General features: G+C 36.2%; 1 protein-coding gene across 1 annotated transcript; it reads left to right on the forward strand.

Annotated features, from left to right (window-relative positions):
• Positions 1-20,252: 20,252 nt before the first annotated feature.
• LOC148007750 (vomeronasal type-2 receptor 116-like) lies at positions 20,253-55,749 on the forward strand. Its single transcript, XM_087603686.1, has 7 exons — positions 20,253-20,458; positions 30,666-30,945; positions 31,332-32,135; positions 32,830-33,057; positions 33,242-33,365; positions 46,938-47,861; positions 55,280-55,749. The coding sequence occupies exons 1-7, from the start codon at positions 20,253-20,255 to the stop codon at positions 55,747-55,749; spliced, it is 3,036 nt and encodes a 1,011-aa protein (XP_087459812.1).
• Positions 55,750-67,617: the final 11,868 nt, after the last annotated feature.

Here is a 67,617-nt window from a genome sequence, read left to right on the forward strand (position 1 = left end):
TAAATAATATTCTATGTGGACTGGCATTCCAGGAATTGATATGATAAGAATAACAAGATAAGATCAAAGGAGGATGCATAAATTTCATTCAGACTAGGAGAACGTTTAGAGCAATAAACTGCTATTGAGCCTGGATAACAGAATAACCCAGGCAGAAAGAAAACCTTTTCCATAAGCAAATATACATAAATTCACATAAATTCACATATATAGATACACACAGGCATATTTGTACATTGCTATTACCTTCGGTTGGGTCTCTCTTCATACATTGTTACATTTACATACATACACAAACATCCATAACTACATGTGCATTTGGAGCAAATTATTAAGCAAGATGGAAGAAAGAACTCACTCTTTCTGAAGTTTGTGCTCCAAAATTCATTCCATAGAGAAAGAAAAATCTTGTACATACTTAATGCTAAATGAATTAAATACAGGTTTGTAATAAGAAAGCTTTGCTCCTTTTAAAAAAACTAACACTGCGTGGTTATTAAGAATGGATACAGAAAATGTGATATATCTACACAATGGAATATTTATCAGCTATCAAAAACAATGACTTTATGAAATTCGTAGGCAAATGGTTGGAACTGGAAAATATCATCCTGAGTGAGGTAACTCAATCACAGAAAAACACACACGGTATGCACTCATTGATAAGTGGCTATTAGCCCAAATGCTTGAATTACCCTAGATGCCTAGAACACATGAAACTCAAGACAGATGATCAAAATGTGAATACTTCACTCCTTCTTTAAAAGGGGAACAAGAATACCCTTGGCAGGGAATGGAGAGGCAAAGATTAAAACAGAGACTGAAGGAAAACCCATTCAGAGCCTGCCCCACATGTGGCCCATACATATACAGCCACCCAATTAGACAAGATGGATGAAGCAAAGAAGTGCAGGCAGACAGGAGCCGGATGTAGATCGCTCCTGAGAGACACAGCCAGAATACAGCAAACACAGAGGTGAATGCCAGCAGCAAACCACTGAACTGAGAATAGGACCCACGTTGAAGGAATCAGAGAAAGAACTGGAAGAGCTTGAAGGGGCTCGAGACCCCATATGAACAACAATGCCAAGCAACCAGAGCTTCCAGGGACTAAGCCACTACCTAAAGACTATACATGGACTGACCCTGGACTCTGAGTATCCTAGTAAGATCACCAGTGTAAGGGGAAGCCCTGGGTCCTGCTAAGACTGAACCCCCAGTGAACGTGATTGTTGGGGGAGGGCGGTAATGGGGGGAGGATGGGGAGGGGAACACCCATAAATAAGGGGAGAGGGAGGGGTTAGGGGGATGTTTGCCCAGAAACCGGGAAAGGGAATAACACTCGAAATGTAAATAAGAAATACTCAAGTTAATAAAAAAAAAGCAGAAGAAGAAAGAAAGGAAGAAAAGAAAAGACCTGTTCTATCCCATGGTAAAGGTAAACCTGAATATCAGAAAGGAAACTAATAGCAGTCCTAGTGTAAAAGAGCTTAATAATCAATGGTGTATTTTTAGGAATTATTAAAGAATCACCATAAAGAATTGCCAGTCATCTATTTTTCTATATAGCAGTAATACAAGACAATATATCTTCACAGATCTGTAGAGAGCTGACCTAAAGGGTGGGAAAATACCTAGGGATTGTCATACATGCTTAATAATATCAAGAATAAGGATATTAATGGCAGGAGTATTTCCTCAACTGATTTTCACCTGGGCCTTGACAAAGGGAGCAAGTCTGTATGGCATTATTAAAACCTGAGGCAGATCATCTCAGGAACATCATCTGTTTGTTATTAGCTTGTCCTATAATGGCTCCTGAAAATGGTTTTAACATCTAGTTCAGGCATAAAAGGAAGAGGAGTAATACCTTTTGTAGTTTGTACTGTTTCAGGGTCTCCCCTTGTCAACAGGTTAAAGGAAGGTAAGAAACTCCTAGCACTGAGAGGTATATTCTATAAAGTTATTATGGCTTCACAAATTGTCCTTTTTCACTATGTGGCCTAACTGGTGAATTTATTTTTAGGGGTTGGGGATTTAGCTCAGTGGTAGAGCAGTTGCCTAGCAAGCACAAGGCCCTGGGGTCAGTCCCCAGCTCTGGGAAAAAAAAGAATTTTTTATGTTTGTTTACATTTGCATAAAAAACTTAAGTATCTAAATATAAATTACTTGTGTTCTCCTGTCCTTTAGGTTTAGAATTACTGAAGAAAAACTAAAACATTATTCTAGACCTTTAGTACTTTAGGTTATGTAATTATATAAGTATATATATATAGGAGGGACCAGTAGTTTCAACATTGTCTATTGCAAATATAAAAAGTATAGTGCCCTTATCAAGAGAGTTTTCATAACTGATATAGTCTAGTTCATCAAGTAGTGAGTATTAATTTTCCATAAAAAAACAAAATCAATTATCTTCACCTTAATTTAGAGGTAGAGTAAGATGAACTATTCCATGCAGAGTGACACGGGTTGTTAGAAGACACGGGTTTTTTTTAATTCCAGAATGAATTTGCAAATTGCTCTTTCAAACGATATGAATATAAGAGTTGGAATTTTGATGTGGAATTAATTGAATCTGTGGATTGCTTCTGGCAAGATGACCATTTTTACAATATTAAAGGTGCCAACCCATGAGCATGGGAAATCTTTCCATCTCCTGAGATATTCATTTTCTTTCTTCAGAAACTTGAAGTTCTTGTCATAGAGATCTTTCACTTGCTTGGTTAAATTCACAGCGAGGTATTTTAAATTATTTGTGGCTATTGTGAAGGATGTCATGGATTAATTTCTTTCTGAGCCTGTCTATCCTTGGAGTAGATGAAGGCTCCTGATTTGTTTGAGTTAATTTTATATCCTGACATATTGCTGAAGTGGTTTATCATATTGCTGGTGAAATTTTTGTGTCACTTAAGTATACTCACACATCACCAGCAAATGGTGATATTTTGACTTGTTTGTTTCCAATGTGTATCCCTTTGAAGTCCTTTTGTTGCGTGATTGTTCTGGCTAGGACTTTGAGTAGTATATTCAAAAAGTAGGGAGAAAGTGGACACTCTTGTCTCATTCCTGATTGTAGTGAAATTGCTTCAAGTTTCTCTCAATTTAGTTTGATGTTGGCTACTGGTTTGCCATATATTGCTTTTACTAATGTTTAGATATGGGCCTGATGAATTCCTGTCTTTCCAAGACTTTGAACATAAAGAGGTGTTGAATTTTATGGAATGCTTTCTCAACATCTAATGAGATGATCATGTGTTTTTTACTTTGAGTTTTTAAATAGAGTATTACGTTGATGAATTTCCATACATTGAACAAATTCTACATCCCTACTTGATCATGATGGATTATTTTGATGTGTTCTTGGATTCCATTTGTGAGAATTTTATTAAGTGTTTTTACATGGCTATTCATAAGAGAAATTGGTCTGAACATCTCTTCCTTTATTAGGTCATTTGGTGGTTTAGGTATAAGCATAATTGTTGCTTCATAAAAGGAATTAAGTAGTGTTTCTTCTGTTTCTATTGTGTGGGACAGTTTGGTCAATATTGGAATTAGGTGTACTATGAAGTTCTGATAGAATTTTGTACTAAATTCATTTGAGCCTAGGCTTTTTTGTTTGTTTGTTTGTTTGCTTTGGTTGGGAGACTTTTAAACTGCTTCTATTTCTGTAGGAGTTATGGGATGGTTTAGATGGTTTAATTGATCCTGATTTAACTTTTGTACTTTATATTTGTCTAGAAAATTGTCCATTTCATACAAATTTTTCAGTTTTGTTGAGTATAGGCTTTGGTAGTTGACCCTGATGATTTTTTGAATTTCCTCAGATGCTGTTGTTATGTTTCCCTATTCATTTCTGGTTTTGTTAATTTCGATAACAACTCTGTGACCTCTAGTTACTCTGGCTAAGGGTTTATCTATCTTGTCAATTTTCTAAAAGAACCAGCTCCTGGTTTTTGTTGATTCTTTATATAGTTCTTACTGTTTCTACTTCACTGATTTCAGCCCTTAGTTTGAATATTTCCTGCTGTCTATGCCTCTTGAGTAGTTTTGCTTCCCTATATTCTAGTGCTTTCAGGTGTGCTGTCAAGTGTTTAATGTATGCTCTTTCCTGTTTCTTTTTGGAGGCAATCAGAGCTGTGAGTTTTCCACATGAAACTTTCTGTCTCATAATTTTTATTATCTTGTGCCTTCATTTTCATTAAATTCTAAAACTTCGTTCATTTCTTTATTTATTTCTTCCTTAACCAAGTTATTATTGAGTAGAGCATGTTCAGCTTCCATGTGTATGAGGACTTTCAGTAGTTCTTGTCATTATTGAATACCAATATTAATCCATAGTGATCTGATATGATGCATGGGATTATTTCAATCTTCTATCTTTTAAGGCCTATTTGCAATTGATTATATGGTTAATTTTTGAGAAGGTAGCATGTGGTGCTGATAAGATGGTATACTTTTTTTTGTTTTAGTATGAAATGTTGTACAGACATCTGTTAAATCCATTTGGTTTATAACCTCTGTTAGTTTCTATGTGTCTCTGTTAATTTCTGTTTCCATCATCTGTCCGTTGATGAGAGTTGGGTGGTGAAGTCTCCTACTAATATTGTGTGAGTTGCAGTATGTTCTTTGAACTTTAGTAAGGTTTCTTTTATGAATGTGGGTGACCTTTCATTTAGAGCACATTTACTAAGTATTGAGGTTTCACCTTGGTGTATTTTTCCGACGATGAATATGAAGTGTCCTTCCTTAATGATTTGGATAACTTTTGGTTGAAAGTTGATTTTCTTCGATATTAGAATGGTTGCTCCGGCCTGATTCTTGGGACCATATTTTTGCAAAATTATTTTGCAGGCTTTTATTCTGAATTCTGTCTTTGTGACTGATATGTGTTTTTGGTATGCAGAAAAATCCACGGTCCTCTTACTGTATCCTGTTACTCTATTTCTTTTGTTAGTGATTGAGTCCATTGATGTTGAGAGATATTAGGGACCAATGACTATTGTTTCCTGTTATTTTTGTTGCTAGAGGTGGAATTATGTTTGTGTGGCTATATTCTTTTTGGTCAGTTATAATTAGATGACTTTCTTGCTCTTTCTCGGCTATAGTTTCCCTCCTATTTTTTTTGAAATGGAAACTATTAAGGCCTCATATCATGGTTCAGTCATTGAATGATCAAAGGTCAAATATGAGGACTTCATGTATGGAATGCAGATTCATTAAATATATAGTAAAACATAATTTCAGCAAACCTAACATAAATGACTAATTTCAGCATGCGCATGAAAATGTATGTGAACACACCAAACGGATATAGGTGGGAAATTTTTTGGACAAAATGAAGATGAATCCAGTAACATGGAACCTTATTGAGCATACATATGTGCAAAGAATATCTGATTTTATTTCTTCATTCAGGTAAATTTCAGACAAGTAAGGACCTTGGAAATACAAGAAAACCAAACAGGTATTATGTTACCAAATCAACATACACTTAAAAATACTCAAAATTTCTGAAATAATGTGCATCACCCAAGGAGCTCCAACACATATCTAGCAAGCTTTTATATATTATTGTCTGACTTCTAATATGATTATTAAGAGAGAGAAATGTGTGACCTAAAGGGTAGAGAATAAGAAACTACAGAGTATTTGAGAATGAAGGGATCATATTTAATACATCTTTCTCAGGGCATAAGGATTGATTGCCATAATTTGAACAGAGAGAATAAAAGTGAGAGAAGAGGTAGGTGACTAGAAGGAAACATCAAGTTCTGAAGAGAGCAGAGCAGGTACAGACTTCAAGGGACTGAGGTAGTAAACACACCTTGTAAGCCAAAGAGATATTCCATAAAAATATGCAGATGAGAGATGGACACACAATTTCCCCCCTGGTATTGGTGAATGGAAATTTAGCTTCTACAATAAATAATTTTTTAAAAAATATGTAAGCCCATACCATGAAAAGTTTACCATAATTCTTTAGAAGATCATTCCATAACAATTTAGCAGCAAAAAACTCTTGAAGGGTTTAAAAGACAAAGGGCACACAGTTGGATGGATAGTGAATGTAGGAATAATAGAATTAGAGAATGATGTGATTCTCATCAAAATGACTGTTAAATTGAAGACTATAAAAGAAATAAAAAGTAGAATATGCAAATGGTTTTAGCACATGACATTCTTGCCCATACAGTATAATTCAAAAATTGCAACATAAACTAAATCAACTGAAGGGCAATAAACATATATTTTTGAAAACGTATTCTTACAAATCATATTAATAATAAACATGATAACTGAGCTATATGCTCAGCTACATACAATGAGGTTATTTTCTGTCTTGTATGATAAACTTTGAATATTTTCCTTTACAGAGATAATTTGTGCTATGTAATATCTCTGTATATCCATCAGAAAAAATATCCATAAAAGAAATCACTAGAGAAGTTGACTATCAAAGAATGGAACTGACTTTAAGTTGTAAATCAAATTGAAAATAATCCAAGACACCTGTACATTGTAATGACACATTAGTATGGAAATCACTCTTCTATGTTAATATAATGAATTTTTATTTATTCACAATTCAGATGTTATTCCTTTCCTGATTTCCCATCCATAAACAACCCTATCCCTTTCCCCACCCCCCTTCTTCTATGAGGGTATTTATTCCTCCACCTATTTACTCACCCCTTCCAGCCTCCCAATCCTGACATTCCCCTCCACTGGTGGGTTGAGCCTTAGCAGGACCAAGTGCTTCTCCTCCCTTTGGTTCATTACAAGTCCATCCTCTGATCTTCTGCTACATACGCAGCTAGAGCCAAAGGTCTATTAATGTGTAATTTGTTTTAGCTGTTTCCCAAGTGTTTGCATTGTGGAGGAAAACATAGTAAACTTATAACACTTTTAATTGGAGGGTATTTTTGCTTTGCAATACTCCTGAGAAATGCAAGAATGCATTGGCTTTAGCTCTAAATAAAACACAAATCTTATGGTACAGTTGGAAATTTCTCACATTTAGATACCTTCCTATAAATCAACACAATGTAACAATTTTAAGTGATTAAATCATAAGTTGACATACAAAGACTTGCAAATCATCATAAATGTCAGCATTACAATGATCATCATGTTCCTGTAGGAGAATATTGAATAAATAGTACTGAACTAATATTTACAGAAGAGATATTTTATTGCTAGAAAATGTCTTAAATGCTTTGATGTATGCAAATTTCTTTAATTTGGATGGTGACTTACTCCTTCAGATCTCTGGTTGTCATGTAATGTTCTTATGAGGTTAGAAACCCCTTCAGCTTCTTCAATTATTCCTCTAAATCCCCATTGGAGTTCTCATTTATATGGTTAGCGACAAGCATCAACCTTTATTTTTTTTCATTTCCTGGGAGAGCTTGGAGGCTGAATATCACAACTAAGATTAATACACCTAGGAGTTACTTAAAACCGTTCATATTATACTCTATGCATTCAGCTTGATAGTTAACCTAACTTTTGATGAACAATGTAATAAATAATTTGCTTGCCTTGGACTTCAAAGATAATCAGCTATTGTTAAAACCTTATGAATACAAAGAGCAGAAAGTCAGCTGACAAAGGCAACTACATGGCTCAGAGCAGAGGTAAGGTCAAATTTCCTGCTCAAAGTGGCCAGCCTGGTGGACTCAAGACACACAAAGGCAGAAGTCCCCTGGGACAGGGCACTTCCAGTTTCTGCCTGTGCCTGGAACTTCTCTGATCAATGCCCATAGCTCCATGCTCCCAAAACCCATGGGAGAAAATTCTAAACACTCAGAAGTGCAGGTAATCCTGAGACTGCAGGACAGGACTGACTTCCACTTCGGCCGACCATTGCACACATCCCTGGTCCAAGAGGAAACTGTATAGTGCCTCTGGAAAAAGGAATATAGGAGCAGTCAAGCTGCAGGAGCCCCGTGGTTCAGATAGGCGCCAGATCTGAACTGAACTAGTCAAACAGCTCCTTGCACCCAAATACCATGGGGATTAGGGTGGAGACATAGATGCTCAGAAGTGGAGACACTTCTGAGAAACCAATGGAGAATAATATCTGCCCATATATCCAATTCAAAAGGAAAACACCTTGTGCCTTCTTTGTTCCCTGCACACAGGGACCTAGGAGAAGTAGGGTCAGGACCCTTCAAGTTGGTGCACTCACAGAGAGATGAAAGCCAGCCACAAGGTGCGACTACTCACCTAAGACCAGAATAAACAGGTCCCATAACTGGCTGAAAGAAAACAGGAAAACAGGTCTACAGGAGTGCTAACACACAGGCCCATAAGAGGGTCAAGCCAACATCAGAAACAGCAACACCACAGACAACCTGATGGCGAGAGGCAAGCGCAGGAATGCAAGAAACAGAAACCAAGAATACTTGGCATCAACAGAGTCCAACTCTCCCACCAAAGCAAACACTGAATATCCAAACACACCGGAAAAGCAAGATCTTGATTTTAAATCACATTTGATCATGATGATGGAGGACTTCAAGAAACACATAAAGAATTCCCTTTGAGTAACGCAGGAAATCATAAGTAAACAAGTATAAGTCTATAGAGAGGAATCACAAAAATCCCTGAAAGAATTAAAGGATAACACAATCAAACAGGTGAAGAAATTAAAAATGGAAATAGGAACAATAAAGAAAGGACAAAGGGAGACAACCCTGGATATAGAAAACCAAAGGAAGAGAAAAGGAGCCGTAGAAACAAACATCACCAACAGAATGAAAGAGATAGAAGAGAGAATCTCAGGAGCAGAAGACTTCATAGAAATTATCGACACAACTGTTAAAGATAATGAAAAATGGAAAAAAGCTACTGGTACAAAACATACAGGAAATTAAGGACACAATGAGAAGATCAAACCTAAGGATAATAGGTATAGAAGAGAGTGAAGACTCCCAGCTCAAAGGACCAGTAAATATCTTCAAAAAAAATTCATAGAAGAAAACTTCCTGAATATAAAGAAAGAGATGCCCTTAAACATACAAGAAGCCTATAGAACTCCAAGTAGATTGAACCAGAAAGAAACTCCTTCCATCACGTGATAGTGAAAACACCAAATGCACAAAACAAAGAAAGAATATTGAGAGCAGCAAGGGAAAAAGGTCAAGTAACATATAATGGCAGACCTGGCAGAATTACACCAGATTTCTCACCAGAGACTGAAAGTCAGAAGATCTTGGACAGATGTCGTACATACTGTATGAGAACATAAATCACAGCACAGGTTACTGTACCCAGCAAAAATCTCAATTAACATAGATGGAGAAACCAAGATATTCCATGACAAAACCAAATTTACACAATATTTTTCTACAAATCCAGCCCTACAAAGGATAATAAATGGTAAGGCCCAACATAAGGAAGCAAGCTGTAGCCTAGAAAAAGCAAGAAACTAATCATCTTGGCAACAAAACAAAGAGAAGAAAAGGACACAAACATAATTTCACATCCAAATATGAATATAACAGGAACTAACAATCACTATTATTTAATATCTCTCAACACCAATGGACTCAGTCCCCAATGAAAAGATACAGATTAACAAACTTGATATGCAATGAGGACCCTGCATTCTGGTGGCTAAAGGAAACACACCTCACAGACAAAGACAGACAATAACTCAGGAAAACAACTTTCCAAGCAAATGGTCTGAAGAAGCAAGCTGGAGTAGCCATTCTAATATCGAATAAAAGCAATTTTCAACCAAAAGTCATTAAAAAATATGAGGAAGGACACTTCATATTCATCAAAGGAAAAATCTACCAAGATGAGCTCTCAATCCTAAATATCTATGCTCCAAACACAAGGGCACCTACATACATAAAAGAAACCTTACTAAAGCTCAAAGCACATATTGTACCTCACACAGTAATAGTAGGAGATTTCAACACCCCACTCTCATCAATGGACAGATCATGGAAACAGAAATTAAACAGAGACACAGACAGACTAAGAGAATACATGAACCAAATGGACTTAACAGATATTTATAGAACATTCTATCCTAAAACAAAAGGATATACCTTGTTCTCATCACCTCATGGTACTTTCTCCAAAATTGACCATATAATCAGAAATAAAACAGGCCTCAACAGATACAGAAAGATAGAAATCAGCCCATACATCCTATCAAACCACCACGGGTAAAGCTGGTCTTCAATAACAATAAGGGAAGAATGCCCACATATACATGTACATTGAACAATGCACTACTCAATGATAACCTGGATAAGGAAGAAATAAAGAAATTAAAGACTTCTTAGAATTTAATGAAAATGAAGGTACAACACACCCAAACTTATGGAATACAATGAAAGCTGTGCTAAGAGGAAAACTAATAGCTCTGAGTGCCTACAGAATGAAACAGAAGAGAGCATATATCAGCAGCTTGACAGCACACCTACAAGCTCTAGAACAAAAAGAAGCAAATACACCCAGGAGGAGTAGAAGGCAGGAAATAATCAAACTCAGAGCTGAGGTCAACAAAATAGAAACAAAAAAGACTATAAAAAGAATCAACAGAACCAAAAGCTGGATCTTTGAGAAAATTAACAAGATAGATAAACCCTTAGCAAGACTAAAAGTAGGGCACAGAGACTGACTGTGTCCAAATTAACAAAATCAGAAATGAAAAGGGACACATAACTACAGAATCAGAGGAAATTCAAAAATCATCAGATCCTACTACAAAAGCCTATATTAAACAAAACATGAAAATCTGCAGGAAATGGACAATTTCCTAGACAGATACCGGATACCAAAATTAAATCAGGAACAGATAAAGCATTTAAACAACCCCATAACTCCTAAAGAAATAGAAGCAATCATTAAAAGTCTCCCAACCAAAAAGAACCCAGGTCCAGAGGGTTTCATGCAGAATTCTATCAGATTTTCACAGAAGACCTCATACCAATACTATCCAAACTATTCCACAAAATTGTAACAGATAGAGCGCTACTGAATTCATTCCATGAAGCCACAATTACTCTTATACCTAAACCAAACAAAGACCCAACAAAGAAAGAGAATTTCTGACCAATATCCCTTATGAATATCGACACAAAAATACTCAATAAAATTCTTGCAAACGGAATCCAAGAGTACATCAAAACAATCATCCATCATGATCAAGTAGGCTTCATGCCAGGCATGAAGGAATGGTTTAATATATGGAAAACCATCAACATAATCCACTATATAAACAAACTGAAATATAAAAACCACATGATCATTTCATTAGATGCTGAGGAATCATTTGGCAATAATCAACAACCCTTCATGATAAAAGTCCTGGAAAGAATAGGAATTTAAGGCCCCAACCTAAACATAGTAAAAGCCATATACAGCAAACCAGTAGCTAATATTAATCTAAATGGAGAAAAAATTGAAGCAATCCCATTAAAATCAGGAAATAAGTAAGGTTGCCTACTCTCTCCCTACTTACTCAATATAGTTGTTGATGTTCTAGCCAGAGCAATCAAACAACAAGGTGATCAAAAGGATACAGTTTGGAAAAGAGCAAATCAAAATATCAGTATTTGCAGATGATATGAGAGCATATTTTATTGATCATAAAAGTTCCACCAGAGAAATACTAAGCCTGATAAACACCTTCAGCAATGTGTCTAGGTATATAATTAAATCAAATAAATCAGTAGCTTTCCTCCACACAAAAGAGAAACAAGCCAAGAAAGAAATCAGAGAAATGACAGCCTTCATAATAGTCACAAATAATATAAAATACCTCGGTATAACTCTAACCACTCAAGTGAAAGATCTGTATGATAAGATCTTCAACCTTCTGAAGAAAGAAATTGAAGAACTCAGAAGATGGAAAGATATCCCATGCTCATGGATTGGCAGGATGAATACAGTAAAAATGGCCATTTTGCCAAAAACGATCTACAGATTCAATGCAATCCCCATCAAAATACCAATCCAATTCTTCAGAGAGTTAGATAGAACAATTTGCAAATTTATCTGGAATAACAAAAAACCCAGGATAGCTAAAACTATCCTCAACAAAAAAAGGACTTCCATGGGAATCACTATCCCTGAACTCAAGGAGTATTACAGAGCAGTAGTGATTAAAACTACATGGTATTGGTACAGAGACAGACAAACAGACCAGTGGAATAGAACTGAAGACTCAGTAATCCATTGGAAAAAAGATAGCATTTTCAACAAATGGTGATGGTTTAACTGGAGGTCAGCATGTAGAAGAATGCAAATCGATCCATGCTTATCACCCTGTACAAAGCTTATGTCCAAATGGATCAAGGACCTCCACATCAAACCAGATATACTCAAACTAATAGAAGAAAAATTGGGAAAGATTCTCAAACACCAGTGGAGAAAATTTCCTAAACAAAAGACCAATAGCTTATGCTCTAAGATCAAGAATTAACAAATGGGATCTCATAAAACTGCAAAGCTTCTTACAAGTGTCCTAACACTGTTGTTAGGACAAAACAGCAACCAACAGATTGGGAAAAGATCTTTACCAATCCTACAACTCATAGAGGGCTTATATCCAAAATATACAAAGAACTCAAAAAGACTGCAGGGAGACAAATAACCCTATTAAAAATGGGGTTGAAATCTAAACAAAGAATTCAGAGAGGAGGAATGCTGAATGGCTGAGAAAAACCTAAAGAAATGTTCAACATGTTTAGTCATAAGGGAAATGCAAATCAAAATAACCCTGAGATTCCACCTCTCACCAGTCAGAATGGCTAAGATCAAAAGCTCATATGACAGCAGATGCTGGTGAGGATGTGGAGAAAGAGGAACATGCCTCCATTGCTGGTGGGATTGCAGACTGGCACAGCCATTCTGGAAATCTGTCTGGAGGTTCCTAAGAAAATTGGACATTGAACTACCTGAGGACCCAGCTATACCTCTCTTGGGCATATACCCAAAAGATGCCCCATCATATAACAAAGACACATGCTCCACTATGTTCATAGCAGTTTTATTTATAATAGCCAGAAGCTGGAAAGAACCCAGATGCCCTTCAACAGAGGAATGGATACAGAAAATGTGGTACATATACTCAATGGAATACTAATCAGCTATCAAAGCAATGACTTTATGAAATTCATAGGCAAATGAATGGAATTGGGAAATATAATCCTGTGTGGGGTAACCCATTCACAGAAAATCCCCATGGGTCTGTTAATGTGTATATTTTTTGAGCTGTTTCCCAAGTGTTTGCATTGTGAAGGAAAACATAGCCAATTTATATCATTTTTATTTGGAGGGTAGTTTTGGTTTGCAATGCTCCTGACAAATGCAAGGGTGCATTGGCCTTAGGTCCATATAAAACACAATCAAATCTTATCGTACAGTTGGAAATTTCTCACATTTAGACACCTTCCTAAAAAATCAACACACTGCAACAACTTTAAGTGATTAAATCTTAATAAGTTAAGACATGAAGACTTGCAAATCATCACCAATGTCAACATAACAATGATCATCATTTTCCTATAGGAGTATATAGAATAAATAGTACCGAACTAATATTTACAGAAGAGAAATTTTTGTTGCTAGAAAGTTCTTTAAATGATTTGATATATGAAAATTTCTTTAATTTGGATGGTGGTTTGCTCCTTCAGATCTCTGGTTGGTAGGTAATGTTCTTATGAGGTTGGAAACTCCTTCAACTCCTTCAATCCTTCCTCCAACTCCTCCAATGGGGACCCTGTTCTTATTTATATGGTTGGCTGTGAGCATCCACCTCTACTTTTTTTCTTGTTCTGGAAGAGCCTCTTGGGAGACTGAATATCACAACTAAGATTAATACACCTAGAAGTCACTTAAAACCATGCATATTATACTCTATGCATTCATCTTGATAGTTAACTTATGATAAACAATGTAATAAATAATTTGCTTGCCTTGGACTTCAAAAATAATCAGCTATTGTTAAAACCTTATGAATACAGAGAGCTGAAAGCCAGGCGCCAAGAGCATCTACATGCCTGAAAGCAGAGGTAAGGTCAACTTTCCTCTTCCAAGTGTCCTGCCTGATGTACTCAAAGCACACAAATACAGAATTCCCATGGGACTGGGCACTTCCAGTTTCTGACTGTGACTGGAACTTTTCTGATCCCTGCCCACAGCTCCCTGCTCCCAAATACTGTGCGAGAGACAGAGAGGTGAACACACAGAAGTGCGGGCAATCCCAAGACTGCAGGGCAGGGCAGATTGCCTCTTCTGCCCACCATTGACCACAACCCTGGCCCAAGAGGAAACTGCATAGTGCCTCTGGAAAAAGGAATATAGGAGCAGTCAAGCCGCAGGAGCCAAGTAGTCCGGATCTGCACCCAGATCTTAACTGAACCAGTCAAACAGCTCCTTGTACCCATATACCATAGGAGTTGTGGGGAGACCTAGACCCTCAGAAGTTCAGTACTCCTGATAAACCAAAGGAGAATAATCTCTGCCTACATTCCTAACTCAGAAGGAAAACACTTTGCGCCTTCTTAGCCCTGTGTACACAGGGACCTAGGAGAAGTAGGGGCAGGACCATTCTAACTGCTGCACTCACAGAGAGATGAAAGCCAGCCACAAGGTGTGACTACTCGTCTGAATGCAGAATGCACTTGTCCCATAACTTGCTTAAAGAAAACAGGAAAACAGGTATACAGGCATGCTGACACAAAGGCCCACAGAAGGTTCAAGCAAACATCAGAAACAGCAACACCAGAGAAAACCTGATTTTGAGAGGCAAGCACAGAAACCCAAGCAACTGGAACCATGACTACTTAATATCATCAGACCTTAGTTCTCCCATCAAAGCAAACACTGGATATCCAAACACACTGTGAAAACAAGATCTAGATTTAAAATCACATTTTATGATGATGATGGAGGACTTTAAGAACATCAGAATTAACTCCGTTAAGGAAATACAGGCAACACAAGCAAACAGTTAGAAACCATGAAAGAGGAAACAAAAAAAAATCCCTTAAAGAACTACATGAAAACACAATTAGACAGGAGAAGGAAATAAACAAAACTGTCCAGGAGTTAAAAATGGAAATAGAATCAATAAAGAAAGCACAAAAAGAGACAACCTTGGGGATAGAAAACCTAGGAAAGACATCAGGAGTCATAGATGCGAGCATCACAAACAGTGTACAAGAGATAGAAGAGAGAATCTCAGGAGCAGAAGATACCACAGAAATCATCAAGACAACTGTCAAAGATAATGTAAAACGGAAAAAGTTCCTAGCTTAAAATACAGGAAATCCAGTACACAGTGAGAACTTCAAACCTAACGTAATAGGTATAGAAGAGAGTGAAGTCTCCCAACTTAAAGAGCCAGTAAGTATCTTTTAAAAAGTTATAGAAGAAAACTGTCCTAACCTAAAGAGAGTGATGCCCATAAATATGAAAGAAGCCTACAGAATTCCAAATAGATTGGACAAGAAAAGAAATTCTTCCCATCAGATAATAGTCAAAACACCAAATGCATAAAACAAAGAAAGAATATTAAATGCAGTAAGGGAGAGGGTCAAGTAACATATAAAGGCAGACATGTCAGAATTACACCAGACTTCTACCCAGAGATTATGAAAACCAGAAGATCCTGGAGAGATGTCATATAGACATTAAGACAACACAAATGCCAGCCCAGGCTACTATATCCAGCAAAACTATCAATTAACTTTGAGGGAGAACAAGATATTCCATTACAAAACCAAATTTATACAATATCTTTCTACAAACCCAGCCCCACAAAGAATAATAAACGGAAAAGCCCAATACAAGGAGAGAAACTACACCCTAGAAAAAGGAAGAAAGTAATCTTTTTGCATAAAAACCAAAAGGAGAGTAGCACACAAACATAATGCCACCTCTAAATATGGAAAAAAACAGGAAGCAACATTCACTATAGCTTTATATCTCTCAACATCAATGGACTCAATTCCCCAATAAAAAGACACAGATTAACAGACTGATTACAAAAAGAGGAAACAGCATTTTGCTTCCTACAGGAAACACACCTCAGAGACAAAAACAGATACTACCTCAGAGTAAAAGACTGGAAAACCACTTTCCAATCAAAGGAATCCAAGAAGCAAGCTGGAGTAGCCATTCTAATATCGAATAAAATCGACTTTCAAACAAGAGTCATCAAAAAAGTTAGGGAAGTAACCTTCATATTCATCAAAGGAAAAATCCACCAAGAAGAACTCTCAATCCTAAATATCTATGTTCCAAATACAAGGGCACCTACATTGATAAAAGATACTATATTAAAGATCAAAGCACACACTGCACCTCAGAAAATAATAGTAGGAGATTTTAACACCCCATCTCATCATTGGACAAATCATGGAAATAGAAATTAAACAGAGACATAAAGAGACTAACAGAAGTTATGAACCATATAGACTTAACAGATATTTATAGAACATTTCATACTAAAAACAAACAACAAAAAAAGATATACCTTCTTCTCACCACCTCTTGGTACCAACTCCAAAATTGACCATATAATCAGGCACAAAATAGACCTCAACACATACAGAAAGATAGAAAAAATCCACTGCATTTTACCAGATCACCAAGGACTAAGACTGGTTTTCAATAACAACAATATGGAAAGAACACCCCCACATATATGGAAGTTGAACAATGCACTGTTCATTGATAACTTGGAAAATGAAGAAATAAAAAAATTAATTAAAGACTTCTTACAGTTTAATGAAAATTAAAGTACATCATACCCAAACTTATGGGACACAAAGAAAGTTGTTCTAATAAGACAACTCATAGCTCTGAGTGCCTGCAGAAAGAAACAAGAGAGAGCACGCATGAGTAGCTTGACAGCACACATGAATGCTCTAGAAAAAAGAAGCAAATACACCCAAGAGGAGCAGAAGGCAGGAAATAATCAAATTCAGGGATGAAATCAAACATGTAGGAACAAACATACAAAAAATTATACAGAGAATCAGGAGCTTGTTTTTTGAGAAAATCAACAAGATAGATAAAACCTTAACCAGGCTAACCAGAGAGCAGAGAGAGAGAGAGAGAGAGAGAGAGAGAGAGAGAGAGAGAGAGAGAGAGAGAGAGAGAGAGAGAGAGAGAGAGAATCCAAATTAACAAAATCAGAAATGAAAAGGGAGACATAACAACAGAATCTGAAGAAGTTAAAAATCATCAGATCTGACTTAAAAAGCTTATATTCAAGAAAACACGATTGTCTGGAGGAAATGAACAATTTTCTAGACAATAATCGTAGTTAAATCTGGAACAGAAAAAAAAACATTTTAATAGGTCAGTAAAGCCTAAAGAAATAGAAGCAGTCATTAAAAGTCTCCCAACCAAAAAGAGGTAAGGACCAGATGAGTTTAGTAAAGAATCTATCAGAACTTCATAGAAGACCTCATTCCAATACTGTCCAAACTATTCCACAATATTAAAACAGACAGAGCACTACCAAATTCCTTCTATGAAGCCACAAATACTCTTATACCTAAACCACACAAAGAACCAAAAAATAAAAAAAACTTCAGATCAATTTCCCTTATGAACGTTGATGCAAAAATACTCAATAAAATTCTTGTGAATTGAATCCAAGAGCAAATCAAAATGATCATCCATCATGATCAAGTAGGCTTCATCCCAGGTATGAGAAGAGGGTTCAATATATGGAAAACCATCAACATAATCCACTATATAACCAAACTCAAAGAAAAAAAACACTCGATGATTTTTATTAGATGCAGAAGAAGCACTTGACAAAATTCAATGAACCTTCAGGATAAAAGTCCTGGAATGAACAGGAATTCAAGGCCCACACCTAAACATAGAAAAAGCCATATACATTAAACCAGTAGTTAACATTAAACTAAATGCAGAATAACTCGAAGCAATCCAACCTAAATCAGGGACTAGACATGTCTTCCCACTGTATCCATACTTATATAATATAGTTCTCAAAGTCCTAGCCAGAACAATCAGACAAAAAAGTAGGTCAAAAGGATACAAATTGGAAAGGAAGAGGTCAAAATATCTATTTGCAGATGATATGATAGTATATTTAAGTGACCCAAAAGTTCCAAAACAGACCTACTAAGCCTGATAAACAATGTCAGCAAAGTGGCTGGGTATAAAATTAACTCAAACAAATCACGAGCCTTCCTCTACACAAAAGTTAAACAGACTGAGAAAGAAACTATGGAAACAACACCCTTCATAATAGTCCCAAATAATATAAAATACTTTGGTGTAACTTTAAACAAGCAAGTAAAAGTTCTGTATGATAGAACTTCAAGTCATCAAAAAGAGAAATGGAATAAGATCTTAGAAGATGGAAAGATCTCCAATGCTCATGGATTGGCAGGATTAATATAGTAAAAATGGCCATTATACCAAAAGCTATTTACAGAATCAATGCAATCACCATCAAAATTCCAATACAATTCTTCACAGAGTAAAAACAAAAAATTTGCAAATCATCTGGAATAACAAGAAACCCAGGAGAGCTGAAATAATTCTCAACAATAAAAAAACTTCTGGGGGAAATCACCATTCCTGTCCTCAAGCAGTATTACAGAGCAATAGGGATAAAAACATTTATGGTATTGGTTCAGAGACAGTCGGGTTGTCCAGTGGAAAAGAGTTGAAGACCCAGAAATGAACCCACACACCTATGCTCACTTCATTTTTCACAAAGGAGCCAAAACCATTAAATGGAAAAGAGATAGCATTTTCAACAAATGGTACTGGCTCAACTAGAGTCAGCATGTAGAGGAATGGAAATCAAACCATTCTTATCACCCTGTACAAAGCTTAAGTCCAAGTGGATCAAGGACCTCCACATCAAACCAGATGCATTCAAACTAATAAAAACTGGGGAAGATTCGCGATCACATGGGCACTGGAGAAAATTTCCTGATCAGAACACCAATGGCTTATGCTTTAAAATCAAGAATCGACAAGTGTGATCTTATAAAGCTACAAAACATATATATATATATATATATATATATATATATATATATATATATATATATATATATATATATATATAAACATATATAGTCCTTTCCTAAGAGAACACAGCCAGAACTTTTTAAATACAGAGGGGAATGCCAGCAGCATACCACTGAACTGAGCATGGGAACCCTATTGGAGTACTTAGAGAAAGGACTGAATGAGCTGAAAGTGCCTGCAACCCCATAAGAACAACAATGCCAACAAATTGGAGCTTCCAGGGACTAAACCACTATCCACAGTCTATACATGCATTGACCCTGGACTCCAACTGCATAAGTAGCCGTGAATAGTCTTGTTGGGGCACCAGTGGAATGGCATGCCTTGGTCCTGCCAAGGTTAGACCCCCAGTGTAGGGATATGTTGGGGGGCGGTAATGGAGGTTGGATGGGGAGGGGAACATCCATATAGAAGGGGAGGTGGAGAAGTTAGGAGGCTGATGGTCAGGAAACCAAGAACGGGAATAACATATAAAATGTAAATAAGAATTACCCAACTTAATAAAAATGGAAGTAAAAAAAAGAAAAAAAAATTTGAATAACATTAATTCCAAATTATGCATTTTCCATGACTCTCTTCTAATATAATTCAATTCAAAATAAATGCAAGAAGCAATAATGAGACAGAAAGTAATCGTATGACATTAATTCTACAAGTGTTGAAGATGAATAAAGATATTAAAGATATTGCTTACTTTCCTTAATCTTTTTATTACTGAGGTAAAATGGGTTCAGTTTAATTCATTAAAATAATTCATTGTAAAACTCAGTGAAGTAACCTATGTAATGAAAGTGAATTATTGCAAATGAGTTCAGAAAACTGGTTTGATGAACTAGGCTTGTGTGAAAATATTCCCAAAAGGAATTGTGTCCGGAAACTTTAGGTCTACTTACATGAATATAATCACAATGGATACATAGAATGATAATTATGACCAAAATTATTACCCCTATTTATCACCCGGCCACAGGATCTCAGATGCAGAGCCCCAGGCCAGAGAGTGCTTCAGAGTCCTCCTGGGGCAGACAGTTGACTTCAAAGTAAAATGCTGAGAAAAGTACCTGTGTTCTTTATTAGAAACTACTGTAATAAAAGGTGACACCTTTATGTGTGCCTGACAAATCGAAATGGGAGATTCTGCCCACCTAATGGTTCATGCTGCATTTTGCTCAAGCACATATCTTGATGACATGGCAAAGATATTCTTTTTGATTGTTGTCTTCTTGCTTCTGAAGCTTTCCTTTCTTTTTTGCCATTTGAGTGACCCCGGGTGCTTTTGGAGAATAAAAGATGAAGAAAATTATCAAGGAGATAAAGATATTGATTGTTTCTTTTCCATTTATACTGAGCATGGTTATGTGAAGAATGATTACTTCAGTGGGAATCTAGACAAGCAGTAAGTGCATTTTTCATTTATGCATAAATGCACATAAAGCAATCCAGGAACACTGAGTGATAGATAAGAACCTATATGATAAGATCCTCTGTCTCTCCTCCTCTAGGACAAAACTAAAAATTTTGTCATGTTACATGGTCGGTCATTTTCCTTATTATGGTGGTTTTATGCTGTTGCTTGTTTATTATCATGTGTAAATCACAATACAGTTAGATGATGAATGAATGAATCACATCATCATCCTTGCTCTTAGAGAGATTCTGATTATGACAATTTCCATCTTAAGGTTTCATGTGATGCTATTGTATAGTGCCTTCTTTGTGGCTAAGTGTCTGAGACGTCTAGGGGTTAGGTTAGTTGGGACTGACTGTCTTCTATGGGGTTGTCTTCCTGCTCAGTTTCTTTCAGCCTTTCCATAATTAAACCACTGGGACCCTAGAATTCAGTAAAATGGTTGGATGTAAGTTTCTACATTTGTCTCAATCAGCTCTTTGTTCAGCCTCTCAGAGGACAGGCATACTAGACTCCTGTCTGTAAGTACACCATAGCATTAGTAATAGTGTCAGGCTTTGTAGCCTCCCTTGAGATGGATCCCAATTTGGGAAGGTCACCTCACCTCCTTATCCTCAATCTTTTCTCGATTTTTGTCACTGCAATTCTTTTAATAAAATTTCTGGGTCGGGGTTTTTGACTGTGGCATCGCAACCCCATCTGTCCATCTTATGCCCTGTCTTTATACTGCAGGTAGACTCAACAAATTCTTTCTTCCCACTGTTGGACATTTCTTCTAAGGACCCTGTATATTGCTTTTATTGTGTTTAGGTAAGGGCCTTGGATACATGATCTCTTCAATATTTTTAACATGAGGAGGTATTGTGTTTTGTCAAATGCCTTTTCAGCATCTGAGATGATCTATGAATTTTTGAATTAGTTCTTATGGTGGACTATGCTAATGGATTTTCATATACTGAACATTCCTTACATCCCTGGGATGCTTTTTAAATTAACTTTCCTATAGTTCTAGTAAGTGTTAGATTTGCATCAAATGACAGTTACTTTTTCTTTTCATGAAGAGCTACAGAGTAATTACAATAACTCAGAAAATAATTCAATTGACTGTCTTTGAACAATGCATAAATATTTTCCTATTTTCAACCACAGGTACTCGAACTTGTGTTACCTTTTTTTAAGTGTATTATCTATTTGAAGATAGCATGTATTCACGATCATCTTTCAATCCCTTTGAATAATTCTTTCAGATTTATGCATTCCACCATGCTACTATGTGCAATCCTAAAAAAAATGTCTAGTCTAATTTCCACTGCAGATATACTCTAATATTTATGGCCTCTCGTTACATGACGTTTAACTACCAAGAGAATACAGTTTAAAGTTTACTCATTCTTTCCAAATCACCGTTTTTCTCACTCAGCATCTATTCATTGCCTATATTATTTGATGTATTAATCATATTCTATGAATAATAGAAGTGAAGTGTGTTATTTCTCATATGTGTTTATAATGAATTTATATGGAATAAGATACTAATTTGTAAACAGAGCCTTCAAGTTCGAAAATTTAGAATGTTACTTCACTTTCATACCTAGGAGTAAAAGACAGGAAACACTCATCATTTATATGCTAGACTTCCCACAGATTAAAAAAAGTCCCACAACTAATAAGTAGACAATGAAGTAGCATACTAGAAAATATGACGTTGTTAAAGTGTATGATATGAAAAATTTAAATATACATTGCATTATAGCTAAATTAATTTAGATAGTTATTTATTCAATGTAGGTTTTGCAGATATATAATGTATGATCCATGTATTCAAAATGTTAATGATATATCTATATATATATATGTGTGTGTGTGTGTGCGTGCATGTGTGTGTGTTGTGCATCTGTGTATCTGTGTGTATGTGTGTTTCTAATATCACAGTCAAGCTTAAAATACTGAGAAGATTGTTTTGAGAATCCTGAATGCTGTATCCTCAACTCTTATTTTTTTATCACCTCATACCTACCCTATTCCCCAAATCAATATTCTGTTACATACTTCTAAGTTTAATTTTAATATAATCGAGATTATATGCTTTGTGTCCTATTAATCATTTTTACTAAGCATTTTATTTTCCAAATCCATCTACATTTACAGCATAAGTCAAATTTATGTTACCTTCATTGTTTATATAAAGTATATTTTAGTAAAATATCCTGAAATTGTAAATTACCTACCTCAGCTCCTAAATGATTATTTACTAATTACCTTCCATATGGACCCACATCATTGCCTTTACCCATTAAAAGCTTGTCATATAAACAATAGTAATTAAATAGGATAAAACAAAAATTTCAGATAATGTATTCATTTAAACAGACTGAAAAGGAGCTCCTGCAAAAACAATAAAATATGTATGAGAAACACTTATACAAAAATAGAAATATGCATCTTTACAAACAAGAATCCCATAAAAATAAGAGTGCTGAAGCTGTAACATAAATGTAAAATAGGTACACTTCAAAAGTTAATCTCCTAAAAAGTATAATTAGAAAGAATTTCCAAAATGTCACTCAGTTTACTTGTGTTTTTCTTATACTTGATATTCAGTATTCCCTTGAAACTGTTTCACCAGTGAGTTTTGTATCACCAGTGGGGATACAAATTTTGTGTTGAGATTTCTTCACTATTATAGACATGGATGTATATTTAGCCTTCCCCATGAAGACCTAAGTTGAACCAGTACCATTACTCAAGATGGTTTCCTTATTCTAGTGCAGTTTTCTTGAATTTATTATCAAAAATATTTAAGTGTCCAAAGGGATGTGTTTATCTTTAAGTTTTCAGTTAAATACTACTGATCATCTCCCAACCACATGTGGCTAATTTTATTAATAGAGGTGTGAAGTACGAAGTGAGGTTAGAAACAGTCCTATCAGTTATTTCATTATTTTGGATTATGTTAGCTACTCATTTTTTTAAAAAAATTCTAAACTGTAGCTTGTAAGCAAAAATCAATATTATTTGATTCATTAAACCTCCATACATCAGCAACTGAAATAGATTAACTGGAACACTCAATTTTCAAAGTTCATAACTCTTTTTAGTCAGGAATGGCAATTACCTTAAAAAGTATGACCCAATTTCAGGTATTTCTGAATGAAAGAAAAACTCAAGAAATAAGGGAATTAAACTAGAAAAATAAAACTAGAAAACTATTCAAAATAGTATTAAAAAATAAGAAATAATAGAGAACATAAATCTGTTAAGTCAATTCAATACAAGCTTCAGAGCTGCGAGTTATATGCAATTACATTAAGTATTTACTGTAGTCACAAAGCATTACAGAAAATTCAAAAAACTCATGTAAAACATGCTGATGACATATAATTTTTAAAAAAAGATTATCAAACTGTTTAAAATATACCAAAGCAGATATATCAAGTTAAAATATATTTAATAAAGGACAGATGTTATGTGAACACATTAGAAATAGAATGTATCTGAACAAATTTAAACCAAATAGATCCCAAAGCCTGTTATTGTGATTGCCAGTGTCTGTAGAAAAAAATGAGTTATTAAAACTGATGGGTACATCTGAAGTCAGAGGACCTCAATCCTCAAAGGAAAAGTTGTAGTTATAACCAACCTTATATGACTTATTTTTGTACAGCCTCAAATAGAAAATGAAAAGATATGAACTGTGTGGAATAAAGAAAAGGGTGTATATATTATTGTGGTATTTGCATCAACTACGAATTCTTTAGATTTTGCAGTCATTGACACAGACAAATTTGGCAACCTATACTTCATTCCCTTATGAAGGGACATGAAATAACTTAGTGCTTCAGTAAAGAACTATTACACTCTACATAGCAGATAATTCTCATTTCTTTTCCACACATTTGGTACTAGAATGACAAGATGAAGGCATGGGCATATTCAATGTTGGCTAAGAGATCTTTTCTTATTCATGGATGAAATATAAATATTTTACCGTGTTCAAGAAGAACAAGATAGAACTCTTGAAAATTTCAAAAAATGAGGGAATTCTGTAAATACAAAATTCATATTTTCAAAAACTTTATTAAATATTCAAAAGAAAAATTCTAATTTTAGAATATCGTTAAAGATGAATTCAAAAGAAGAAGATAACATAAAACTCTTTCAATGCTAGTATATTTTTCTTTGTTTTTAATTTATTTTTCGTGGGTATTTTATGTATTTCAAATATTTCCTCCTTTCCACCTGCTCCCATACCCCTCTACCCATCGCCCAGCTCCTAGGAGAATGCTGTCACTCCCACCCACCTATAACCGAATCAAAACACTGATATTTTCCTACCCTGGGGAAATGAGACTTCACAGAACCAAGGGCTTCTCCTCCTATTGATGCTGTCCTCTGCTAGATATGTGTCTGGAGCTATCGGTCCTGTCACAGGTTGGTGGATTAGTCCCTGAAAGCTCTGATGGGTCAGGTTGGTTGATATTGATGTTCCTTCTATTGGATTGCTAAACCCTTCTGCTACTTAAGTCCTTTAACTAATTCCTCCATAGGAGTCCCAGTGCTCAGTCCAATGTTTAGCTGCAAACATTGTCATTTGTATCAGTAAGGCTCTGGCAGAGACTCTTAAGAGACATCCCAATCACGCACCTGTCAACAACCACTTTTTGGCATCAGCAATAGTGACTATGTTGGTGACTGCATATGGGATGGATGCCCAGGTGGAGGAGTCTCTGGATGACCTTTTCTTCAGTGCATGCTCCACTCTTTGTTCCCATACTTCCTTTGATGAGAATTTTGTTCTCCCTTGTAAGAAGGACTGAATCATCCACATTTTGTTTTTCCTTCTTCCATAGCTTTCATATGATTTGTGAAATATTTCTGGGGTATTCCATACTTTTGGGCTAATATTTACTTAGTGCATACCATATTTGTTCTTTTGTAACTGGATTACCTCAGTCAGGAAGATATTTTCAAGTTCTATCCATTTGCAAAAAAATTCCAGTAGTCATTCTTTTTAATGCATGAATTACTATTGTGTAAATGTACCATATTTTCTGTATCCCTTTCATCGCTTAAGGACATCTGGATTCTTTCATGCTTCTGGTGATTATAAATAAGGATGCTATGAACATAGTGGAGCATGTGTCCTTGTTATATGTTAGAGCATCTTGTGGGTATATAACCATGAGTGATATAGCTGGGTCCTTAGATAGTACTATGTGTAATTCTCCAAGGCACCTCCAGACTGATTTCAAAAATGGTTGTACCTGCTTGAAATCATACCATCATTGGAAGAATGTTCTTCTTTCCCCAAATCCTCACCAGTATCTGTTGTCACCTGAGTTCTTTCTTAGCCATTCTGACTAGTACCAGGTAGAATATTAAGATTGTTTTGATTTGCATTTCTCTGATTTTCTGGTGGAACTTTTGGAGTCACTTAAGTTACTATCATATCGTCTGCAAAAAGTGATATTTTTGATTCTTCCTTTACAATTTTTACCACTTTGACGTCTTTCTGTTATTTAATTGCACTGACTAGGTCTTCAAATACTAGGGCTTTAATAGAATAGGTAGGGAGAGAGTGGGTAGCCATGTCCAGTCCCTAATTTTAGTGAGATTGCTTCAAGTTTCTCTCTATTTAGTTTTATGTTGGCTTCTGATTTGCTGGTTATTGCTTTAACTGTGTTTAGGTATGGACTTAATGAATTCCTGATGTTTCCAAGACTTTTCACATGAAAATGTGTTGTATTTTGCCAGATCCTTTCTAATCCTCTACTTAAAAGGTCATGTCCTTTTTGTCTTTGAGTTTGTTTATATAGGGGATTCCGTTGTTGCTTTTACATATGGTGAACAATCCTTGCATTGCTGGGATGGAGCCTACTTGATCATGGTCAATGATCATTTTGATGTGTTCTTAGATTCAGTTTGCAAGTATTTTATTATTTTTGCATTGATATTCATAAGAGAAATTAGTCTGAAGTTCTTTCTTCATTGGGTCTTTTGGTGGTTTAGATATAAATGGAATTGTGCTTTTGAAGCAGAAATTGGGTAGTGTTCTTTCTGTTTCTATTTTGTGGAATTGTTTGAAGAGTATAGATATAAGGTCTTCATGAAGTCTGTTATAATTCTGCAGTAATCCCATCTGGTGGTGGGCTCCTATTGGTTGAGAGATTTTTAATAACTGCTGCCATTTCTTTAAAATTTATGGGACTGTTTACTTGGTTGCATCTGATCCGGATTTAATTTTGGTACCTGGTTTCTGTTTAGAAAATTGTCCATTTCCACCAGATTTACCAGTTTTGTTGAATATAGGGTTTTGTAGTAGGATCTAATGATTTTTTGAATTTCCTCAGATTCTGCTGTTATGTCTCTCTTTTCATTCTGATTTTGGTAATTTGGATACTATCTCTGTGCTCCCTGGTTAGGCTGGTTAAGGTTTTATCTGTCTTGTTGATTTTCTCAAAGAACAAGCTCCTAGTTTTGATGATTCTCTGTACAATTTTTTGTTTCTTTGTTCCTATTTGGTTGATTTTATCCCTGATTTTGATTATCTCCTGCCTTCTCCTCCTCTTGGCTGTATTTGCTTCTTTTTCCTCGAGCATTCAGGTGGGATGTCAAGCTGTTAGTGTATGCTGTCTCTAGCTTTTTTTTTGGAGTCATTCAGAGCTAGGAGTTTTCTTAGTACTGCTTTCAGACTATCCCATAAGTTTAATTATTCTGCACTTTAATTCTCATTAAATTCTAAAAAGTTGATAATTTCTTTCTGTATTTTGACTTTGACAAAGTTGTCATTGAGGAGATCATTTTTCAGCTTCCATTTGTAAGTCTGCTTTCTGTATTTTTGTTTGTTTGTTTGTTTGTTTGTTTGTTTGGGCCAACCTTAGTCCATGGTGAGCTGATAGGTTGCACAGGTATTTTTTAAATCTTCTCATATCTGTTGAGGCCTCTTTTTTGACCAAATGTATGGTCAGTTTTGAGGTGTTGAGAAGAAGGTATATTCTTTTGTGTTTGGATAAAATGTTCTATAGATAATATAGTTAAACCAACTTGGTTAATGACTTCTTTTAGTTTCTCTGTGTCTCTGTTTATTTTCTGTTTTAATGATTTGTCCATCTGAGAGTGCGGTATTGAAGTCTCCCACTATTATTGTGTGAGGAGAAATGTTGCTTTGAACTTTAATAAAGTTTCATGTATAAATGTGTGTTCTCTTGTATTTGAAGCATAGATGTTCAGAATTTATAGTTCATCTTGGTAGATTTTTCTTTTGATATGTATGAACTGTCCTTCCTTATCTTTTTTTACAGCTTTTGCTTGAAAATCAATTTGCTTGACATTAATTGGCTCCTCCAGCTTGTTTCTTTGAAACATTTTTTTTTATTTTTGGAAATTTTTTTCCAGCTTTTTACTCTTAAGTAGTTTCTGTCTTTGCCACTGAAGTGTGTTTCCTATGTGCAGCAAAATGCTGTGTCTTCTTTACATATCCAGTCTCTTAGTCCATGTCACTTTATTTAGGAATTGAGTCCATTGGTATTAAGAGATATTAAGGAATAGTAATTGCTGTTTCTGATTATTTCTGTTGTTAGTGGTGGAATTATGTTTGTGTGTCTCTCTTCTTCTTTTGGTGTCATTCCAAAAAGATTACTTTCTTGCATTTTTAAGGTGTATTTTCTCTCCTTGTGTTGGAATTTTCCATCTTTTGTCTTTCTAGCGCTGGATTTGTGTAACGATATTGTATAAATTTGGTTTTGTTATAAAATATATTTGTTTGTCTATCTATGGTAATTAACAGTTTTGCTGGGTATAGTAGCCTGGGCTGGCATTTCTATTCTCTTAGGGTCTGTACGACATCTGCCCAGAGAATACTGATGTGATTCTGATAGTCTGCCTTTAAATGTTACCTGATCTTTTTCCCTTATTGCTTTTAATATTCTTTCTTTGTTTTGTGCATTTGGTGTTTGACTCTTATGTGAGAGGAGGAAATTTTTTCTGGTCCAATCTATTAGTGTTCTGTAGGCTTCTTCTATGCTCATGAGCATCCCTTTAGGATAGGGAAGTTTTCTTCAATAAGATGGGTCAAGATATTCACTGCCCCTTTAAGTTGAGAATCTTCATTCTCTTCTACACATACTGTTTTGTTTGGTGTTCTCATTGTGTCCTGGATTTCCTGGAACTTTTGGGTAAGGAGCATTTTTGCTTTTTGCATTTTCTTTACTATTGTCTTAATGGTATCTTCTACCCCAAAAGTCTCTCTTTAATCTCTTGTATTCTGTTTGTGATGTTTGCATCTATGATGCTTAATCTCTTTCCATGTTTTTCTTATTCCAAGGTTGTCTCCCTTTGTGATTTCTTTATTGTTTCTCTTTCTCCTTTTACATCAGGTATGGTTTTGTTTAGTTCTGTCTCCATTTTGTTTGTGTTTTCCTGTAACTCTTTAAGGGTTTTTTTTCCTCTTTAAGGGCTTCTACTTGTTTAACTGTGTTCTCCTATATTTCTTTAAGGGATTTATTTATGTACTTCTTAAAACCCTCTTTCATCATTGTGAAATGTGATTTTAAATGCAAATCCTGCTGTTCAAGTGTGTTGTAATATCCAGTATTTTCAGTGTTGGGAGAACTGGGTACTGATGATGCCAAGTCATCTCGGTTTCTGTTGGTTAGGTCCCTGAGCTTGCCTCTTGTCATCTGATTATCGCTTATGTTACCTCTTGGTTTGTCTAACTTGAGCTTGCTCCTCCTGTTGGCCTATGTGCCTGTGAGCCTGTGTCTAAGGAGTGTGAAATTCCTGGGAAAAAATCTCTCTGCAGGAATGTTTTGGGTTTCTAGGGCTGTGAAATACCTTGGACTCTAGGCAGAGATGGAAATCTCCTATCCCATGCTGCTCTGTGGTTCCTGTGCCCATCATGTTTCAGTAGGGTTTCTCTTTGGGTACAGTGGCGAGATAGTGGACTCCAATATACTAAGAGTGAGAGCACTCCTGGCAGACCAACTCTGCGTGTTGGTTATGGGTTTTAAGAGCTGTGAGACAGCTTTATCTCTGGGCGCAGAGGAGACTAAATGGGTCCTATCCCAGGCAGTCCTGACGTTCCCATGCCCCATGTGCTACTGGTGTGTGTCTCTTTGGATAGTAAGTGGAGAGAAAATAGGGTCCAACCTGTGGGCTAAGGAGTGAGAGCACTCCTGGGGACCATCTCTTGTGGACAAATTTTCAGTCCAATGATTGGTGGGACAACATTAGCTCTCGGTGCAGAAGGACTGCTTGTATATTTTAGATGGAAGACTCAAAACAGATGTAATAAAGTTAAATTCATCAAATTAAAAAAAACTTTAAGATTGTTAAACTATTTTGCAGGTCTCACAATAAGGAACTGTGACAACATATTAATATGTCACAAATAAATCTGTGAAATCTTTCCTTAACCCACATTAAATTTTATCTAGGATTACCATAATTAAAACACACCCTACATGATTTTCTGCTCTGTTTTCAGAGTGAAATGTAGGACCATCCACTTGATTTCCTCAGTTTGTTTTGCCATTGAAGAAATCAATAGGGACATTCATATGTTACTCAACACTTCCCTACTAGTCAAGATTGAAGGTACCCTAAATGGGAATAATGTAGAAAGAGTTTGGTTCTTGAAAAAAAGGAAAAGAAATTATTTCTAATTACTACAGTAAGAAACAGAAAATATATTTAATTGTACTTACAGGCCGTAAATGCATAACACGTATTCTTAACCCTGGATCTCATATAGGTATTCAAAGAATACAAGAAAATAAAATGGAACTTTAGACAATTTCAAAAATTGATGAATTCTGTAAATATAAAATTCATATTTTAAAAACTTTACTAAAAAATGAAAAGATAAAAAAAGTACTGTCATTTCAGAACAGAGTTGAAGAAGAGGTTAAAACAAGAAGAAAACAGAAAACTCTGTAAATGCTTAATATATTTTCATATATTAGACAAAAGAATTCAAAACTGAAGTAATGAAGTTCAAATCATAAAATTAAAAAAAACTGAGATTATTAAATTATTTTTCAGGTCTCACATCCTAGTAAATTACAATAAAAATCTGCAGCAATATAAAAATGGGTCATAAAAATACAAAAATCTATGCTTAACCCACATTTACTTTAATTTATGATTATCATAATTAGAACCCATATCCCCTATGATTGGTGTGCTCTGTTTTTAGGGTGACACGTAAGACCATCCATTTGATTTCTTCAGTTTATTTTGCCATTGAAGAAATCAATAGGAACATTCATATTTTACCCAACATTTCCCTACTAGTTAAGACTGAATGTAACCTATTTGCGGATAATGTGGACACAGTTCGGTCCTTGAAAAAAAAGGAAATTATTCCTAATTACTACTGTAAACATCAGAGAAGATATTTAATTGTACTTACGGGACCTCCATGGATAACATCTTATATACTTGGACCATTCCTGTTCTTCTCCAGAACTCCAGAGGTAAGTCCCATAGTGTTACTTTTAATGAGGTATTATCTTACTGTATTCTGAGATTCTCAGTACAGAGGCTGAAGAAAAAGGCAAGGAATTTTTCTATCTATTCTGATCCATTAAGCATAAAGGTTAGACACTTTATTTGGCAAACACAGCAATTTTATGACAAGTGAGCAGCAGATACAACATAATGTGAAATGTTTTTACCAGAAGACTCAGTTTACCTATATTTGAATAGGAATTCCACAAGAAGTTGGATATGATTTTAATAAAAAGAGGAAGAATTCACACTTTCTCACACTTCTAGCATGTACCCTAACACATTAGGTCTTAGATTGAGCTCTGTGCATTCCATTTTCTTTATAGTGATACTTATGATCAATTTCTTTCAGCTTTATTGTGGTTATTTTCATTTCCAAGCTGACCAGGAACAGTTTCCTCATCGCTACCAGATGTCACCCAAGGACACATCTCTCCCACTAGCCATGGTGTCCCTTGCAGTTCACTTCAGATGGAATTGGGTAGGAGTGATCGTTACAGATGATGACCAAGGAATTCAGTTCCTTTCTGAATTGAGAACAGGAGTGGAAAAAAGCACTGTCTGTGTAGCATTTGTCACTATTATAACATATGATTGGTTTTCATATGTTAAAATGATTCATAAATATTATCACCAAATCATCACGTCATCAGCAAAAGTTGTGATCGTCTATGGGGATAAAGAATCGCTTATACAATATAATTTCATGCTATGGAAATCTAAAAACGTTCAGAGACTCTGGGTCAGTGTGTCACAATTTGATATGATCACAATGATAGGAGAGTTCATGCTTCACTCCTTGCATGGGAGTATTATTTTTTCACATCAGCACTCTGAGATGTCTGGTTTTAAAAAATTTATTCAGACAGTGAACCCTTCTAACTATAGTAATGATATTTCTTTTGCTAAACTGTGGTGGACTTTCTTTAAATGTTCTTTGCCACCACCTAATTGTACAACACTGAAGAACTGTCCAAGCAAAATTCTATCTAAATGGATTTTTGTGCCACCACTTGGAATGTCCATGAGTGATACATGTTACAACTTATACAATGCTGTGTATGCTGTGGCCCACTCACTTCATGATATGCTTCTTCAACATGAAGAAACATACTCAAACAATAATGGAAAGGTAGTGGAATTTAACTCCTGGAAGGTAAAACTTTTTACACTGCATGGCATATGTATCATAGAGATAGCATTCATTAATAGAATTATAAAGTAAAATCAAAGTATGTAAATAAACTTTATCCTAATTACACATATTTCTGGACTCATCCACTACGTAATAGGCATATCATTTTAGTCTCATAATTTATGTGATAGCCAACAATGGCACCCAAGTCTGCATTTTACAATCTTAGTCATAAAAATTTCATCTGACATTTCAATCATTATGTTTCATAACTTATCATTTGAAATTTCTTTCTTGTGAAATTAGTAAATGAAGTTAAGATAATTACTTGACGTTTATTTGATAAAATATATTCTAATTTATGTAATAAATACATCTCAAATAATTTCAAATACATTTTTATATTTTGAACCTTTGTGTATTTAGTTTTCCTATCTTATGATCAAATAATATTATTGCCAGAATAGAAATGGACAACTTATTACTTCTCTCCAAACATAAAATTTATGTGTGCATGTGACCATCATATACAATTAAAAATGGTATTTTTAAAGCATAGTGAAACTTTTAATGAATATGGAAGATATTTTACTTCGTTAGTACTAAATTCTTCTGATAAAGGTTGATTTGGGGTGTGGATAATGGATATGAATGAAATTAAAAACCTTATAATTCTGTATGCATATTTGAATCTATATTGACAAATATGTTTCAGATATTCTCTTTTCTGAAGACTATACAGTTTGTAAATCCTGCTGGAGACCTTGTGAACATGAACCAGAATAAAAAACTGGAAACAGAGTATGACATTTTCTATATCACAGATTTTCGTAAACAAGAAGGACTTAAAATGAAAATAGGAAGATTTTCTGGTCATTTTCCTAATGGTCAACAACTGTTTATGTCTGATGACATGATAGAGTGGGCAACAGATATCAAACAGGTAATTTGGTCATCATATGCTCATAAAAGTTTTATCAGTAAAAAAAACAATGTAATTTTACTTAATAACATGATACTTGTGTGTAAAAAGAGGTATTTTTAGCAGGCTTTCTCTTGTGAATTGTTACAGCATTTGACACATATGTTAAACTGTTTATTTCTATAATGTATTCGATTTTCTTCAGACTGTAGCCTCCATATGTAGTGTGCCTTGCAGACCAGGACTCAGAAAATACTTTCAGGAGGGAAAGGCTGTCTGCTGCTTTGATTGTTACCCCTGCCCAGAAAACGAAATTTCCAACATAACAGGTATGTTTTCTCAAAGTAATAAAATTGCTTCTATCTCTCATATGCACATAGTTTTCATAAATCCATTGTGGAAAGGAAAAGATAAATACAGTTTTTAACAGTAACACTGTGATGAAAAATAATATACACTCTCTCTAGGACTATATTTTTGCTTCATAATTCTGGAAGCAATGAAACAATATTTCTTCAGAGTACTAAATTTTATGCTTTTCTGTTAGTTGTATTCTTTCAATTTATTAAAGATAGAGATACTTTTTATGTTTTGTTTTTTTCAGTATCTACTGAGGTTTAAACCAAACACTACATGTGAATTGATATTATATCATGTTTTAGGTATAAGTTTTTGAATTGTGTTATGGTAGATCAATAGTATCATTGACAGTTTTTATTTTTATTGTGATCTGGTACACAGACGAATTTGGAGTCCAACATATGGCACTATGAATGATAGTTTAAAAAATCATATCTAGTATGAACAGAGATATCACAATTAAATAGGTATTGGCATCAATGATGAAAATGATTTTTCAAAATAGTAGTGTATTAGGAAGGTGAACAATAGAATTAACTGCTGTTGCAGGGGATAGAAATAGCCAAGCAAATAATTAAATTTTAAAGAGTCAGGCCAATATGTAAATTGTTCCATATGATTTTCATTTGACAATTATGAAGATAAAGTATTTATTTGAAAATTTACAGTGACATTTTAAAAAAAATTAACTAAAAAACCCAGAGACTACAGTAAGAAGTGAAAAGACATAGGGTAAGATACAGAAGAGAAATTAATAAAAATGTATTGATTCAAATGATATTATAGCACATGTATTAAAATCAAACAAAGAGTCAAATTTATTGAATTTTATGTTGGTTGAACACAGGACATTAAATAAATTTTATAAAATTTGCCATGTCCTATATGTTTTTATCTTTTTTATTGTACATAGAGTCTTCTCTCATACAGTACTCCAGACATGTTTCCAATCCCTCTACATTTCTTGGCTTCCCACACATCCCTCTGTCTCAGAACCATTCCTCTTCTATCTTAATGTTCAGGAAAGTATGAGCCTCCAAAAGAAGATAGTCAAACAGTATAAAAGAAGATAAGATAAAACAAGACAAGGGTCATCATCAATGATGGACAAGGAAACCGAATAGGAGAAAATGAGTTTTAAGGGCCAGTAAACACTCAGAGATATACCTGCTCCCACTGTTAAGAGTCCGACAGAAACCCAAGCAAACAGGTAGACCATATATAGAGAGAACCTGGTGCAGACCTGCTCAAGCTTCCTCCTAGATGCTTTAATTTTGTGTCTTTCCTGTGAGAGTCCTGCCTAGATGAAATGGTAGAATATGAAATTGTGGGGGTGTTCTGCATTCCCTCTGTATTTCTAACTTTTTCCTACACTATTCTTAAGGAGGGAAATGATGAAGATATCTAATTTAGTCTTTCTCTGCATGCCTGGCTCTGGATCTATACACCTGCTCCTATTCACTGCATAAGAAAGCTTCTCACTCATGCCAGAATAGGGCACTGATATAAAATGTAATAGTGTACACACACACACACACACACACACACACACACACACACACACACTCACAACACCTATCCATATATTTATTTATCTTCATCTTTATCACTAATGTAGCATAATATTAATTAGGAATCATACCTTACTTTTTTAAAAGAATAGTACTATTTGAAATTGGCTAGTTCCCTGCTGTATCCACTATTCCATTGTACAGGTTATGACAATCTAAGTTTGGATGGACATGGATTCCTTTTTTCTCTCTGTGTTCATAACCCACAACAGAACACTTTCTCTCTTGTCTTATTCTGCTCTCAACAACAACAACAACAACAACAACAGCAACAACAACAACAACAAAACCCAATCTAATTTCTCATGCCAATAAGTTTCATACTCCTCTGTCCTTCGGCCGCTTCATTATCTTGTCTCTCATGTTCTGGGCATTGTATTCATCATTTACTAAACAGCAATATTTAAATGAATAAGACTGTATGTTTTCCAGGTGTGGGTTTCTGACTCAGGATAACTTTTGCTAGTTATATACATTTGTCCAAAAATTTCATGTCCTTTTGTTTTTAACAGATGGGTAATACTATATTGTACAAATGCATCCTATTTTCATTATGCAGTCTTCAGTAATAGTACATCTATTTGCTTGTAGTTTTTGCTATTTTGACTATAGACATAAAAACATAATTGGACAATTGTGCTTCTGAGAGTGTTAAAGAATATATACAAGAATGGTGTAGCTAGGTTCGAATAAATCGATTCTCAGTTTTCTAAGAAACTTCCATAGTTATTTCACAGTTATTTTGTAAGTTTGTATTCCTATAAGCAATGAAGACAGGTTCTCCTTGGCCCACATGCTTACTTACATGAGTTATCACCTGTGTTATTGAACTTAGCCATTTTTACAAGTTAGAATGGGATCTCAAAATAGATTTGAATTGCATTTCCATTATGGCTAAATCAGAAATGGTGATTCATCCAGCAGTTTTCTTATTTTCCATGATATCTTAGGTATCACATGAAATTAGGAAATATTCTTTCAAGATCTGTGAAAATGGATGTTGGCATTTTGATGGGATTGATTGAATCTATATGTTTAAGTTGGAAGGATGGTTATTTTACTGTTATTCAACTGATCCAAGACAATGGGAGGTCTTTTTATATTATGGTACTACTTAAGTTACTTTCTTCAAAGATTTGAGGTTTATGTTTTTCTTACACAACTTTCATCTGTTTAGTCATAGTTTCCATAAGATATTCTGCATTTTTTGAGTTTATTAGGAAGGGTCTTGTTTCTTTACTTTCTTATTCAGTCAATTTGTCACTTGTATATATGGAACCTACTGATTGTGTGTGTGTGTGTTTGTGTGTATAATAATGTGTGTGTTTGTCATTGTATTTGTGTGTTTGTGTTAATCTTGAACCCAGCCATGTTCTGATAAATTTTGTAAGCTGCAGGGGTCCTCTAGTGGAATATTTAGGGTTATATGTGTTTAAATCATATCATCTCTAAGTGATGCTTTGACTTCATTTTCTCTATATTGTATTGCTTGATAAAATTCAGAGTCCTATTGCTCTAGTCAAAATGTAATGAACTGTAATTAATACATAGGGAAATAGTGGATTTGACTTGATCCTGATTTTAATTAATTAATTAATTAATTAATTTTAATGCTGTACCCTTCCCATTCAACGTGTAAATCAAACCCTACACTACCTCCATCTGCTTTATTATTGAGAGGTAGGGTCTCTGGGGTTATCACTCTATCCTGGCACAACAGGTTTCTGCAGGGCTAGGCTCCTCCTTGCCAACTAAGACCAGAAAAGACAATTATCAAGATTGAGCTGCATGTCTACTACATACTTGATGTATGCTCTTTGGTTGATGGCTCAGTTTCTAAATGCTCTGCTTAGCTCTGTACCCCATTTTCTAAATGGATTCTTTGGTTTGTTGATGCTTAACTTCCTGAGTTCTTTGTATACTGCAGATATTAACCCTCTGCCATATGTAGGGTTGGGGAAGACACTTTTACAATCTGCAGGTTGTCTTATGACAGTGTCCTCTGCCTTACAGAAGTCTTTCAGTTTCAGGACTTCCTATTTACCAATTGTTGATCTTTCAACCTGGGTCACAAATATTCTATTCAGAAAAACTTGTTTCCTGTTCCAAAGAGTTCAATTCTGTTCCCCACCTTCTCGTCCATTATATTTAGTGTATACAGTTTTATGTTGAATTCATTCATCCTTTTGAACTAGAGTTTTGTTCAGGGTGACAAATATGAATCTAATTATACCAATCCCGCTTCTTAAAGATGCTTTCATGTTTCCGTTGTATGGTTTTGGATTCTTTGTCAAAACTCAAATGTACATAGAGCTTGAGATTTACATTTTGGACTTTGATTCTTCCCTTTAATTAAACTGTCATTGTTTTAAACCAATGGCATGCACTTTTGAAACTATTACTCTGTAAAACAGCTTGAGGGATGCTGATTCATCCAGAATTTCTTTCATGTTCAGGATTTTGTTTAAACTATCCTGTTTGTTTATTTCCTCCTCCTATTCCTCCTCTTCCACTTCTTTTCTGTGTGAAGATTAGAATTGTTTCCTAAGGTCTCTATAAAGAATTCTGTTATAATTTTCATGGGAATATCATAACTGCATTGACTCTATAGGTCGCTTTTCTCAACATGGATTATTTTACCATTAATCCTACCAATCAATGAGCTTGAGAGATCTTCGCATCCTTGGAGATTTTCATCCATTTTTTTCAACTTTGAGAATACTTTTATGACCTGATACCTTACATATAAAATTGGCATGAAAATTGAAGTGTATCACCAAATTGAGAGGAATTAATTTGATGGCACCAATAATTTTCTATTTTTATGTTTTGATTTCTGATTACTACATTACTTTTAGAAAAGAACAAATATTTATAAAACAATAAGATTTACAGTATACTTTGAACTATTTCTTAAAAATGATATATTGAAATTTCAACATCAATTATTCATTTTTTTCTTTTTTTCCATTTTTACTAAATTGGATTTTACTTATTTACATTTCAAATGTTATTCCCTTTCCCTGGTTTCCTGTACACCAGCCCCCTAATCTTTCCTGCCTTCCTTCTATAAGGGTATTCCTCTCCTCATGTATGCCCGCAACAGTCTCCTACTTTTGGGGTCAAACCTTGGCAGAGTCCAGGGCTTCCCCTTCCACTGGTGCTCCCAAAAGACTTTTCACTGCTACCTATGCAGTTGGAACCCAGAATCAATCCATGTATAGTCTTTGGGTAGTGGTTTAGTCCCTGGAAGGTCTTTGGTTGGCTTTGTCATTCTTACGGGGTTGCAAGCCTGCTTAGCTGTTTCAGTCATTCTCTAATTCCTCCAATGGGGTACCTGTTCTCAGTTCAGACCCGTTTTCACCTCTGTATTTGACATGTTCTGTGTCTCTCAGGAGAGATCTATGTCAGGTTCCTGCCAACATGCACTTCTTAGCTTCATTCATCTTATCTAGATTTGGTAGCTGTATGTATATGGGCCACATGTAGGGCAAGCTCTAAATGGCCGTTCCTTCAGTCTCTGCTCTAAACTTTGACTCTCTATCCCCTCCTATGGATATTTTTGTTACCCTTTTAAAGAACGAGTGAAGCAGCCACATTTGGTTCATCCTTCTTGAGTTGCATGTGGTCTATGCATTGCATCTTGAGTAATTTGAGCATTTAGGCTAATATCCACTTATCAATGAGTGCGTACCAAGTGTGTTTATCTGTGATTGGGTTACCTCACTCAGGATGATATTTTCTAGTTCATTTCATTTAACTATGAATTTCATGAAGTCATTGTTTTTGATAGCTGAGTAGTAGTCTATCATGTATATACCAAATTTTCAGTATTTCAGCCTCTGTTGAATGGCATCTGAGTTCTTTCCAGCTTCAGGCTATTATAAATAAGGATATTATGAACATAGTGGAGCATGTGTCTTTGTTGTATGTTGGAGCATCTTTTGGGAATATACCCAGGAGTGGTATAGCTGGGTCTGGACCATGGGGCTCCTACAGCTGACTGCTCCTCTATTCCTGTGTCCTGAGACACTATGCAGTTTCCTCTTGAGCCAGGGATGTTAACATAGGTGGGCAGACATAGCAGTCTTTCCTGCCCTGCAATCTTAGGTTTTCCCACACTGCTGGGTATTCAGTTCTTTCTCCCATTTTCATCCTTTTCTACAGAAACTTTAAATTCTTCTCATACAAGTCTTTCTCTTGCTTGGTTAGTGTTTTAATTTATATTTTGTATGTGTATAATAAATGGTATTATTTCCGTAATTGGTCTCTCACCATATTTATGGTTTATGTAAATTAAGACTACCATCTTTTTGTGATAATTGTGTGTCCAGCCACTATGTGAAAGGTGTTCATCAGCTGCAGCACTTCTCTGGTAGAACTTTTGGAGTCACTTTTGTATACTATCATATCATTTGTTAACAGCCATACTTTAAATTATTCAATTCCAATTCATATCATCTTTATCTCCTCTGGTTGTCATATTGCTCAAGCTATAAATTGAAGTACTAAGTTAAAGTGACAGGTAGAGATTGAGATCCCTTGGGTCAACACAAGGGACATTAGTGGAATCACTTTACATTTCTATCCCCTTAATATGTTGATGTCTTTGGCTTGCTGAATCTTGGTTTTAATATGTTTCTGTGCACACCTTGTTCTTCTTCTCTCCAAAAATTGTAACATGAAAAGGTCTTGAATTTTGCTCAAAAATTTTTCAGTATCTAATGAGGTAATCCTGTATTTTTTTCATTTTTTATATGGTTGATTATGTTGATGAATTTTTCAATCTCTGAAAAGAAGCCCACTTGATCATGGTGTATGATCTTTCAATGTGTTATTTGGACTCCTATAAATCAAAACTCACAAGAATTTGTTAATTGAGAATTTTGGCATCAAAGATCTTAAAGGAAATTGGCCTGAAATTCTCTTTGTTGAGTTTTCATGTCATTTAGTTATCCAGGTTTTTCTGACCACATAAAAATAAATTGGTACTGTTTCTTTTGGTTCAGTTTTTGTGAAATACATTGATGGGTATTGATATTTATTTTAAACTGAAGAATGTTGGAATTCTGTGCTAAAATCATCTGTACCTGTGCTTTACATGGTGGGAAACATTTAATGTCCCCTTGTATATCTTTAAAGATTATAGGACTATTTAAATAGTTTACTGATCTTCATTTAACTTTAGGAACAGGCATCTATATAGAAAATAATCAGTTTCATATGGGTTTTCCAATGTTGTCTAGTACAGGCTTTTGATGTAAGATGTAATGATTCTTTGAAATCCTTCAATGTCTATTGAGCGGCCTGGATGAAAAAAAGTGTTAGTGATAGGTAATAATTCAGTGTTTTAGATAGGAATGTAGAATCTAACACCATGGAGAGTAGACAGCTGCCCAGGTCTTCTTTTGATTAAGTCATATATATATATATGCATATATATATATATATATATATATATATATATATATATATATATGCAGTGTGTGTTTTTTATCTGGGAACTCAATAATAAAAGGTGAGGTAGAAACACTTGGCTGGGATATAAATACTTTTTACAGCAGAAGCTGCCCTGTAATTTTGTTGTAACACTGGGGGAAACCCTGAGTAATGTGTAGGGGTAATTGATTGTCTTCAAAGCCCATACCTAGACATCGGGCAGGTGGGCCTGTGGGAGACCAAGAGTTGTCACTCATGAATATGAAAATATAACATTTTTATAATATTTGTTTACCTTCTTCTTGTTGTTGCCCACCCCCTAGTCCCTCTGCCACAGTCTCCCATCCCATTCCTCCTCCCTCTTGCCTCCTAAATGATACTCCACCAACCAGGGCATCAGACGAGAATGTATACACTGCTGCCTGGTAGCTCAGTCTCTGGCAACTCCCTGGAATCTGGATTAGTTTAGCTTGCCGCTCTTCCTATGGAATCACTTTCCCTTTCAGCTTCTATCCATACCCTAATACAAACATATGAGTCATAGAAGGCAGTCCAATAAAGAACACCATAGCATCAGTAATAATGTCAGGCTTGGTGCCCCCCTGGCCCAAGAGATGGATACCAAGTTGGGCCAGTCATTAAACTGTTTTTCCTTAAGGATCTTCTCCATTTTTGTCCTTGCAGTTCTTTTAGACAGAGACCAATGTAAGCCAGAAATTTGGACTGTGTGTTAGTAACCCTATCTCTCCACGTGAGGCTTTGTCTGCCTACTAGAATTGGACTTCCCTCTCCCAAATGTTGGCCTTTTTTCTAAGGTGACCACAAATTTGTCCTGAGAGCACCTACCCTTTGGGATCTCTTTTACTTTCTGGGAGGTTTTCCACTTCCCACCCATCCCAGAATGTTTATTTCTACTCATTTTATTGGCCCTGAGGGCTAATGTCCTGCTCTCTATATCTGATTCTTTTCCTCTTCTCATTCCTCTTCCTCTTCCAACCTGCGACCATCTCTCTGGCTCCTGTGATTATTTCCTTCCTCCTTATAAATGTAATTGAAATATCCTCACTTGGTCCTTTCTCCTTGTTGTACTTCTTAAGGTTTGGTGATTGTTTCCTAAGTAGTCTGCACACTTTGGCTAATATCTACTTAACAGTGTGTAAGTAGCATGGATGTCCTTTGGGTCTGAGTTACCTCACTTATGACATTTTGTAATTCCATCCATTTGCCTGCAACATTCATGATGTCCTCATTATTAATTGTTAATTAGTATTCTGTTGTGCCAATGAGCCACATTTTCTATATCCATTCTATATGTAATCAAGATTGAGGAAAATCTAGGTTATTTGCTCCTACTGCCATTTAGAAATGAGTCTGCTATGAATATCATGGAGCACATGTCTCTATAGTATGGGTTTGGCATATTTTGGGTCTATGCCCAAGAGTGATTTAGTTGGGTTTTCAGGTAGAATTTTTTTCCAATTTTCTGAGGAACCACCAGACTTATTTCCAGAAGGGGTATGGAGTTTGCAATCCCATCGGAAATAGAAGAGTGTTACTTTTTCTCCACATAATTTAAGTTTTTTTTTATCTTTATTAATTTGAGTATTTCTTATTTGCATTTCGATCCCCTTCCTGGTTTCTGGACCAACATCCCCCTAACCCCTCCCCCTCCCCTTCTATATAGGCTTCCCCTCCCCATCCTACCCCCATTACCACCCTCCCAGCAACAATCACGTTCACTAGGTATTCAGTATTGGCAGGACCAAGGGCTTCCCCTTCAACTGGTGCTCTTATAATGCTATTCATTGCTACCTATGAGGTTGTAGCCCAGGGTCAGTCCATGTATAGTCTTTGGGTAGTGGCTTAGTCCCTGGAAGCTCTGGTTGGTTGGCATTGTTGTTCATATAGGGTATTGAGCCCCTTCAAGCTCTTTCAGTCCTTTCTCTGATTCCTTCAATGGGGGGTCCCGTTCTCAGTTCAGTGGTTTGCTGCTGGCATTCGCCTATGTATTTGTGGTATTCTGGCTGTGTCTCTCAGAGAAATCTACATCTGGTTCCTGTCAGCCTGCACTTCTTTGCTTCATCCATCTTATCAAGTTGGGTGGCTGTATAAGTATGGGCCACATGTGGGGCAGGCTCTGAATAAGTGTTCCTTCTGCCTCTGTTCTAAACTTTGCCTCCCTATTCCCTGTCAAGGGTATTCTTGTTCCCCTTTTAAAGAAGGAGTGAAGCATTCACATTTTGGTCATACTTCTTGAGTTTCATGTGTTCTGTGCATCTAGGGTAATTCAAGCATTTAGACTAATATCCACTTATCAATGAGTACATTCCATGTGTGTTTTTCTGTGATTTAGTTACCTCACTCAGGATGACATTTTCCAGTTCTACCCATTTGCCTATGAATTTCATAAAGTCATTTTTTTGATAGCTGAGTAATATTCAATTGTGTAGATGTACCACATTTTCTATATCCATTCCTCTGTTGAAGGGCATCTGAATTCTTTCCAGCTTCTGGCTATTATAAATAAGGCTGCGATGAACATAGTGGAGCATGTGTCTTTGTTTTATGTTGGGGCATCTTTGGGTATGTGCCCAAGAGAGCTATAGCTGGGTCCTCAGGTAGTTCAATGTCCAATTTTCTGAGGAAACTCCAGACTGATTTCCAGAATGGTTTTACCAGTCTGCAATCCCACCAACAATGGAGGAGTGTCCTTCTTTCTCAACGTCCTCGCCAGCATTTGCTGTCACTTGAGTTTTTGATTTTAGCCATTCTCAATGGTGTGAGGTGAAATCTCAGGGTTGTTTTGATTTGCATTTCCCTTATGACTAAAGATGTTAAACATTTCTTCAGGTTTTTCTCAGCCATTCAGGATTCCTCCTCTGTGAATTCTTTGTTTAGCTCTGAACCCCATTTTTAATAGGGTTATTTGCCTCCCTGCACCCTAACTTCTTGAGTTCTTCCTATATTTTGGATATAAGCCCTCTATCTGTTGTAGGATAGGTAAAGATCTTTTCCCAATCTGTTGGTTGTCGTTTTGTCCTAACCACAATGTCCTTTGCCTTACAGAAGCTTTGCAGTTTTATGAGATCCCATTTGTTGATTCTTTATCTTAGAGCATAAGCCATTGGTGTTTTGTTCAGGAAGTGGCTGGGTATAAAATAAACTCAAATAAATCAGTAGCCTTCCTCTTCATAAAAGAGAAACAAGCCGAGAAAGAAATTAGGAAAATAACACCCTTCATAATAGTCCTAAATAATATAAAATACCTCAGTGTGACTTTAACCAAGCAAATAAAAGATCTGTATGGTAAGAACTTCAAACCTCTGAAGAAAGAAATTGAAGAAGACCTCAGAAGATGGGAAGATCTCCCATGCTCATGGATTGGCAGGATTAATATAGTAAAAATGGACATTTTACCAAAAGCGATCTACAGATTCAATGCAATCCCCATCAAAATACCAATCCAATTCTTCAGTGAGTTAGACAGAACAATTTGCAAATTCATCTGGAATAACAAAAATACCCAGGATAGCTAAAACTATCCTCAACAATAAAAGGACTTCTCGGGGAATCACTCTATCCCTGAACTCAAGCAGTATTACAGAGCAATAGTGATAAAAACTGCATGGTATTGGTACAGAGACAGACAGATAGACAAGTGGAATAGTATTGAAAACACAGAAATGAACCCACACACCTATGGTCACTTGATTTTTGACAAAGGAGCCAAAACCATCCAATGGAAAAAAGATAGCATTTTCAGCAAATGGTGCTGGCTCAACTGGAGGTCAACATGTAGAAGAATGCAGATCAATCCATGCTTATCACCCTGTACAAAGCTTAAGTCCAGGTGGATCAAGGACCTCAGCCTAACACCAGATACACTCAAAATAATCGAAGAAAAATTGGGGAAGCATCTTGAACACATGGGCACTGGAGAAAATTTCCTGAACATAACACCAATGGCTTATGCTCTAATCTCATTTGAGTTTTTGATCTTACTCATTCTGATTGGTGTGTGGTAGAGTCTCAGGGTCATTTTGATTTGCATTTCCCTGATGACTAAGAACTTTGAGCATTTCTTTAAGTGCTTCTAGGGCATTCAAGATTCCTCTGTTGTAAAATCTTTATTCAGCTCTCTACCCCATTTTTTTTAAATTGGGATATTAATTCTTTGGAGGTTAGCTTTATGAGTTCTCTGTGTATTTTGCATATTAGCCCTCAATTAGAAATAGGGTAAGTGAAGTTGGTTTTTATGTTGTTGTTGTTGTTTCTTTTTTCTTTTTCTTTTTTCTTTTTTTTTTTTACAATCAGTAGGTTGTCAATTCCTCCTGACAGTGTCTTTTGTGTTACAAAAGCTTTTCAGTTTCATTAGGTCCTATTTGTAAATTCTTGATCTTTGAACCTGAATCATTGCTGTACTCATCAAGATTTCCCCCTGTGCCAATGAGTTCGAGAATATTTTGCAAATTTTTCTATTAAATTTAGTATATCTGGTGTTAGGCTGAGGTCCTTGATCCACTTAGACTTGAGCTATCTGCAAAGTGATAAATAAGTTTCTATTTTCATTCTTCTTTGTAGAGACCACCAGTTAGACCAGCATCATTTATTATAGATGCTTTATTATTTCCACTCTCTTTTTTGATCCTTGGTTAAATATCAAATATCTGTAGGTGTATGGGTTTACTTCTGATACTTTGAATGCATTCCATTGATCAACCTGCCTGTTTCTGTTTCAATCCCCTGTAGTTTTTGCCACCATTTGCTCAGTAGTACAGCCTGAGGTCAAGAAAGTTGATTTCCACTAGATGCTCATTGATTGCTAAGAATCATTTTGGCTGCCCTGGGTTTTTGTTTTTCCATGTGAAGTTGAAATTTTCTCTTTCCATGCCTGTGAAAAATTGTGTTGGAGTTTTGATGGCGATTGCTTTTAATCTATAGATTGCTTTTGATAAGATGGCCATTTTTTTCTATGTTAACCCTACTATTGCATGAGTAGAGGTGATCTTTTCATCTTGAGGGCTTCCTTTGTTTTTCTCAGAGTTCAGAAGTTCCCATTGTAGCGATGTTTTACTTGCTGGGAAAGAGTTATACCAAGATATTTTGTATTATTTTTGGTTATCATAAATGATAAGGTTTCATAATTTCTTTCTCAGACTGATGTTTGTATAAAGAAGGCTTCTGATTTGTTTGTGTTAATTTTTTATCCTGCCTCTTTGCTGAAGTTGTTCATCAACTGTAAGAGTTCTCTGATGAAATTTTGTGGGTCAAGTATATGTAACTATATAATTCAGATACTACTGCTTAGAAAAATCAAAACAGAAACACATATTGAACACAAATGTACATCTTTCAATGCAGAGACTCAGTACTTTGAAAGTGCAACACTATTCATGTTGATCTATTAGCTTAATTTGATTTTAAAAACTGGATAAACTATTGTGTAATCTATATGTATAAAAGTTGATGGAATCTCAAAAACCTCCACCTACCACATTCTGACAAGTTTATTTTTGAGGCATTTACCATTATTTACTGCATGGAATTTCTTAGTTCATACTATAGAAATAGGAGTACTGTATAGAAAAATCTTACGTAAGTAAGTAAAATTGACAGATATTGTACCCTACTACAATTTACACATTGAAAAATAAAACAGAATGTAATATTCTGAGAAACAGAGAATTTAGGTGATGATTTTTCCTGTTGTCTCTTCCTCCCTTGACATTAACAGTCCTTTGTTATGATATGCTTATATTGAAGACTATAGTATGATTATATTTTTTCTATCCCTGTCTTTCCTAAAAAAATCCAAAAGACTCCTCATAAATCTTTTTCAAATTTATGGCATTTTTATTAAGTGCTCTTACACATACATACACAAACAGACATACACACATGCACAAACACACACAATAATTGATATTTTTTTCTCAGGGGAATACAATTTTACTCACTCTTCATATTCTCTCATTTTCTGTAGTTTTCTAAGATAGAACATTACGTGATGTGCCTTCCCTTTCCCAACGTGTCGTTTTCGGTTTTGTTTTCTATCAGATCAGGCTTAGAAACCACTAAGGTGAAAGGTTTTTGGGTACTAGTTATGATCTTTCTAAAAATTACACACTCATTAAAACTCTCTGGCTCACTAGCTTGTACACTTTTCAAACCATTTCTTTTGCAATTTTTAGCCTTAAATGAGGGATTAACTTTGTGGATATATCCATTGGACTGAACCCCAGAACTTTAAATTTTTATTGACTATGATTTTCTCTAACAATGTTACTTTCAAATATAGGTAGTCATAATAAATGTTAAAGATTATGTTTGTATTGTTAAGAACAAATGTTTAGAAAATAGTTTGAGATTAAATTGATAATTAGGGTCCTATTTTATAAAGTTTCCATACTTATGTTTGCACCTAACACGACATGTAATGCTAATTGAGTTATGATTTTCTAAAGTATAAGTTAAGTGGATCTAGTGATTATTATAGAAAAATTAAATCTGATACTACCCTTACTATACTAGACATGGATCAATGTGTGAAGTGTCCAGAGGATGAGTATGCCAACACAGATAAAACTCACTGTCTCAAAAAAGTTGTGACCTTTTTGGATTATGAAGACCCCTTGGGAATGACTCTGGCTGGTTTGGCTCTATGGTTCTCTGCTCTTACAGCTATTGTACTCGGTGTCTTCTTGAAACACAGAGACAATCCCATAGTAAAAGCCAATAATGAAACTCTCAGTTATGTCCTACTCGTCTCCCTCATATTTTGTTTTACCTGTTCCTTGCTCTACATTGGTCATCCCAGTATGGCCAGTTGCATCCTGCAGCAGACCACATTTGCCATCGTTTTCAGTGTTGCTGCTTCTACTGTCTTGGCCAAGACAATTACTGTAGTTCTGGCATTTAGAATCACTCTTCCAGGAAGGAGACTTAGGTGGCTGCTGCTTTCAGGGGCACCTAACTACATCATTCCTTTGTGCACCATGATCCAAATTATTCTCTGTGGAATCTGGCTGGGAACATCTCCTCCATTTGTTGATGCTGATGTACACATGGTACATGGACACATAATCATTGTTTGCAACAAAGGTTCAGTGATTGCCTTCTACTGTGTCCTGGGATACATGGGCTCACTTGCTTTATCAAGTTTCACTGTAGCTTTCTTAGCCAGGAATCTGCCTGACACATTCAATGAAGCCAAGCTCCTGACATTCAGCATGTTGGTATTCTGCAGTGTCTGGATCACCTTCCTCCCTGTCTACCACAGTACCAAAGGCAAGGCTATGGTTGCAGTGGAGGTCTTCTGTATTTTGACCTCCAGTGCAGGGTTGCTTCTTTGCATATTTGTCCCAAAGTGCTACATTATTCTGTTGAAACCACAAATAAATTCTTTTCATAATTTTAGGAAAATGTGTGCTAAAGCTACAAAAATACCAATTGAATGTAACTCTTTAGTACACAAAATATAGACACATGACTACCATACTGCTTTCTATGTACTATATCACCTTTTGAGTTTCTACCTTTGAGTTTCTAAAATAGGTATAAAGCAAGCTGTACCATAAAGATCTAATATATGAACTGGACATTAATATACTGGATCAAACTTTGTAATAAAGCTTTCAACATTAAATCTTCTGATATTTGAAAAATTTTACTTTGTTATGCAAATTATTTCATTTGATTCCTATTTTCCAATTAAAAATTGGGTATTATTTTTAAATTTCATGAAAAAATATTACCATGTGGATTCTATATATAGATAGCATTTTATAACAAAACCTATGGCTTGACCTAGTACTGCAAAGAAATCTATAAAACATAATTAAATAATATTCTATGTGGGGTGGTATCCCACGACTTGGTATGATAAGAATAACTAGATACGTTCAAAGGAGGATGCATAAATCTCACTCAGACTAGGAGAAAGTTTGAAGCAATAAACTTTTGTTGAACCCAGATAACAGAATAACTCAGGCCAGAGGAAAACCTTTTACATAAGCCAATATGCATAAATTCACATAAATTCCTATAACATTCATGCAGGCATATTTGTACATTTCTGGTCACAGTAGTTGGGTCACTCTTCATACATTGTTACAATTACATAAATACACTAACATCCATACATATACGTGCATTTGGAGCAAATGATCAAGCAAGATTGAAGAAAGAACTCACTGTTTCTGAAATAAAAATGAACTCCAAACTTAATTCCGTAGAGAAAGAAAAATCTTCTACATATTTAATGCTAAATGAATTAAACACAGATTTTTAATAAGAAAGCTTTGCTCCTTTTTATAAAACTAACTCTGCCTTGTTATTAGGAAAAGATCTGTTCCATCCCATGGTAAAAATAAGACTGATTATCAGAAGGGAAACTAATAGCAGTCCTACTATAAAGGAGCTTAATAATCAATGAGGTATTTTTAGGAAATCTTAAAGGATCATCATAAAGAAATGCCATGACAGCTATTTGTCTATATAGCAGTAATACAAGAAAATATATCTTCATAGATTTGAAGAAAGCTGAAATAAAGGGTGAGAAAATACCTAGCGATTGTCATACATGCTTAACAATAATAAGAATAAAGATATTAATGGCAGGAGTATTTTTTAAATTGATTTTTGTCTGGGCCTTGCCAAAGAGAGCAAGTCTGTCTTGCATTATTAAACACTGAGGCAGACCGTTTCAGGAACATCATCTGTTTGTTATTAGCTTGTCCTATAATGGCTCCTGACAATGGTTTTAACACCTAGTTCTGGCATAAAAGGAAAAGGAGTAATAGCTTTTACTGTTTCAGGGTCTCCCCTTGTCAAGAGGTTAAAGGAAGACAAGAAACTCCTAGCACTAACAGGTTTATTCTATAAAGTTATATGGCCTCACAAATTGTCCTTTTTCACCACATAGCCTAATTTTTGGATTTATTTATCTCCTTTATTATTTCTTATTATCTAAGTACCCATAGAGTCACAAGATATTTGGAAATATGATTATATTTGTTTGGCTTTGCAATGTTTTCACAAACTTATATCACTCTGTTTTTAGCAACATGTCATTTGTACAATAAATAATTTTCCCCTATTCCATACAGGACCTGCAGTCATTCCTCCTATTCTTCATTAAGAGTCAACAAGCTCCATTCACTGTTTGGCTGTGGGTTTCTGCATCTATCTATGTCAACTGCTTGTGTAAAGCCTATAGAAAGGCAGCCAGTCTAGACTCCTGTCTGCCAGAATAACAGTGTATCATGAATAGTGCCAGAGAGTGGTGTATAACAATGTTATGGATCTCAAGTTGGGCCAGTTTTTGGTTGCCCATCCTCTCAGACCATCCTCAATCCCTGAAATTTTTCAGACAGGATCAATTTTGGGTTGAATGATTTCTGGGTGATTTGATGACCATTTGGTTCCACTGAATTTCCTGGCCGGCTACTGAAGGTTGCTTAGAAATGGTCCATATTCAGAAAGTTGTGAATCAAAATCTCACCATTAATTCTTGGGGAATTCTTTTTTATTACATATATTGCTGTATTTACATTTTAAATATTATTTCCTTTCCCAGTTTCCTGTCCACAAGCCCCCTCCAGTCCCCTTTAATGCCCCCCACTGGTCCCTTCCCTGGGAATCCAACCTTGGCAAGACGAAGGACTTCCCCTTCCACTGGTGCCCCAACAAGATGATTCTCTGGTACGTATGCAGTTGGCACCCTGGGTCAGTCCATGTACACTCTTTTGGTAGTGGTTTAGTCCCTGGAAGCTCTGGTTGGTTGGTATTGTTGTTCTTATGGGGTTGCAAGCTCCTTAAACTCTTTCGATGCTTCCTCTAATTCCCCTCAAGGGTTCTTGTTCTCAGTTCAGTGGTTAGCTGCTAGCATTGACCTCTATATTGGACATGCTGTAGAGGTGTATCTCAGGAGAGATCTATATCTGGTGCCATTCAGCATGCATTTTTTAGCTTCATCAATCTTATCTAATTTTGGTGGCTATATACATATGGGCCACATGTGGAATAGGTTCTAAATGGCCATTCCCTCAGTCACTGCCCTAAACTTTGCTTACACATCCTCTCCTATGGGTTTTTTACCTTTTAAGAAGGAGTGGGAGCATCCACATTTTGGTCATCCTTCTTCTTGAGCTTTCTGTGGTCTGTGGATTGCATCTTGGGTATTATGAGCTCTGGGGCTAATATCCACATGTCGATGAGTGCATACCAAGTGTGTTTTTCTGTGATTGGGTTACCTCACTAAGGATGATATTTTTACTTCATTCCATTGGCCTATGAATTTCATGAAGTCATTGTTTTTGATAGCTGAGCTGTAATCCATTGTGTAGATATACCACATTTTTTTAATCCATTCCTCTGTTGAAGGACATCTGTGTTTACTCCAGTTTTTCGTTATAATAAGTAGGGCTGCTAAGAACATGGTAGAGCATGTGGCTTTGTTGTATGTTGGAGCATCATTTGGGTATATGCCCAGGAGATGTATAGCTGAATCCTCAGGTAATGTAATGTCCAACTTTCTGAGGAACCTCCAGACTGATTTCCAGAGTGGTTGTACCAGTTTGCAGTCCCACCAACAATGGAGGAGTGTTCCTCTTTCTCCACATCCTCACCACCAGCTGCTGCCACCTGAGTTTTTTATCTTAGGATTCTGATTTTTGTAAGGTGGAATATCATGGTTGTTTGGATTTGCATTTCCCTGATGACTAAAGATGTTGAACATTTCTTTAAGTGCTTTATGGCCATTCATCATTCCCCAGCAGAGAATGTTTTGTTTATCTCTGTACCCTATTTTAAATAAGTTTATTTGGCTCTCTAGAGTCTACCTTCTTGCATACTTTGTATATTTTGGATATTAGCCCTCTATCCAATGTAGGATTGGTAAAGATCTTTTCCCAATCTGTTGGTTGCCATTTTGTCCCAATGACAGTGTCTTTTGCCTTACAGATGCTTTAAAGTTTTTATGAGGTCCCATTTGTCAATTCTTGATCTTAGAGCATAAGTCATTGGTGTTTTGTTGAGGAAATTTTCCCCAGTGTCTATGTGTTTGAGATTTTTCCCCACTTTTTCTTCTATTAGTTTAAATGTATCTAGTTTGAGGTGGAGGTCCTTGACCCACTTGGGCTTAAACTTTGTACAGGGTGATATGTCAGCAGCTTGTGTGCAGCCTACAGAAGAGCAACCATGCTAGACTCCTGTCTGTTATAATAGCAGTGTATTTTGAACAGTGCCAGAGATTGGTGCTTGCTCATGGTATGGATCTCAAGTTGGGCCAGTATTTGGTTGCCCATTTCCTCAGAACATCCCTATATTTCTGCATTTTTTCCAACAGGATATATTTTGGGTTGAATGATTTGTGGGTAATTTGTTGACTCTTTGGTTCCACTGAAGCTCCTGGCCATCTACTGAAGGTGGCTTGTAAATGGCATATTCAGAAAGCTGTGAATCATAATCATACCCATTGATTCTTGGGGACCTGCCTTATCCAAGGTCTGTCACATCCTGAAGATTTCTTTTACTTCCTCACCCCTGTCAGTTTCATAGTACCATTCATTCTCATGGCCACCTGGCCATATCTTCATTTTCTCCCCACACCTGATCATGAGCTCCTTCAAATAACCTTCATATCACTTCTCCCACCCAGTTTCTTCTATTCAATTTCCTGTTACGACTATTTATTTTTCCTTCTAGGTAATATTGAAGCATCCTAATTTGTGACTTCATTTTTACTTGTCCTCTTTGGGTTTCTGGGCTGCAGCAAGGTCATCCTGTGTTTTATGACTAATATCCACATATATGTTAGTACATAACAAGCATGTCCTTTTATTACTGAGCTGCCTTACTCTGGATGATATTCTCAAGTTCCATCCATCTGCCATCCATCCAAAATTCATCATGTCTTGATTTAATGACTGAATATTATTATATTTTATAGATATACAATATTTCTTTTCACATTCTTCAGTTGAGGACCATCTAGGTTGTTTCCAGGTTTCTGGTATTATGAATGAATCTAAAATGAAAATATTTGAGCAAGTGTATTTGTGAGATGGTGGTGCATATTTTGGTTATAAGCCCAGGAGTGGTATGGCTGGCTCTTGAGGTAGAGCTATTCCCAATTTTCTAAGAAACCACTAAATAGATTTCTCAAGTGGTTTTACAAGTTGTCACTTTTCCAGAAACAGAGAAGTGTTCCCCTTGTTCTACATCCTTCCTGATATGTACTACCTCTTGAGGGTTTAACCTGAACCATAATGACAGGTATATGATAGAACATCTGACTGTTTTCATATCCATTTCCGGATGCATTAGGAATTTGAACATTTCTTTAAGTGATTCTTGGCCATTGGACACTTCTCTTTTTATTCTTCTGTTTATCTCTTTGGCTTATTTATTTATTTATTTATTTATATTGTGATTTCTTTATACACTTTCAATAGTAGCTTCTTGTCAGGTATAAGGTTTTTGAAGATCCTTTCCCAGTCTACAGGCTGACACTTTGTTCTACTGGTAATGTCAAATGGCCTACAGAAACTTTTGAGTTTCATGAGGTCACATTTATCAGTTGATTTTGGAGACTGAGCCATTCGTGTAATATTCAGGCAATTGCCTCCTGTACAAATACATTCCAGGCTATTTCCCAGTGTCTTTTCTATGACATTTAGTGTGTCCAGTTTTATGTTGAGGTCCTTGATCTACTTAGACTTGAGTTTTATTCAACTTGATAAGTAATAGATCTATTTTCATTCTTCTACATGTAGACATCCAGTTAAATCAGCAACATTTATTGACGATGCTTTCTTTTTCCATTATGTGTCTTATTTATCAAAAATCAAGTGTACATAGTTTATGTGTTATTTGGGGGGTTCCATTCAATTGCATTTATCAATATATCTGTTTCTGCCAATAATGTGCAGTTTTTAACACTACTGCTCTGTATGACTGCTTGAGGTCAGGGATGGTGATTCCTCTCTGAAGTCGTTTATTGTTCAGGACCGTTTTAACTATTCAGGGGTCTTCTGTTGTGCCATATGAGAAATCTTCTTTCAATGTCAATTTAAAAATTGTTCAAATTTTGATGTGGAGTGAGTGCACTATGTATGTAGAATGCTTTCGGTATGATGGCCATTCTTCACTATGGTAATCTTACCTATCTATGAGCATGGGCAATCTTTCCATCTTCTCATATCTTCTTAAGTTTCTGTGGCAACTTTAATTTCTTGTCAGACATAGTTTTCTCTTGCTTTTTTAGAGTTACAGCAAGATATTTTAGATTATTTGTGGCTATTGTTAAGGGCATTCTTTCTGTAATTTCTTTCTGAGCCCATTTATCATTTGTTTAATGGAGGGCCATATTTTTGTTAATTTTATATCTAGCCACTTTGATGAAGATGTTCATCAGTTATAAGAGTTCTATGGTAGAACCTTTGAGGTAATTTATGTATAATATCATAGCACCCACAAATGGAAATTCTTTCACTTCTTCCTTTCCATTTTGTATGTACTTAATCTCTTTTAGTTGTCCTTTTTCACTGCTTAGAAAGTTATGCACTGTATTGCATAGATAGGAAGACAATGGTCGGCTATATATTGTCTCTCATTTTAGTAAAATTGCTATAAATTTCTCTTCATTTAATTTTGTGGGGAGCAGGTGTGGTGGCAGTCCCAAGATGGTGCCCGGAACTGCAGCTAAGTCTTATGACTAGCATCTGATTTCCTCACACACCTGAAACTAGCCACGTCCATTGTGAGAGCTGCTCAGGCACACCATGATGCAAGATCAGGCTATGTGATGTGGACCTATAAACTGAGATTACGCAGTCTGGACTGAGGAGGCAGAGTTGAGGAAGGATATAAGGGAGTGTACTCAGGGGATGAGAGGGAGAGAGAAGAAAAGAAAAAAAAATTCCTGTTGCATGCTGTAAGGTTCCTGAATAAACTGCTTTGAGAAGAACACTGTGGTGTCGCTCCTTTCTGTGGGTCGGAGACAGAAGCGACAAGTGGTGGCCTGTACGAGGAACCTTCTCCTTTGTTCAGAATTCATCGCAGTCAGGGCAGCTACCTGGTAAGTTCCCAGGTAAGTGGGATGAGAAAAGCTCTCGGATTTAGACTATAAGGTTCCCGGTTTTGGGACAAGTCAAAAACCTCTTGGATTGAGACTATAAATTTCCCGGTTTTGGAACAAGTCGCACCAAGCACAATGGGGAACTCAACCTCAGCTCAGACAGTTCGCCAAGCCCTCAAGAATTTGTTAAAAGTGAAAGGAGGGCTGGGGATTTAGCTCAGTGGTAGAGCGCTTACCTAGGAAGCGCAAAGCCCTGGGTTCGGTCCCCAGCTCCAAAAAAAAGAACCAAAAAAAAAAAAAAAAGAAAGAAAGTGAAAGGAATTGGGCTAAAGAAAGAAATAGTAGAGAATTTTTTAAAAGCAGTGGACCAGGTAGCTCCATGGTTTCTGGTGACAGGACATCTTATGATGCCCAGTTGGAAAAAATTAGGGAAGGATTTGAGATTTGCCAAGGAGCAGGGGGTTTTACCAAAAGGAGTGCTGCCAGTGTGGAAATTAGAGAAAAATTGCATAGGGGATGAGGAAAGGTGTGGCACAGAGCTCCAAAAGGAAAATGATGACCTAAATCAAGTTAGGGAGGAACGTTCTCAAAAATTAGAGACCGAAGGAAATTCTAGCGAGGGGGAAAATGTGAGGAGATGATCTGGAAAACATTGCTGACAGCTTAGAGAAAGTGAAACTAAAGGTAGAACCGTCGGCTCTGGGGCTGCCTCATCAGCCTCCGTATGCTCTGAGTGGGGCAGAGGGACTTAGCTTACACCTGGGAATCTGGAGAGTTTTTTGCATTACTGCAGCCATTGTTACTGTTATAGCAGTTTCTGCCACCGCAGCCATTGCTGCGGCCATATCCCTTACCTCCGTAGTACAGACTGCGGCAGCTGTAAGTAATCTATCCACAGGTGTTGCAGAAGCTTTAGATGTTCAGGGTAATATTAATAGTCAGTTGAAAGTGGGAATTTTGCTGCTGTATCAAAGGGTCGATTTGCTCCAGCAACAAGAGGATATTATGATGGAGTTAATGCAATTGGGTTGTGAGTGGAAATATTCAGGATTGTATGTCACCTCCATACCATTTGTGAATGTCATTAGTGCTGCTCAGATATCCCGTAATATATCTCAGTATCTTACAGGAATTTGGTCTCAACACTTTGATGGACTAGTTCATGAATTGAGACTAGTTCAGGAATTGAGACAATCCATCATCCATATCAACTCCACTCGAGTGGACAGTCACTGTGGACGTGGTGGGAAAGGGGAAGTTTAAAGGTGTCGGCCAGAGCTACCGGATCGCAAAGTCTGCTGCAGCAGGAAGAGCCCTCCGCAGCCTCAAAGCTAACCAGCCTCTGGTCCTAACAGCTGAAGCTTGTGTGGCAAGGCAGTGGACCAGAACCATAGCAGCACACCACAAAGGATGATTCAAGCTGACACAGAGCATATCCTTAGCTAGAGGACTGGCTGATTAGATTGCCACCGTTGCCTCATGGCTGAAAGAATGGGCTGGACTTGCTGGACTTGCCCTATGCCTGATTCTTACTAGCATCCTGGCCTTTTGGTGCATGTGCTGTATACAGTTTCATCAGCACAGAACTCAAGCCTTAATGATACAGACTTTTTGCAGCGGTGGAGATGGGACAGTCTCCTCAAGTGTGGCTTGGCTTGCTAGAGAAGTAGTCAATGGCAGGTAAGATTCCCTGGGCATGTCACCAACCTAAGCCAGGGATCAAACCTAAGCTATTTGTCTCCAGATGATGGGTAAGGAGCATTGCTGCAGGGGGCAACCTAAGACAGGCATTCTCTCTGCCAAAAACATAAAGAAGGGGGAGATGTGGGCAGCGGGTGTGGCAGCAGTCCCAAGATGGTACCCGGGACTGCAGCTAAGTCTCATGACTAGCACCTGACTTCCTCACACACCTGAAACTAGCCACATCCATTGTGAAAGCTGCTCAGGCACACCATGATGCAAGATCAGGCCTTGTGACATGGACCTATGAACTGAGATTATGCAGTCTGGACTGAGGAGGCAGAGTTGAGGGAGGATATAAGGGAGTGTGCTCGGGGGATGAGAGGGAGAGAGAAGAAAAGAAAAGAAAGAGTCCTGCTTGCATGCTGTAAGGTTCCTGAATAAACTGCTTTGAGAAGAATGCTGTGGTGTCACACCTTTCTGTGGGTCGGAGACAGAAGCGACATAATTTGATATTGGATATTGGCTTGTATGTTGCACTTATTATGCTTAGACATGTAGATTATTTCACTGTTCTCTCTAATACTTTTTTATTGGATGCTTTCTTTATATTTCAGATTTTATTCCCTGTTCTGGCTTCTCGTCCATAAACCCTATGTCACACCCCTCTTCTCCTATGAGGTATTCCCACATCCAACCACCCACCACTTCCCACCGCCCTGCCCTGACATTCTCCTACACTGTGGGAGTCCAGCCTTGGTGGGACCAAAGGCTTCTCCTATTGGTGCATAACAAGGCCATCCTATGGTACATATGCAGCTGGAGTCATGTGTCTGTCCATATATATGCTTTCAATGGAGGTTTAGTCCCTAGGAGCTCTGGTTGAGTGGTATTGTTGTTCTTATGGTGTTGCAAACCCTGTTAGCTTCTTCAATTCTTTCTCTAAGCCCTCTAATGAGGACTCTGTTCTCAGTTCAATGGTTAGCTGCCAGCATTTGCCTCTGTATTTGTCATTCTCAGGCACAGTTCCTCAGAAGACAGCTATATCAGGCTTCTTTCTCTGTAATACCTTTAACATGTCAAAGTCTTTCTTTTTTCTATTTTGTAATTTTTTACACTTCTAACTTAATCATCCTCCCAGTCTACCCTCTGACTGTTTCATATCCCATAGAAACTCCCTAATCTGTATAATGATGTCCCAATCCCTCAAGGCTCCACCCCACCAGACCTCTCTACTCCCTGGAGACTCAAGTCTCTTCTCTGACTGAGCCCAAACCCAGCAGCCCTCTGCTTTATATGTGTTGGAGACATCATATCAGTGGGTATACACAGCCAGGTTGGTGACTCCATGTCTGAGAGATCTTGGAGAGTCCAGTTTAGTTGGCATTGCTGGACTTCTAATAGGATTACTCTCCTCCTTTACTTGTTTCAGCTCTTCCCTAATTCAATCACAAGAGTCACTAGCTTCTCGAGATTGTTTGTGAGTAAATATATGCATCTGGTCTTTCCCTTACTTGTTGGGTCTTTCAAAAGCAGTCATGACAGGCCCCTTTGTATGAGCACACCATAGTATACATAATAATGCCAGGCCTTGGAGCTTCCCCTTGAACTGGATCCCAATTTGGGCCTTTTTCTTGACCTCCTATTTCTAAGGCTTTTCTCCATTATTGTCTCTGCAGTTCTTTCAGACAGGAACAATTCTGAGTCAGTGTTTTTGACTGTGGGATAGCAACCACATCCCTCCTCTTGATGCCCTATGTTTCTACTGGAGGTGGATGCTACAAGTTTCCTCTCCCCACTGTAGGGCATTCATTCTGAATGTCTATCGCTAAAATGCAGTGGCTCCCACATTTGTGAAAGAAACATGCTAAAGCTTAAATTATACATTGAAAAGCAGGCATTGATAGTGGGAGACTGTAATACCCCACACTAACCAATGAAAAGTAATCCACAAAAATAGAGTAATAAAAAAACTAACAAATATTGAGTAAAATGGAACTAAAACATATCTATAGAATGTTTCACACATTGATTTAAGTGCTTTTTGGGAATTTGAGAAGCCTTAGATGAGAATTCTCTGTTTCTGTCTGTAACACATTTTTTAATTGGGTAATTTGATTTTCTGGAGGCTAGTTTCTTGAGCAGCTTGTGTATTTTGGATATTAGCATTGTATCAGATGTAGAGTTACTGACAATATTCTCCCAATGCGTGCATTGCCATTTTATCTTATTGAGAGTGTTCTTTAACTTCCAGAAGTTTTTCATTTCCATTTGTCAATTGTTAATCTTACAGCCTGAGCCATTGGTGATATGTTCAAGAAATATTCCCCAGAAACTATGTATCTGGTTTTATGTAGAGGTCCTTGATCAAGGTGAACATGAGCTTCGAACAAGGTGATAATTACAGATCAAATTGCATTCTATTGCATGTAGACAATCAGCTAAACCAAGAATTTACTGAAGATGGTTTCTTTTTTCCATTGTATGATTTTTGGTTCTTTGTCAAAGATCAAGGGTCTAAAGGTGTGTGAGTTTATTTCTTGGAACTTAAATCAATTCCATTGATTGATTTTTCTCTCTTTGTACTAATCAATACCTTGCAGGTTTTTGTTTGTTTGTTTGTTTTTAAGTTTGGTTTTTTATTTCTTCTTTTTCTTTTTATTAAATTGAACATATTTCTTTATTTACATTTTAAATGTTATTCCCTTTTCCAGTACCATGTCCATAATCCCACTATCCTCTGCCTCTCCTTCTTCTATAAGGGTGTATCGATAACCACCACCTCCAACATTCCCTTGCACTGGGCGTCCAATCTTGGCAAAACCAAGGGACTTTCCTTCCACTGGTGCCCAACAAGACCATCCTCTTCTACATTTGCAGTTAGAGCCATGGATCACTCCATGTGTAGTCTTTGGGTAGTGGTTTAATCCCTGGAAGCTCTGATTGGTTGGGATTGTTGATCTTATGGGGTTGCAAACCCCTTCAGCGCTTTCAACTTTTCTCTAATTTTTCTAATAGGGGTTCTATTCTCAGTTTAGTCATTTTCTGCTAGCATTAGCCTCTGTATTAGACATGCTCTGACTGTGTCTCTTAGTTTCCTATATCCGGTTCCTGCCAGCATGCACTTATTAGCTTCATCAATCTTATCTAGTTTTTCGTGGTTGTATATATGTGGGCCACATGTGGGGCAGGCTCTGATGGCTGTTCCTTCAGTCTCTGTTCTAACCTTTGCCTCCATATCCCCTTCTATAGATATTATTTTTCTCCATTTTAAGAAGGAGTAAACCATCCACATTTTGATCATATTTGTTCTTGAGCTTCATTTGGTCTTTGGATTGCATCGTGTGTAATTCAAGCTTTTGGGCAAATTCCACTTATCAGTGAGTGCATACCATGTGTATTTTTTCTTTAATTGGGTTACCTCACTCAGGATGGTATTTTCTAGTTCATTCCATTTGCCTATGAATTTCATGAAGTCATTGTTTTTGATATGTGAGTAATACTCCACTGTGTAGATGTACCCCATTTTCTGAATCCATTCCTCTGTTGAAGGACATCTGGATTCTTCCAATATCTGGCTATTATAAAGAAGTCAGCTATGAACATAATAGAGCATATGTCTTTGTTGTATGTTGGAGCATCTTTTGGGTATATGCCAAGGAGAGGTATAGCTGGGTCCTCAGTGAGTGGAATATCCAATTTTCTGAGGAACTTCCAGATTGATTTCCAGAGATGATGTATCAGTTTTCAATCCCACCAACAGTGGAGGAGTGTTCCTCTTTCTCCACATCACTATTGTTCATTAATACAGCTTGTGGTCATAGATAGTGATTTCTCCAGAAGTTCTTTTATTGTATGAGAATTGTATTTAATATTCCATTTTGTTGTTGTTGTTGTTGTTATTGTTTCTGTTGTTCTTCTCCTCCTCATCCTCCTCGTCCTCCTCATCCTCCTTGTCCTCCTTGTCCTCCTCTTCTTCCTCCTCCTCCTTCACCTCCTTCTTGTTCCATAAAAAGTTATGATTGCTCTTCCCATCTCTGTAAAGAATTGAGTTGAAGTTGTGATTAGGATTACAATGAATCTGTCAGTAGATTGCTTTTGGTAAGACATATGATGAACTTAAATAAATATACAACAAGCCCAATCATCAGAGAAATTCAAACTCAAGTGACACTGAGATTCCACCTTGCACAAATCATAATGGCTAATACCAGAAACATAGGCAACAGCCAATGCTACAGAGAATGTGGAAAAAGATGAACCATCCTGCATTCCATGTGGGATTGCTAACTGGTACAACCATTGTAGAAATCAATCTGAAGTTTCCTCTGAAAATTGGAAATAGATCTACCTGAAGACTCAGCTATAACATTTCTGGATATAAACCCCAAAAAATATTGGACATGTACCATATCACAAGAACACATACTGTACTTTGTTCATAGCAGCCTTATTTCTAATAGCCGGAAGCTGGAAACAACACAAATGCTTCTCATCTGAAGAATGAATACAGAAAATGTGGTTTGCTTATACAACAGAATACAGAATACCCATAATAAACCCCACACACCCTAAAGTGTTATACAAGAAGGAAGTCTCAAGTGAAGATGATTTAATCTGACTTAGAAGTGGGAACAGCATAATCACAGGGGACAGAAAAGGGGAACAATATTGTAAGAAGAGGGGAGAGGAAGGGGAAAAGGAACAGGATCAGGTATGGAGAAGTCATAAGAGAAGCCAGATGACCAAGAGAATGAATGGAAACATTTGGCTGTAGGTGTTTGTGAGACAGACTGTAGAAAGTCTCAGAGACCTGGGATGAAAGAGGATCCCAAGATTCCTTGCAGATGAACCTATCCAATGTGAGTTGATAGAAACAGAAAAGATTGCCCCAGTAGTTAGACAGGGTCCCCACTGAAGAAATGGGGGCAACAATCTAACTTTAAAATTTTGTGGCCCTATTCCTATGTTCCTATTTAAATATAATACAGGAAAAAAGTGGAGCATATACTGAATGAAAGGGCCAGTAGTAACTGTCCCAACATGAGATCCATTCCATCAGTAGGCATCAATCGCTGACACTACTACTGATACTATTTTGTGCATGCAGACAGGAGCTTAGCATGGCTGTCCTCTGAGAGGTTCTACTACTGTCGACTGAAACTAATGCAGATATTTACATCCCATCTACCACAGGACTGAGGTCAGGCCCCACATGAAAGATTTAGGGGAATGTTCAAAGAATATGAAGGCTATGGCAACCCCATAGGAAGACCTAATCCCTGGGAAGTTCCCTGAATCTAAACCATGAAGCAAAGAGCATACCTTGGCTGGTCCAAGGACCCAAATACATATATAGGAGATGGATATTTATCTGGATTTACTGGAAGAAAATGTGCCAATTCCTGTAGAGCCTTTATGCCCCAGAGAGGGAGATGCATGGAGCTGGGGAGCACCCTCTTTGAGGTGAAGGCAATTGAGTCAGGGTAAAGATCTCTGGGAGGGGCAAATGGAAAGTGGAACATTTGGCATGTCTATTAATAAAATATAATGAAAATTGGTTTTCTATAATAGATATATGAAAGACTATCATGACATTTCTCAATGAATACTACATTGTGAATCTTGGGTAGTATCTTATCGTAATTAATAAACCAGAAGAAAATAGGCATTATGAATTTTCATATATTGAATTAGAATACTGAAAGTCACATTTTCAACATTTCTATAATTTTGGTGGTATTTTTCATGTTATCACTTCTTTCTTTTACATTACTAATGATTTTTTTTGCTTCTTTTATTTTTGAGATCATTATACACTGGCATTATTTTTCATTACCACATTCTTCCTCCAAAATCTCCCAACCATCTTTTTTTGCTCTCTTATTAGTTGGGCCTCTCATAGGACAGCCATTCTAGGCTCCTGTCTATAAACACACCATAGCATCAATAATATTGTCAGGTCTTGGAACCTCCTCTTGAGATAGATCCAAATTTGAGCCGGTCACTGAATCACCTTTTCCACAGGCTCTTCTCCATATGTGTTCCTGCATTTCTTTTAGAGAGAAACATTTCTGGTTAAGAGTTTTTGACTGTAGGATAGCAACCCTAATTCTACATTGGATTCAATGTCTTTTTTTCATTCTTGATGTTTTATTTTTATTTTGTATTGGATTTTTTTTACTTACATTTCAAATGTTATATACCCTTTCCTGATTTCCCCTCTGCAGTGTCCCTATCCCTTCCTCCATTCCCCTGCCTCTATTAAAGGGTTCCCCCACCCACTCACTCACTCACTTACTCCCATCTCTCCACCTTGGTTTTCCCCTACATTGGGGACAATGACCCTTCACAGGGCCAAGGGCTCTCCTCCCATTGATGCTGAGAAGGCCATACTTTGCTACATATGTGGCTAGAACCATGGTTCCCTCCATGTGTACTCTTAGTTGATGTTAGACACTACAATTCCCTCTACACAATGTGGGACATTTCATCCAATGACTTTGTATATTGCTTTAATTATGTTTAGGTATGGAACTTGAATTTTTGATCTCCCCAATACTTTTAATATAAAGGGATATTGAATTTTGTCAAATGTTTTTTCAACCCCTAACACGGTGATCATACTTTTGTGTTTGAATGTAATATTCTATAAATATCTGTTGGGATCATTTGGTTTTTTTTTTTTTTTGTTAATCAGCAACAGCATTTCTCAGCTTAATTTGTCTGCATGAGCTATTCATTAGTAGAGAGGGGTATGGAAGTATCCCACTATCATTGTGTGAGTTTCTCTATGATATTTTAGCTGAAGTAGTGTTTCTATTACAAAAGTGGATGTTCCTGTATTTAATGGGCAGATGGTAAAACCTGAAATTTCAGCTTTTTTGGTGTGATGAATTTTTCATCTCATAAATGTGAAGTGTCCTGGCCCACGTCTAGTTTTTTTGTAAGTCTATTTTTTTAGATAACATTAGATGCATACACCATTTGCATGGAATGTATTTTTGAACCCTTTGCTCTGAGGTAATTTTTCTTCTTGATATTGAACTGTGTGTGTTGTAGGCAGAAGAGGATGGTTCCTTATTTGACATGCAACCCAATAATCTGTGTCATCGAATAGTAGAATTGAGGCCATTGCATTGTAATTGAAAGGTATCAGTGCTACCTTTCAATTTCAACAGTGACCACAGATTTTAAATTTCTATAATTTTCATCTTTTTTGTTTATGGTGATAGTGCTTTGGGTCGTGTGTGTGTGTCTGTGTTTTCCTTTTTTTTTTCCTTTTCTCCATCTTTATTAAATTAGTTATTTCGTATTTACATTTCAATTGTTATTACCTTTCCCGGTTTCCAAGTAAACATCACCCTAACCCCTTCCCATCCCCTTCTATATGGGTGTTCCCCTCCTTATCCTCCTCCCCTTACCATCCTTCCCCCAAAGCCTGTTCACTGGGGGTTCAGTCTTGCAGGACCAAGGGCTTCCCCTTCCACTGATGCTCTTAATAGGCTATTCATTGCTACCAATGCAGTTGGAGCCCAGGGTCAGTCCATGTATAGTCTTTGGGTAGTAGCTTAGTCCCTGGAAGCTCTGGTTGGTTGACATTGTTGTTCATATGGGGTATTGAGCCCCTTCAAGCTCTTTCAGTCATTTCTCTGATTCCTTCAATGGGTGTCCCATTCTCAGTTCAGTGGTTTGCTGCTGGCATTCGCCTATGTATTTTCATATTCTGTCTGTGTCTCTCAGGAGAGGTCTATATCCGGTTCCTGTCAGCCTGCACTTCTTTGCTTCATCCACCTTATCTAGTTTGGTGGCTGTATTTTGGTTTTGTTTGTGTGAGGTTAGTTTTGCTGAAATTTTTTATGTCTGTTTGTTAACAGCATTAATGTGTTTTTATTCTAGCATCTTCTGTGTGACAGAATTTCTAAATTGATATTGTTGAAATTTGAATTTACTCTAAAATATATTGATTTCTTCATCCAGAATATATAGCGAGCATTCCTATGAGGACATTTCCTAGCAGAGTCTCTTGGAGTTGTTTCTGTCGCCATAGGAAATGAGTCAGAGAGGGGAAAGAATGAGTCAGGTGATGGTCAAGTGAATTTAACAAATCTGTGTCAGTAGCAATCAGGCAACTTCTATGACCCTGACTAAGATTCAAACATGTATTTCTTATATTGCCAGAGTTACAAATTGAGTCAAAATGAGAAGATACAAACAGAACAGATTAAATTCTCATTAAGATTCCGATAATTCAAATTTAAGTAGTCTAAACAATGTCTTCTCCAAAGCAAACACATTCAATATCAGACCACCAACTGTTATGTTGGCAATATTTGCAGTTTGAAAGCACTCAAGAAAAACAGGCAATATACAAACAAGTCTTTTACGAGTAGCAAACAATACTATCTAACTTAATATATGTCTTATCATCTATACTATAAACAAGAAAAGTGTAGTTTACATAATCTATCTAATTTACTGAATTTTCTTCCTTTACAAATGTACCCTGTACGACACTCTAAGAAATCTTAAATCTGTACCGTAATTTTCTGGTCAATCACATTTTTTTTCACTTTTCCCTTTGTGTGCTGCTCCAATTCTGGTCTTTGAGTTTGCTCATAGAGAGATTCTTCACAAAGATATTGGTACTTATGACCCATCTACTTATGTGCTTATCTGTGCTTAATGATATCTAAGATATAAGGTTGTTTTCCAAATAGTGGCATGATAAAAGTCATTTTGGATTTTCCTGAAACTATTTAGACATATTATATCTCCATCAGAAAAAGAAATGAAATGAATTATAATGCAGTAAGTCTCCAACAATACAACAGGACAAAAAACAAAATACAGAATTTGGAATAGAAAGAAAGTATTTATTGCAATCTCCTCAGATGTGCAGCAATTGTGTCAGGAAACTGTGCTTGCCTCATGACTCTCACCATTTCCAGGCGATATGGCTATGCCAAGGGTTATTGCAATTTTCCTGGGTAGAATAATATGGACTGGAATCTTTAGTCTTATAGAGTCTGTAGTACAGCCATGCAAGACACCTGGCATTCAAAACTCCTTTGAGAAATGTAGTCATAATATTTTTATATAGCATGAAAACTTATCTTTATGTTATCCAAATGCTGATTTCTCTACCCTCATATCTAATTAGAACCTCTACATGGCATTGTAATACTTATGTCAAGAATCTCCTGTCTCAAGGAGAAAGAAATGAGGTATGGCCACACAGATCCATAGAATATGACTTTTAAGGTTGTTTCATTATTAAAATATCATTTTTTAAAATATAACAGTATTACTCCTGGAAATACCTTAAATTCACTTCTAATATGATGAGCAATGAATGACATGGATTTGGAGATGACTTTAGTTATAGCAAGCTAGACATTGTGCAAATAAAAATACCCTAACTGTAGATGGAATGCTGTCCAAAATAGACAAAATATGAATGTAGGCAAAGTATTTTTCTCCATAATTCCTGTTTCAGAAATATGTCTAAAAGATATACTGGGCCAGAAAGTTAAAGATAGATGCTCTAACAATAGAAAGATATTTCACTGGAAATATTGATTCAAACATCTATGTCTTTCACTTCAGTAATTTCCATGTTTCTTGACTACACATCTTGCATAGTGAAATAATTATTCTTTCTCAGGTCCCTTGTGGGTTTCAAGAATAGATAATTACAATCTCATAATTAATCTTTAAGTTGTTCAGGATTTAACAAGTTTTGTTAAGGTCTAGATGATGCATTTAAGACTAAGAAATGTTTTATGTTAGTAATAAAAGTTATGATATAAAATGATTTTAATGACAAACTCCAAACTCCTCAAGATAGGATTGATAATATCATATATATGTATATATATATTATTCATAATTGTAATGATTGTATATAAATTCTTATTATGAAAAAGGAAGCATCATCAGGACAAAAAGAGGAAAGTGGAGGCATAATGTATTTATGTACTATATAAATTTATCCTTGAATGATTACAATTCTAATTTTTCTGCCCTCATATATTGTCTCTATCAGGATATTGCATTCTAATACTCCATTTAAGAATATCTTGTCTCAGATATGTATAAACATGCTTTCTATATATTCTGTAACTTATCAAAGAAAGCTGATCACACAATCGCTGGGCAGAAGAGATAGTAGGGTGAAACTGACCAGTGAAGGAAAACAGAGAAGGGAAGGTGGCTTAGAGTATGGATCTAAGATTAAGGGGTGAAATAGAAGGTTATGGAAACACATTTCAATCCCAAAATAAAACAGTGACAAATTTCAAGTATCTTGAGATTTGGGGTGGGAGGTAGCCAGATTAGTTTAGAGGATCAAGGGAAACTAATCAGGTACTGCTCTTAATGCTTTGGAAACCTCATTCCTCCATTTGATTACCTGTCTTTCTACTGGAGGTAGATTGTAGATCTTCCCTTCAACATTGTTAAATATTTTATTCCAGGATCCTGTATACTGCTTTTATTATGTTCATTTTGGGCCTTGAATTCCTTATCTCTCCAATGCTTTTAACAGGAAGAGGTATTGTATTTTTCATTTTATCAAATGTTTTTTCAACATCTAACAAGATGACATTTGTATAACTATGATATTCCATATAAATAAGAAAAATTTTAAAATATGTATAATTATATATATATATATATATCAGGTTATATATTCTAGTATATTCTTACATAATATTTACATATATGTATAATACAAATTTAGGTATCTAGATACAGATTATTTGCCTTGTTATTCTCTTTTGATCTGTAATTAATTAAGAGAGAAGCTAAAACATTTTCCTAGATGGCTATCACCTTGGGTTATATAATTATATAAGTCCCGACATAGGAGGAACTGGTAATTTCAACAAAGTCTATTGCAAATATAAAATGTCTAGTGCCCTTATCAAGGGCATTTTCATAACTTATATGTTTTGCTTCATCAAGGAGTGAGTATTCATTTTTCAAAAAAGAAAGAGAATCAAATATCCTCACCTTAACTTCCAGGTACATTAAGATGCTATATACCTTGAAGAGTAGCACAGGCTTTTAGAAGACATTATTTAGGGAAGTTCGTTTTCCCTGAAGATTTCTTTCTTCACCTGTTTAATTGTGCTTTCATGTACTAATTTAAGGAATATATTCATTCTTTAAAGGCTTTATCATCTTTAAAGGATTGGATTTAAGGACTTTTCTTGTGTTTCACGTGTGTTAGAATATTCAAGACTTGGTGCAGTAGGATTGCAGTGCTCTAAATGTGTCTTATTGCACTTGTTTTGCTGACAGTTCTTTAGAGGGCCTTTAGCCATCTTAATGGCATTGATCCCTGGATGTCCTTGTTTTGTAGGTATTGGAAGGGACTTAGCTTCAGTGGTCCTTGTTTTGATTATTATGTTTGGCTGTATGGTTCCAGAGCATCATACCTAAATG

Source organism: Rattus norvegicus, chromosome 1 (assembly GCF_021556685.1).
Source record: "Rattus norvegicus strain SHRSP/BbbUtx chromosome 1, alternate assembly SHRSP_T2T, whole genome shotgun sequence".
NCBI lineage: Eukaryota > Metazoa > Chordata > Mammalia > Rodentia > Muridae > Rattus > Rattus norvegicus.

Bases quoted from the DNA above. Each gene is read 5' to 3' on its own strand.
- LOC148007750 (XM_087603686.1), top strand. From the start codon at position 20,253: ATGGCAAAGATATTCTTTTTGATTGTTGTCTTCTTGCTTCTGAAGCTT. The intron at 20,459-30,665 runs GTAAGTGCATTT...CTCTGTTTTTAG, and splicing joins AGTGGGAATCTAGACAAGCA to GGTGACACGTAAGACCATCC. The intron at 30,946-31,331 runs GTAAGTCCCATA...AATTTCTTTCAG, and splicing joins TCTTCTCCAGAACTCCAGAG to CTTTATTGTGGTTATTTTCA.